This window comes from Glycine max, chromosome 20, assembly GCF_000004515.6.
Source record: "Glycine max cultivar Williams 82 chromosome 20, Glycine_max_v4.0, whole genome shotgun sequence".
Lineage (NCBI taxonomy): Eukaryota > Viridiplantae > Streptophyta > Magnoliopsida > Fabales > Fabaceae > Glycine > Glycine max.
The window spans coordinates 11,971,980-12,044,068 of record NC_038256.2 but is presented as its reverse complement, the minus strand read 5'-3'; the positions used below and the strand labels follow the sequence as shown (position 1 = coordinate 12,044,068).

General features: G+C 34.4%; 3 protein-coding genes and 1 pseudogene across 4 annotated transcripts in view; all 4 read left to right on the top strand.

The window, feature by feature from the left end:
• Window positions 1–20,097: 20,097 nt before the first annotated feature.
• Window positions 20,098–29,492, top strand: LOC732566 (homoserine dehydrogenase). The gene is made up of 12 exons (NM_001250134.2): window positions 20,098–20,313; window positions 20,621–20,771; window positions 20,859–20,936; window positions 21,085–21,200; window positions 25,547–25,600; window positions 26,560–26,647; window positions 26,768–26,860; window positions 27,399–27,439; window positions 28,273–28,326; window positions 28,434–28,597; window positions 28,756–28,825; window positions 29,027–29,492. The coding sequence occupies exons 1-12, from the start codon at window positions 20,218–20,220 to the stop codon at window positions 29,150–29,152; spliced, it is 1,131 nt and encodes a 376-aa protein (NP_001237063.1). The 5' UTR covers window positions 20,098–20,217; the 3' UTR covers window positions 29,153–29,492.
• A 14,803-nt stretch (window positions 29,493–44,295) lies between these two features.
• Window positions 44,296–45,075, top strand: LOC100789719 (lamin-like protein). Its single transcript, XM_003556777.5, has 2 exons — window positions 44,296–44,476; window positions 44,612–45,075. The coding sequence occupies exons 1-2, from the start codon at window positions 44,296–44,298 to the stop codon at window positions 44,920–44,922; spliced, it is 492 nt and encodes a 163-aa protein (XP_003556825.3). The 3' UTR covers window positions 44,923–45,075.
• A 5,684-nt stretch (window positions 45,076–50,759) lies between these two features.
• Window positions 50,760–66,717, top strand: LOC113000792 (cyclin-dependent kinase E-1-like; annotated as a pseudogene).
• Window positions 66,718–69,798: 3,081 nt separating this feature from the next.
• Window positions 69,799–72,089, top strand: part of SEOO (sieve element occlusion o) — a 6,747-nt gene continuing 4,456 nt past the window's right edge. The window contains exons 1-3 of one of the 2 annotated variants that reach the window (NM_001255179.1): window positions 69,875–70,078; window positions 71,501–71,587; window positions 72,087–72,089. The exon at window positions 72,087–72,089 is cut by the window's right edge and continues 434 nt beyond it. In NM_001255179.1, coding sequence (NP_001242108.1) covers window positions 69,875–70,078; window positions 71,501–71,587; window positions 72,087–72,089 — 294 coding nt within the window. Of the gene's footprint in view, window positions 70,079–71,500; window positions 71,588–72,086 lie in introns of both variants that reach the window. The other variant, XM_041013072.1, reaches the window with a different exon arrangement.

Sequence of the window (72,089 nt, the reverse complement as noted above, 5' to 3'; positions counted from 1 at the left end):
GGAGATACCCAAGCGATTATCCGTACAAACGGTTTTCGTCATCCTGACCTGTGAAGTCAAGTGACGTGCAGAGATACACAAGTGATTATCCGCACAAATGATTTTTGTTGATTCTAACTCGTGAAGTTAGGTGGCAGGCGGATAGGGGTGGGAATAGGCCAGGCCGGGCCAGGCTTTGAAAGGCCTGAGCCTAGCCTACGATGAATCTTTGAGGCCTGAGCCTGGCCTATAGCCTATCAAAGGCTTTTATTTTGGCTCATCCTGACCTTTTTAAAAGTTTGGCCTAGCCTGATAGCCTTTTTAAAGGAAAAGAAAAGTCAATAAAAAATAATGAGAAATATAAAAGGGCACATGACTCACACCCTAAATTATAATTAAAGTCTTACTTGATTATAGGAATAGAAGTTATGGAGCAGTAATGTGTAATCAAAGTCTGATAGTTTCAAGAAAAAAAATTAATTGTATCCAAAAAATAATATTATATATTGGTACCCAAAAAATAATATAAGTATATGAGTATATATATATATAGGCCGGACTATCAGGTTTATAAGGCTTTTTAATAAGCCTAAGCCTGGTCTATTTAATTTATTAGGCTTTTAAAAAAGTCTGAGCCTAACCTTTTAATTAAATAGGCCAGTTCAGACCAGGCTTTATGTAGGCCAGGTCGTAGGCCCCTGTAGGCCGGTCTGGCCTATTCCCACCCTTACAGGCGGAGATACCCAAGTGGCTATCCGTATAAACACTCTTTCGCTATCCGTCAGACTTAGAGTCTGGTAGCATGCAGAGACTAACGTCGTCTTCTGCACATGCCAATATGAAGTAATCAGTTCTGACCCAACCAATATTCATTATTATTGTTGTTCTTTATAAGGAAAAAAATTACTTTGGAAACTTAATATTGATAAACATGACACATGCAATGGAAAGCGCCAAAGTTTAAAGGCTATTTTGGGATGAAGAATGACATAAGATAGAGTCAATGGTATCACGAGAGTTTTGATATAATGTGATGAATGGTGTTGATGGTGCCACAAAGAAGAGGAAGGAAGAGGAGAAGAAGCATGGGGAAAACAAGAGGTGTCATCGCCAAAAATCATCTTCGGCACTGGCACACGACAACGCACCGACGAAGAGGGTGGTGCATGTAGAGGGAATCGAAGAAGGAATCTGGTGGGGAGAACACATGGTATTATTGTGTGCCTAAGATAAAACTGACAATTTGGTCCATAGATACCTAACCCAGTGTGTGGATTTCTCTTTCATTACTCTAGTGTTGAATTGCACCACTACTACCAACTTGTCTCTAAAGTGGAATAGTGAAACTCTTAAGAGTTTTACCCTTAGAAGAGACCTTAGACTAGACGACCCTATGCCACCTTATCTCTTCTTATTTTTATGGAGAAATTGGCTCTAATGATTCAAGAAAATGTCTCTAGTGGAGAGTGGCACTCTATGAATATATCTAGTCTCTTTTTCGTAGATGATTACCTCCTTCTTGTGAAAGCAAGTTGCAATCAAGTGAAGCTTGTTAAGGACGCCCTAGATAAATTCTATCTAGCTTTAGGTTTGAAGATCAATGTCTAGAAATCAAGATTCTTAGCTTCTAAAAATGTTCCATATAGGATGCTTTCAAAGTTCTCGTCCATCATTCTCTTTGGATACACTACAAATTAGGGTAAGTACCTGGGTTTTCCCTTCTTCACAGGACGAGTTAAGGAGAGTGATTTTTCATTTATAATGGACAAAATTAGTGGGAGATTGCAAGGTTGGAAGAACAAAATGCTTAACTGTGTTGGTCGAGTATCCTTAGTCAAGTTAATTATCTTGCTATATCATCTTACACAATGCAAAATCTTTGGATTCCTAAGGTGTGTGTAATGATATAGATAAAGGCATCCATAGATTTATTTGGGGTAGCTCTCATAATCGGTGGGTGAATTGGAACATTGTTGTCATACCCTAAATTCGTCCGGGGACCATTATTTGCGACCTTCGCTTGACCACCTCAAAATGTTTAACACCCATCGTTGTGTAATCTGTAAAGTCTCGCAACATTCCGGAAGGAAAAACAAGCATCGTTGCATAATTCGTAAAGTTCCGCAACGTTTCGGAAAGAAATCAATTAAAAAAAAATACAAAGGGGGTGTATTTAGTAAAATGGGGGTGCAAATAGCAATTATTAAATTTGGGCCCTTCTAGAGGATTCTGGCCATTTCCTTGCTTAAGGTGGAAGCAACCTAGCTCGCCTGGGCGAGCTGGGTGGCAACCACATCCCCCGTCTTGTTAAAGTTTGGCTTCCGAGGCTTTCGGGACTTCCGTAATGCTTCCTTAAAATCCCTAAAACCCTAAATAAGCATATTTCGCCTAATATGGGTGAGAAAGAAGAGAAAAAAAATAAGAAAGTCAAGTCCTATATGCTTTCGTAAGGCTTCCGTAACTTTTCTGTAAATTATGAAAGAATGGGTGAACTTATCAAGATGGGGGTGCAAGTAGCAATTTTCAAATTTTCGAATTTGGGCCATCTAGAACATTGTGGAAGCGGGGTTCCTTATGGAGGAAGCAACCCAGCTCGCCTGGGCGAGCTGGGTGGCAACCTCCTCCCCCCCTTTTCCTATAAATAGGCGAAGGGAGGCTGTTCCAAATATCCCTTACCCCCTTGGCTATGCATTTTAGCTATTTTAGGTGAAAAAATTATTTCCATGAAGAAAATCCTAGTCGAGGTGCTTTCGTAACGCTTCCAAGATGTTTTCGTGAGCAAATTCATGAAGGTTTTCCGTCGTTCTTCACCATTGTTTATCCGTTCTTCGTTCGTTCTTCGTTCTTCAACCGGTAAGTTCCCGAAATCGAATCTTTCAATTCATTCTATGCACCCTTAGTGGTCCCTACTTGTTTTGTTGGCTTTCGTCTTTATTTCGTTCACTTTTGGTTTTCTTTTCTTCCGTTTTTAACGAGCTTTAACCGTTTATTTAAGTCGTTTTCTCACCTAATAAATGATAAAATGAATTTCAACTGATCATTTGTGTTGTAATCTTGTTTAATCACTGATAAAACAAAATCTAACTGATCGTTCACACTGTAACCACGGTTAAACCAAAAAAAAGGCAAAATAATAATAAAATAATCAAAATATCTTGAAAAATAATAATAAAATAATCAAAATATCTTTGAATAAAATAATCAAAAAATCAATCGGACGTTTTTCTTTGGAAGTTTCCTTGAATGAATTAACTAATAACCAAAGTGAAACTAAGGTTAAAATCAACTCACAAATCAAGCTTTGTCCGCAAAAGTCACTCAAAACCGTTTTAAGGTCCAACCTCTTTACTTTTATCGATTAACATGGACCGTTCAAAAGCATAAAATCAACATGTAACTTTACCGCTTTTGCAAGAACTACGTAGGTCTGATTTCCTCATCGCAAATGAGGATACGTAGGAGCAAAAGCCCCGCTTTTGTCGTCCACCCCAAGAGATCGTTAATGGTTCAACGCCTTAACGTTTCTCTCCTTTCAAAAACCAAGAGATCGTTAATGATCCAATGCCTTAACGTTTCTCTCCTTTCAAAATCAAGAGATCGTTAATGGTCCAACGCCTTAACGTTTCTCTCCTTTCCAAAAACAAAAAAGGTCATTTAATGGTCCAATGCCTTAGATGACTTTTGTTCGGTCAAAATATATCTTGCAAAAAAAAGATAAAAATAACTTAACCAACGTTCAGTTCTCAAAGAACTACGTAGGTCTGATTTCCTCATCGCAATTGAGGATACGTAGGAGCAAGGGAAACACCTTTGTCGATCACAAAAAGATAAAAAATACAAAAGACATAAAAAGACATAAAAACGTAAAAAAGGAAAAATAAAACAAATCGAAGACATGATATTGCACATTTGATTAAAGTGTAGATGCAATTGGCTTTGATGTTTTGATGATGATCATGATGATGTGTTGCAATTGATGCAAATGGGCTTTTCAAGATTAAAATTCAAGACAATACTTCAAGATTACAAGGCACAACATGAAGATGATCACTAGAATATTAGGAAGGGAATTCCTAATTGAATTAGCAAAGGTTTGGCCAAGTAATTTAAATAAAAAGTGTTTTTCAAAGGTTTTACTCTCTGGTAATCGATTACCAGAGGATGTAATCGATTACCAGTGGCCAAATACGTTTTATAACAGCTATAAAAATTTGAATTCGAAATTTTAAAAGCTGTAATCGATTACACAATATTGGTAATCGATTACCAGCAGTTAGTAAACGTTTTAATTCAAATTTTAAAAGCTGTAATCGATTACATAATTACTGTAATCGATTACCAGACAGGAATTTCAGAAAAATAATTTCAAGAGTCACAACTTTTCAAAGGCTTTACTCATGACCACCAATGGTCTATATATATGTGACTTAAACACGAAATTGCTTAGAGATTTTCAGAACAACAAAGTGTTTATCCTCTCAAAAAGCAATTTCATTTTATCCTCTTAAAGAATTCCTTGGCCAATTCAATTGCAATTCATTAAGGAATTAATTGAGTGCTCAATCTGTAAAATCCATCTCTTTCAAGAGAGATTTGTTCCTCTTCTTCTTCTCATTCTCTAAGGGATTAAGAGACTGTGAGTCTCTTGTTGTAAAGAATCTCTAAACACAAAGGAAGGGTTGTCCTTGTGTGTTTAGAACTTGTAAAAGGAATTTACAAGTTAGTGGAACTCTCAAGCGGGTTGCTTGAGGACTGGACGTAGGCACAAGGGTGTGGCCGAACCAGTATAAAACTGAGTTTGCATTTTCTCTTCCCTTAATCTCCTTTATTTACTATTGCTTTATATTCATTATTCAAGTTGCTTCATTTGAATTAATATTTAAGAAGATTGTCATTAAGGGAATTCATAACTTAAGTAAAAAATAAGATAGATTTTTAATTAGGAGAAAAGTTTGGAATATCTTAATTCAACCCCCCCTTCTTAAGATATCTGAGGCCACTTGTCTAACAAGTGGTATCAGAGCTTCATTCTTGTACAAAGTTTAGAAGCTTCAAGAAAAAGATGGCCTCAGCAAATTCCTTATTTCCAGAAGGGAATTCTATCAATAGACCTCCAATCTTTAATGGAGAGGGTTACCACTACTGGAAAACCCGAATGCAAATTTTTATCGAGGCAATAGATCTAAATATCTGGGAAGCCATTGAAATAGGGCCTTATATACCCACCACAGTAGAAAGAGTTTCAATAGATGGTAGTTCATCAAGTGAAAGCATAACCATAGAAAAACCTAGAGATAGATGGTCTGAAGAGGATAGAAAACGAGTACAATACAACCTAAAAGCCAAAAACATAATAACATCTGCCCTAGGAATGGATGAATATTTCAGAGTTTCAAATTGCAAGAGTGCTAAGGAAATGTGGGACACTCTTCGATTAACACATGAAGGAACTACAGATGTTAAAAGATCTAGGACAAATGCACTAACTCATGAGTATGAATTATTTAGAATGAATACAAATGAAAATATTCAGAGTATGCAAAAGAGATTTACACATATAGTAAATCATCTAGCAGCCTTAGGCAAAGAATTTCAAAATGAAGATCTTATAAACAAGGTGCTAAGATGTTTAAGTAGAGAATGGCAACCCAAAGTAACGGCTATTTCTGAATCAAGAGATTTGTCTAACATGTCTCTTGCCACTTTATTTGGTAAGTTGCAGGAACACGAGATGGAACTATTGAGATTGCACCAAAATGAAGAAAATGACAAGAAAAAGAAAGGAATTGCTCTTAAAGCATCATCCTCAATTCAAGAAGAAAGTGATCAGGATAATGATGCAGATGATGATGATGATCTAAGTTTCTTTGTAAAAAGGTTCAACAAATTTCTTAAAGTAAGAGGAAATCAGAGGCGACCAAATTTTAAATCAAAGAGAAGGACAGAAAATTCATCCTCTACTCTAAAATGCTTTGAATGCAATCAACCTGGACATCTGAGGGTTGATTGTCCCATCTTCAAGAAAAAGATGGAAAAATCTGAAAAGAAAAATCATAGTGAGAAGAAACTAAAGAAAGCATACATCACATGGGATGAAAATGATTTGGAATCCTCTGATGATTCTGAAAATGAAGAGATAAATCTTTGCCTTATGGCAAAAAGTTACGAAAGTGATGAAGAGGTAACATCTTCAAACAACTTATCTATTTCTTTTGATGAATTGCAAGATGCATTTGCTGATTTGCATAAAGAATCAATTAAACTTGCAAAATTAGTTTCATCATCAAAGAAAACAATTTCAAATTTAGAAAATGAAATTTCAAAATTAAACAAAGAATTAGATCTTCTTAGAAATGAAGTTTCAATCTCTAAAACAAATGAAAAAGTTAATATCTCCACTATAAATGACAAGAAAATAACAGATTCTTGTAGTTGTTGTGATAAATATGTAAAAGAAATTAAAGAGTTAAAAAATTCACTTGCAAAATTTTCATATAGTAGAAATAATTTAGATGTTATATTAAGTAAACAAAGATATGTGTCTAATAAAAATGGACTAGGGTATAAATCTGAAAAACTACAAAAGGTTCATAAAAACTTTTCCACTTCCACACAAAAATGTAATTCTAATTCTATCACTTGTTTTTACTGTGGAAGAAGAGGACATGGCATATCAACTTGCTACTTCAAGAAAAATTACAGTAATATTAAAATGATATGGGTCCCAAAAGGATCCTCAGTTAATACTAACATGCAAGGACCCAATAAAATTTGGGTACCTAAGTCAAAAACTTGATTATGTAGGTATCTTTGAGAAAGAAGTGGTACATAGATAGCGGATGCTCAAAACATATGACTGGAGATGCATCAAATTTTACACACATATCTCCAAAGAAAAGCGGGCATGTAACATATGGTGACAACAACAAAGGTAGAATTCTTGGAGTGGGTAAAATAGGTACAAATTCTTCAAACTCCATTGAAAATGTTCTACTTGTTGAAGGTCTTAAGCATAGCCTGCTTAGCGTTAGTCAACTATGTGACAAAGGCTATCTAGTATCATTTGATTCTCAGAAATGTCTTATAGAACATAAGCATGACATTGATATAAAGCATGTAGGACATAGAGTCAATAATGTTTACATGATAGACTTAAGCATAAAACAAGAAAACAATCATTGCTTTCTTAGTAAAGATGATGATCCATGGTTATGGCATAAAAGAATTGCTCACATAAACATGGATCACTTAAATAAATTAATTTCAAAGGATTTAGTAGTTGGTTTGCCTAAATTGAAATTTGAAAAAGATAAATTATGCGATGCATGTCAAAAGGGCAAACAAACAAGAATCTCATTCAAATCTAAAAATGTTGTTTCAACCACTCGACCATTACAGTTATTGCATATGGATCTATTTGGTCCATCTAGAACCATGAGTTTTGGAGGAAATTACTATGCTTTAGTTATAGTTGATGATTTCTCTAGATATACTTGGACATTATTTATTACACATAAAAGTGATTCATTCCATGCATTTAGGAAACTTGCTAAAGTCATACAAAACAAGAAAAATCTCAAGATTGCATCCATTAGAAGTGATCATGGGGGTGAATTTGAAAATAAAGATTTTGAATTATTTTGTGATGAACATGGTATTGAACATAATTTTTCTGCACCAAGAACTCCTCAACAAAATGGAGTTGTTGAGAGGAAAAATAGGTCATTGGAAGAAATTGCAAGAACTTTATTAAATGATACTTCTCTTCCAAAGTATTTTTGGGCTGAAGCTGTCAATACTGCATGTTACATCATGAATAGAGCCTTGATAAGACCTATTTTAAAGAAAACCCCATATGAGTTATTTAACGGTAGAAAACCTAATATTTCTCATCTACATGTTTTTGGGTGCAAGTGCTTTGTACTTAATAATGGTAAAGATAATCTAGGAAAATTCGATGCAAAATCTGATGAAGGCATTTTTCTTGGATATTCTTTACAAAGCAAAGCATATAGAATATATAATAAGAGAACTATGAATATAGAGGAATCCATTCATGTTACCTTTGATGAATCTAATGCTATATTGTCAACAAAGAATATGCTAGATGACATTGCAGATTCTTTAGAACATATGAACATTCATGAACAAGATTCTAAAGGAAATGACAAAGGAAACAATGAAGATCCTCCAGAAGAAGGCAAATCCAATGATGCACTCCCAAGAGAATGGAAAACTTCAAGAGATCATCCCCTCGACAATATTATTGGTGATATCTCAAAAGGGGTAACAACTAGACATTCTCTTAAAGATTTATGCAATAATATGGCTTTTGTATCTATGATTGAACCTAAAAATATAAAAGAAGCCATAGTAGATGATAATTGGATCATTGCCATGCAAGAAGAACTAAACCAATTTGAAAGAAACAATGTATGGAAATTAGTAGAAAAACCTGAAAATTATCCTGTCATTGGAACAAAATGGGTTTTTAGAAATAAATTAGATGAACATGGGATAATTATTAGAAATAAAGCTAGATTAGTAGCAAAAGGGTATAATCAAGAAGAGGGGATAGACTATGAAGAAACATATGCTCCTGTTGCAAGATTAGAAGCCATTAGAATGCTTTTGGCATATGCATCCATAATGAACTTTAAACTTTATCAAATGGATGTTAAGAGTGCCTTTTTAAATGGCTTAATTCAAGAAGAGGTATATGTTGAACAACCCCCTGGTTTTGAAATTTCTGATAAACCAAACCATGTTTATAAATTACAAAAGGCTCTTTATGGTTTGAAACAAGCCCCTAGGGCATGGTATGAACGATTAAGTAATTTTCTTCTTGAAAAAGAATTCTCCAGAGGTAAAGTGGATACCACATTATTCATAAAGAGAAGGCATAATGATATTTTGTTGGTTCAAATATATGTTGATGATATAATTTTTGGATCCACTAATGATTCATTGTGCAAGGAGTTTTCCCTTGATATGCAAAGTGAATTTGAAATGTCAATGATGGGAGAACTAAAGTACTTTCTGGGATTACAAATCAAGCAAACTCAAGAAGGTATATTCATCAATCAATCCAAATACTGCAAGGAATTGATCAAAAGATTTGGGATGGATAGTGCAAAACACATGTCTACACCGATGAGCACTAATTGTTACTTAGATAAAGATGAATCTGGTCAGTCTATAGACATAAAACAATATCGAGGTATGATCGGATCTCTTCTTTATTTATCTGCTAGTAGACCTGATATTATGTTTAGTGTATGCATGTGTGCTAGGTTTCAATCCAACCCCAAACAATCACATCTAAGTGCAGTAAAGAGAATCATGAGATATCTATTAGGAACAATCAATTTAGGATTATGGTATCCTAAGAATTCAACATGTAACTTAATAGGATATTCTGATTCTGATTTTGCCGGATCTAAAACTGATAGAAAAAGTACAAGTGGAACTTGTCAATTTATTGGATCGGCTCTTGTCTCATGGCATAGTAAGAAACAAAACAGTGTTGCTTTATCTACTGCTGAAGCGGAGTATATCTCTGCCGGTAGTTGTTGTGCACAAATTTTATGGATGAAGCAACAATTATCTGACTATGGCATCATTCTTGATCGCATACCTATTAAGTGTGATAATACTAGTGCCATAAATATATCCAAAAACCCAGTTCAACATTCAAGAACTAAACACATAGAGATTAGACACCACTTTCTTAGAGATCATGTCTTAAAGGGAGATTGTGTATTAGAATTTGTTGATACTAAGAATCAACTTGCTGATATTTTCACTAAACCTCTCCCCAAGGAAGTGTTTTTCTCTATTAGAAGAGAATTAGGTCTCTTAGATGTAAGAGATTTAGAAAAATAGGAATTGATTGGTTGATTGATTGGTTGATTGATTGGTTGATTGATTGGTTGATTTACTTTTTACCTTTTGATTGTAGATTATTTTGGTTGATCTTGTTTGAATTCTTGTTTTTATGATAGAATTTATGATTTCTTGTGTATATAGTAATTGAATGATTAAAATTTAGTGTATTAGTAGTGAAAATTAGACATATAGGATGTATTTGAGCATAAATATAGATATTCTCTTAGAAACTAGCCTAGGATAGGCTCTGGTAATCGATTACCATCCAGTGTAATCGATTACACATGAACAGGCAGCCTGTAATCGATTACAACATCCTGTAATCGATTACCAGAAGGCTTATTGGGCCTGTAATCGATTACCAATACCTGTAATCGATTACAATGCGTCATCTTCTATAAATACTCACGAAATCGGAGCTCGTGCGCAGCCAAAGCTTCCTCCACGTTTTCCTCCATACCTAGAACTTCAAACCTTCGATTCTCACTCGATTCTTCACCAAATCACGTCCCGTAAAGCCCAATCTTCCTCTTTTTCACTCCTCTTTCACTTCCACCGATCAAAATCCAGAAAAACTTCATCAAATGGCAGAGCCATCAAAGAAGAGAAAGGGATCATCTTCCACCGCCACCGCTGCTGCCCATCGCCGTCACGGCCCATCCGGAGCACCCACAGCACCTATTCCTCCTTCTTTGTCATCTCCAAGATCATCAACACTGTTTTCATCCGATGATCAACGTCTACGGTACCTTTCTCAGTTTTCTTCTAGAATAATCTTAGACCCTAAGTACCTAGACGTAGAGTTCTTTAATGATGAAACGTTTGATTGTTATCAAGTGTTTCAAAATTCTGGTCTTGTTGATTTCATGTCATTTAAATTGCCATATTATCCTGAACTTGTAAAGGTCTTCTACTGCAATTTAAAAATTCAGGATGGTATTATTATGTCTGAGGTGCATGGTACTTCTATGGTCATTGATCAGTCACTTTTCTTTTCTTTGACTCATTTACCCAGTCAAGGTGCACCTTTTGAGGGCACCATTGTTGATGACTGGAAATTCGATTATTCGAGTCATGATGCTCGTCGCATGGTCTGCAATGATCAAGCTGACATGACCGGTAGATTGTTGGCCGGGTCATTAACTTTTGATAATCGCATCATGCATTATATCATTGTTAGAATTTTGCTTCCTCGGTCTTCAAATTTAGCACAAGCCTCTGAGGAGGATTTGATTCTTATGTGGGCTTTTCTAACCGGTCGTCAGATCGACTGGGCCCATTTGGTTCGGTACCGAATGCATAAGGCATTACGGGCCAATGCACCTCTTCCTTATCCACATTTGATTACTCTGTTTTTGCGTCATTTTCAAATTCCGCTTGATGATGAACCCTTTGTTCAAGTCAAGCGTTCCTTTGCAATTGGTGCTGGAGCAGTGACCTCCTTTGGGTATCGTAAAGATCGGAATGGACAATGGCTGAAGAAGGATGCACTCCCTCCTCAAGATGAACGTACTCCTTCACCTCCTCCTCAACGTGAAGATTTCGCACTCATGAATGAAGTCCTCTCCGAATTACGGGGTCTTCGTTCGTATGTTGGTGACCGCTTTGACTCGTTAGATTCACGCTTTGCCGGTATGGACATTCGTCTTACACAGCTTGAAGAGGTTGTCGGATACATTCGTCAGAGTTTCGATCTTCCACCACCTCCTCCGTCTTCTTAGATTTTAGATTCTGAATATTTATCTTTTATAAGCCGTGTATTTTGGCTTTTAGTTTCTTAGAATTTACATTATTATGCTAAGTACTTTGCTTATTTATCTTGTGTTCTTAAATTTCAGTCTTGGATATTTTGTGGTTGTTGACATTTTATGTTATTTGAATTCTGGTTTGATTATTTCTTGATTATGAGTTTGGCTTATTGTATTTAATACTCTGATCCTTATATCTTGCTACTCCATTGTTATAACTGTGTTGATTTCCGAGTTCTTTGGCTTTTTGATGTTGCCAAAGGGGGAGAAAAAGGTTGTAGCAAAAGCTTAAGAAAAAGCTTAACAAACTTAGAAATCAAGTGATCATGTATTCCGCAATATAGGGGGAGAAAAACGGATGCACATTTTATCTATATACAATTGTTTGTTGCTTGCTTGAATCTTGATTTCAGGTATTGTATTGTCATCATCAAAAAGGGGGAGATTGTAGATGCAATTGGCTTTGATGTTTTGATGATGATCATGATGATGTGTTGCAATTGATGCAAATGGGCTTTTCAAGATTAAAATTCAAGACAATACTTCAAGATTACAAGGCACAACATGAAGATGATCACTAGAATATTAGGAAGGGAATTCCTAATTGAATTAGCAAAGGTTTGGCCAAGTAATTTAAATAAAAAGTGTTTTTCAAAGGTTTTACTCTCTGGTAATCGATTACCAGAGGATGTAATCGATTACCAGTGGCCAAATACGTTTTATAACAGCTATAAAAATTTGAATTCGAAATTTTAAAAGCTGTAATCGATTACACAATATTGGTAATCGATTACCAGCAGTTAGTAAACGTTTTAATTCAAATTTTAAAAGCTGTAATCGATTACACAATTACTGTAATCGATTACCAGACAGGAATTTCAGAAAAATAATTTCAAGAGTCACAACTTTTCAAAGGCTTTACTCATGACCACCAATGGTCTATATATATGTGACTTAAACACGAAATTGCTTAGAGATTTTCAGAACAACAAAGTGTTTATCCTCTCAAAAAGCAATTTCATTTTATCCTCTTAAAGAATTCCTTGGCCAATTCAATTGCAATTCATTAAGGAATTAATTGAGTGCTCAATCTGTAAAATCCATCTCTTTCAAGAGAGATTTGTTCCTCTTCTTCTTCTCATTCTCTAAGGGATTAAGAGACTGTGAGTCTCTTGTTGTAAAGAATCTCTAAACACAAAGGAAGGGTTGTCCTTGTGTGTTTAGAACTTGTAAAAGGAATTTACAAGTTAGTGGAACTCTCAAGCGGGTTGCTTGAGGACTGGACGTAGGCACAAGGGTGTGGCCGAACCAGTATAAAACTGAGTTTGCATTTTCTCTTCCCTTAATCTCCTTTATTTACTATTGCTTTATATTCATTATTCAAGTTGCTTCATTTGAATTAATATTTAAGAAGATTGTCATTAAGGGAATTCATAACTTAAGTAAAAAATAAGATAGATTTTTAATTAGGAGAAAAGTTTGGAATATCTTAATTCAACCCCCCCTTCTTAAGATATCTGAGGCCACTTGTCTAACATAAAGGTTGTCGTCCCTTGTGACGGACGCGTGGGGTGCAAATACCTTCCCCGTGCATAAAAACAACTCCCGCACCTTTTCACACTTAAAGTTTGTAGACCACACCTTTTCGGTTTTTTCGACGTTTTCCTCAAATAAACGTTGGTGGCGACTCCGTGCATTTTCCTCCCTTGGAAGACGCACCCGTGAGCCCTGCGTCGCCCTCCTGTCGAAGGGTAGGTTGCGACAACTGCTATGTACAGTAGAAACAAAGGAGGGTTAGGAGTTAGGCAGGCCTGCAAATCAAATGTTGCTTTGTTAGGGAAACATTATTGCTCCCTCATTTATGAGCCTTACATATTATGGGTTCAAATTGTTCAAGACATATACTTTCCAGGGACTAATTTGATGCATGCTTCACTAAGGAAAGGTAGTTCCTATTCTTGGAAATCCATTTTTCAAGCTTCGAAAATTCTCAAACCCATGTTTCAGTATAGGGTGGGTAAAGGAGATCTCTTTATTTTATGCTTACTAGTTGGATGAGGGACCTATATGTGGAGAATTGGACTATGTGCAACAAGTGATACCTAATTTTAGATTAAAGATGCTCCCAATGATGGTTGTTAGAGATGGGGTGATATCTACTCTCCTATTCCCTTGAATATTAAGCGCAAGATGTTATGTGTTGTTTTGGATGAAAATACCGATGACCTTCTCATTTGGGGATCATCCAATTTCGGTACATTGCTAAGTCTGCCTACGAATGATTAATGCATGAGCTTGTCAAATATTCAACCTTCACGGGGAGCTAATTGGGTTTGGAAGCTTAATATCCTAGAGAACATTAAACTATTCATATGGCTTATCCTCCAGAAAAGCCTTCCCACTAACCTTTTATGTTGGACCTTGTGGCCTCAATAATCTCAAGAGGGATAGTCTTAGAATGCAGAAGAAGCAACAACAATCAATTTAACAATGTTCTTTAAACATGCAAGACACAATTGATTGCAACAAAATAAATAAGATAAGGGAAGAAAGAATGCAAACACAATTTTATACTGGTTCGGCCACTTCCCGTGCCTACGTCCAGTACTCAAGCAACCCACTTGAGATTTCCACTATCTTTGTAAAATCCTTTACAAAGTCTGAACCACACAGGGACAACCCATCCCTTGTGTTCATATGCTTTACAACAAGAGACTCACAATCTCTTAACCAATCTCATTGAATAAGAAGAATGGAAGAAGAATTCTCTCTTCAAGAGAAGAATATTACAATGAAGATCATGTAAGAATCCTTATAGATTTTGCAAGTGTTTGGTCAAGGATTTCTTTTGAGAGAGCATTTGACAACGAAGTTCTTTTGGAATCTCTCTCATTGTCTTTTGAGAGGATAAGACATTTTTGACAAGCAAAACTCTCTCTTTAATTTCGTCCCAAGTCACACATATATATAGGCCTTTGATGGCCATTCAAAATCCAAATGATAAGATGTGACTGTTGGCGATATTCCTTGAAAATCCTCTCTGGTAATCGATTACAGAATTAGTGCAATCGATTACACAGTTGTTTTTCTTGAACAGTTGTGACCCTTCATTTAAAATTTGAATTCCCAACTTTCAGAGTCTCTGGTAATCAATTACATATGATGTGTAATCGATTACACACTTTTAAACCATTGGTAATTGATTACATGTATTGGTAATCGATTACATGTGCCTTGAATGACTTGAAACCTTTCATTGTGAGGCAAGGCTTGATCTTAAAGAAATCTTGAATCAAGGCTTTGTTTGTTGAAACAATCTTGTATTAATCTCGAAGCAAAATGAGCCTTGTTTGATTCTTCTTTTGACATCATCAAAATCATGTATACATACATTCACATTTTATGCTTTAAGTGGCATACTTTGTTTGTTTCCTCTTGTTGCAGGTGCAGATTAGAAGATGAGACCATAATTCACCTCTTCCGAGATTGTGCTCAAGTTAGGTGGATTTGGCAATCTCTTGGCTTTGACATCAATCTTGGTTTCTACAATCAAGATGATAATAATTGGTTCTACACTCAATTATGTGATAACGATGGAATCCCTTTGGTTGTATGTGTTGGTTCATCTAGCAGGCAAGAAACACATAAGTCTTTGAGGATGTGGTTTGGTCTCACTTGTATACCTTGTCTCAAATGAAAACAACCCTTGATGTTCTACAAGCTTCAAATCAGACAATGACTACTCGACCTCAGTGGCTTATATCTTGGCAACCCCTATGAATTCGTCAAGATCAACTCAGATGGCAACTCAATGGGCAATCTAGGAGCATCTTGTGGCGTCCCTAAATAATGACTGGTTTAATAGTAATAAATTAAATAGCAGAAACCCTGGGAAATTTTTTTTCTTCTTTTCTCTCTCTGTTTTTTTTTTTGCACTGTTATTCATTTTACGGTAATTAAATTCAAAAGGAAAATTATCACTATAGAGTCCTGAATGGCCAGTTCACAACTCTATTCGGATTCATTTCTTTCTGATCACTCATAACCTCTAAACTATTTTTCTCTTTCAAAAATATACCAGCCATCATTTTAGGTCGTCAAGTGAAAAATAATAAGATGCGGTCGGTAAACTCTTTTCAAATAAAGTTTGTTAACATTTCCTTTTCAAATGACAAGATTAAACATAATTATATTTATCATCTAAAACTGTCCAAAATATGGGAGTTTGCAAAATAGCATAGTGACATCCAGAGCAAAGGTAACAATTGTGGTGGCTTCAGCCACAATATATACAATCATCAAAATTTCTATACAATAGGTCAACCCACCCAAAAATCAAAAGAGTAAATCTAGCAGTCTGAACTAGATACACCCACCTACAAAAAGTATGTACGCCTAGTCTAAGGAGTCGTCTGCTATGATGAAGAGTCGTCACTATTCACTGTTCCTCCAGGACCATTCTCTTCTGTAGAGTCTGCCTCAGATGCTGACATAATATCCTCTAGAGAATCAACATCAGGGAGTGGGTCTTCATCATCCTCAGGTAAGTCAAGGGCGTCCATAGCAGGTTCAGGAGGTAACTCTTCTGGGTCCTCTTCAAGATCCTCTTCAGAGGATGACACCTCTATCACTTGGACCGGCTAAACTAGTCGACATGGAGTAGGTGTAGGTAGTATCCACTCCACAGGCTGTTGAAGTGTGCGTGCGGGTTCCTCCGGATGTACTAATGAAGTAGCAATGAGTCGAATTGTGCCCCGGAATCGGCACCTCTCATTGCCTTCGAGGGTCTCCCAAACACCCTCTAGGCACTCCATCACCACGCGATCATGGATCAACTGTGCTGCCATCGCGATCTACAAGAGATAAAAGAAAGAGGGTAGACTCTTTCACAAGAAATCTAACTACACAGGTAACAATACAATGCGTCCCATAACGGTTACACATAGTCAAAATGTCTTTCTCAAGGGATTTCCTTTCTGGTAATCGATTACCAAAGTATGTAATCGATTACCAGTGCCCAAAAATGAATTACACAACCTTTGCACATTGGAAACTAAAAATTACACTGTGTAATCGATTACACATAAATGGTAATCGATTACCAGTAGCAGGTAACACTGTGTAATCGATTACACCCAACTGGTAATCGATTACCAGTGCCCTATCACCCTGTGTAATCGATTACACACAATTGGTAATCGATTACCAGAAGCCATTTAACATCTTGTCTCCATTTTTAACCCCTGTAATCGATTACCCACGAATGGTAATCGATTACCAGAGGGTAATTCTCAGATACCACCCAAGATACATAGCTGGCCAGCCGCCACACAAGCCTCCTTGCTTCGTGGACTTTGTTCTTTTATTGGTTGACTGCCAGGAGCTCGCCTACTTAGGTACGTCACAGGTTCTCACTGACTGACTATGCCCGGGTTGGGTCGGGATTAGCCAAGCTTGGTTTTGGGCAATAGCACCCCACCTGACGTCCCCAAGGTCTCCTGACCCCCGCAACATATCTCCAGGTACCACTCTGTGGTCAACAAACAAAAGTAGGAAGACTGACTCTTCCACGCTTTCTCATATCAAGCTTATTGGATTATGGGGCACCCGTCATATGTGGTACTAGGTGGCGATCGGGCGATGGCGCAAATCAACTCTACCATTTCCACAGGTCAGGCATAAGCACACCATCCCCAGTTGTCCACCTTTAATTTTGAGCTCACGCACTCCTACGTAGCCCTTATTCTCGTTCCTCTCAGCACCGGGTCCCCATCAACCTAGCCAAGCATTCACAATATCCAAACAACTCAATTCCAATTATCATGAAACTACCCTAAACCAAGAAAAACAGAGTGGAGGCAGAAAACTTTGCACAAAGCTCATTCAAATTCCACAGTTTTTCCTACTCACATGCCCCAATAACATTCTCTTCGTTCCGATTCGTTAACCGTTAGATCGCCTTGAAAATTTTACTGGAGGTTCCTAATACAGAAATCTAAATTTTGACCGTTGGGATCTGCTAGAAAATATCTAGAACACGAGATGTACTACCTTTCCCGTGACTAGCAATGCACAACCATTTTTCTACATAATAGGCAAAATTTGCTGCACAATTTAACAGCATTTTTCTGCATATTGTAGTAGATTTCGAATTCTAGCTTTCTTGTATCCAATTTCACTCAAATTGGATCCTACAAGTCCTAAACCATGTCTAAATCATGTTCAAAACAAAAAAAAGCTTCAAACCAAGGTAATCAAAATATAGGTATCCAAAACCCATCAATTTTAGTGAATTCTCAAGGTTTGATAGGTGAAAATTAAAATTGGGTAATTTTGGGGTAAACTCTCATCTTCATCAAGTCTATAACATTGATTTAGACTTGCTCAAACTGGTTTTAAGGTGAAATCTCCACCTATTCAAAATTTGACCTCTCAACACCCAATTTACCCTAGAAATGACTCCTTTCTTTTACATTTGTCACTCATTTTTCTCAATTGCTCTGCCCAAGTTTTCCTACAAGTCCTAATTGACATTTTAAACTAGGATCAACTCACTATAGACTCCAATTTCCACTAACCCCAAATTTGGCTTTTCTCACCCTTAAAATCTCACACTTTTCCACCTACAACACTACCATTCTCACATTTAACCCTAAGTTAACTCTCCCCATCATCTCTACCAGTTTTCTACCAACATTTCAAGCATACATATATCACAAAGCATCATTATTAAACCCTAAATCAACATGGGTAGTTTTGTTCACATCAAACATGTCAAGTTTAGCATATTTTTAGCAAATTCCTTCACAAATAACTACCCTAAGGCAATAACCTAGCAGAACTACCCATTATAGCTCCCAAAAACCCAACACCCACAAATTTCAAGTGAGAAGAAGTCCACCCTTACCTGAAATTTGAAGCCCCACGAAGTAGAGGTAAGCTCCAAGACTCCGAAAATGGCTTTTCCTTGTAATTTGGGGTAGAAAGGAAAAGGAATTTGGAGCTTCAATGGAGGCAACAATGGTGGAGAAGAAGAAAGAAGAAAGGCAACGTGGAAGAGAGGAAGAAGCTTCTAAAATTTTTTTGAAGGAAGAGAGAGAAGATTTGGGCTTTTAAAAAAAATGATTTTCTTTTCTTTTTCATTTTCTTTTCTAAAAGCAAATGCCACATGTCCTCTTTTAAGTGGAGCAAAAGGGCCCACCTTTTTCCTTTGATTAGACATCATTCTCAGCCATAAGGAAGAAAAAATTGAACCTTTTTGGATGCTGAAATCCTGCCTCAGTCTGCGTGCCGCCTCTCTGGTTCCAGTTCCTCGCGTTTCTCTGCACCCGTCGGGGCCCGTTTTCAAAAGTAGGCAATATATATAATATCAAAACGCTCAGAATGAGACCCTGAGCGTGGTTCAAAGGTTGGTTTTGTTAAATTTTAAGTTGCACGCAAAATGATTATTTTTAGACTAATTAATTGCGAATTACTCTATAACCGTTCGGTTATGGGTTACTCTTTGTTAATTAGTCTAACCCGCGTATCTTTCCTCCAATGTACATACTTCTACCAAGAATATATATATATAATTATTTAGATGTAACACTTACAAAATTTCGAGTAGAAATTCTAGGATGTCACACATCTGGCATTGGGGGTCTCTTTCGAGATACCTCGAGTCAATGGCTGCTTGGTTATTCAGGAAATTGTGGCTATACAACAATCATGAATGCGAAATTACAAGGAATTTATAATGGCCTTATCTTAAATTGGAATGTTGGTTATAAGCAAGTAATTTGTGAAACTAATTCTTTATTAACACTCAAACTTATAACATGAACTATTTTTCTTTGGCACCCTCATGGTTGTGTCATAAATCACATCAAAAGGTTAATGGAGAAGGAATGACAAATCACTTTCACTCACACCTTGTGAGAAGGAAACCAACGTGTGGATTGGTTGGCAAAACATGGGAGCCACCAACATTGCTCCTTAGTAGTATTGGATTCTTGTCCCTCGCCTATAGCTCCCTTACTGCAAGCTAATGCTATGCAGATAGCCTTCTCTAGAAGTTAATTTGTTATGTAAGTTTTACATGATAAAATATATATATATATAATTATAATTGTATCAACACTATTATTTATGTATAAAAAATTTACATATTATGAATTATTTAATATTTTTTTAATATAGATTGAGTTATGTTGATCAACCATTAACTTGTTGGGTTAATTTTTGACCCAATGATTAAATATCTTAACTAAATCAATAATCGACATGAGTGACATAAATATAATTTTAGGTTTGGTAAGGAATGAGAGGGAGAGTGAAAGAATTTCCAATTGCACCTTACTTTTATTTTGTTTTAAATCAATAATTACTTTTTTATTTTTAATTTACTGAGTTGTCAAATTTTCATTGGATGTGTGCAAATCTGGCATGTTAGGTTATGCTGTACGCAAGATTAACTCAGAGTTTCATGTTTCACAGTCCCATCCCTGCTCACACTGCTCCAGTGCTACTTCCTCTTCCATCACATAAAACCCTAGTAAATCCAATTGGGGATTTTTTTTTTCTAGAAGAGGATTGAAAGTGAAAAAAAGGAAATAACAAAATGAAGAATATTCCTCTGATTCTAATGGGTTGTGGAGGAGTTGGTCGTCAACTTCTCCAACACATTGTCTCGTGTCGTTCTCTTCACTTTACACAGGTAATGTCCCTTTAGTTTCACGGTTTTTGATTCTTATGTTTTCAGATGATGTTTTATCTTCCTTATTTGTCGTTGCTGTAACCTGAAAATGAAAACTTTGTGGTTTCTGATAACCCATTTGTCTTTTGAACATTTTTTTATGGGGTTATTGTTTGGACGTACGTTTGCTATGCCAAATGATTCTAAGGATTAAGCACTGTGAAAGATTTGATTTTTTTTTTCAGACATTGATGGAAAATGGGTTCATAAAATAGAGTGATGTTTAGTTGGTTGATGTTTTTATTTTTGTTATGTATTTTGGTGGCAGGGGCTGTGCTTGAGAGTTGTAGGAGTCGGTGATAGTAAATCTTTGGTGGTTACGGAGGATTTGCTGCATGAGGGGTTGAATGATGGCTTCTTGTTAGAACTTTGCCGGGTCAAGAGTGTCGGCGAATCTCTATTAAAACTTCTTGATTTTGGTTGATATCTATGCCTAACTTGTCTAGGTGGTGATATGAAAATTTGAATGTCTTTCTTAATGCTTACTTGTTAGATGTTATTTTAAGGGAAATGCCAGGCATTTGTGCATCCGGAGTCACAAGGAAAGATTCTAGAGATTGCATTTCAACTTGGTAAAAAGACAGGTATGCTGAATTTTTGTTATGTCGTGCATTACATGCCTCCTGGGGTTGATTTTAAAATTTAAAGCAAATTCAATATAAGAGTGAGCCTACATGCCTTTTCAATCACTGAGACTGATGTTATCTCTGAATATACTTTTTTTGGTTATAGGTTTGGTATTTGTAGATTGCTCTGCTAGCTCTGACACTGTTGCGGTGCTAAAGCAAGCGATTGATATGGGTTGTTGTGCTGTTATGGCAAATAAGAAGCCTCTTACATCTACAATGGTAAGATCATCTTAACCGTTTTATAATAATTGTTGAAATGGGAGAGTAGGGGATACATACTTTTTTGTAAAATCAAGAAAAACTATTTATTCATGATTTTATTTTACCTTCTTTATTCAACCCTTGGCTCTGATATAGACATAATAAGAAAGAAAATGTCCAATTTATTGCCTCCAAGTTACGGCCATGTACATTTTGGTCATGAAACTTAAAAAAAGTGCTGTCTGATCCTTAAACTCTCTAATTTGTTCATTTTTATCCTTCTGTTTGTTTATTGTCAAATTCTAACGGAAGTTGTCATTGTGGAATCCCATTTTCAAACTTCAAGACTGTTCGCTCATGACCCTTTGTAAAGTGGACTTTTCATGTTATGAAACTTGGTACAAGCAATGGTCACATAATATGGGCATGACATAATATCAGTGTGATGAAAAATCAAATGAAAGGGCAAAACACGCATTAGAAAGTTTAGCAATTCTTTGTTTAGGTACTTTTCCTGTTATAATTATGGGTTATAATTAGATGTATCTTTAGAATAGATTTATCTGTTTTTATCTTGTTGTAGAAGACAACAGTGTGTCTTGTCTTGTCAAAGCCAGCCAAGCTGTCTCTCTCCACATTGTGTATATATATGTTATTTGAATGAAATAAAAGCTAAGCTAGTGAGTGAACAGTTTTCTCCTCACAAATTCAAAGCTTCAAGTTGGTATCAGAGCGGGTTGTATCCGCCGCCGCCATCTCGCCATTTTCACCGGCTATCACTGGGTTTTGTGCGCCTCGAGGAGCGCAACCCAGTCGCACAAATTGGGTGACCAGAAAGGTCCTCACGCGCCGGCGCAAGTAGACGCTCAGCCTAGCGTGTGAGCACCACGCGTCGTCGTCCCTTGGCTGGAGTCGTGTCAGACTGACACCGGTCAACTCGTCGTCCCCTCCTGAGCCTGTCTCAGCCCGTGGTTTTCTGTTTCGGCGCATTGGGAGTAGTGTTCTTGTTTTTCTTTCCTCTTCTCTCTTCATTAGGTTGTTGTATTTTGCAAAAATGACTTCGTCTGGACATGCAATCTCGTTTTCTGGAACTCCGATTATTACAACAGCGAAACTCAACTAGAAGAATTACTTATCTTGGTCCGCTTCAGTGGAACTATGGTTTCTTGGCCAAGGGCACCATGACCACTTGGAGAATAGTGTTGAGGCGATTTCAATCGATAAAAGACCTGAGTGGGAAAAGCTGGATTATCAGCTTTGTGCTGTTTTATGGCAATCTGTTGAACCAAATGTTTTGGAGGTTCTGAGATCGTTCAAAACATGTTGCTCCTTTTGGATGAAGGCCCGAGAAATCTTTGCCAATGATATTCAGAGCTTATTTGATGCAACCATGAAGGTTACAGCACTTAAGCAGACCAGCCACGACATGAATGCACATATAGGTAAAGCTCGGGCTGCAGTGGAAGAGTTGAAGAGATTTTTGGTGGCTAATTCATTGGAGGAAGTGAATAGAAAGCTGGATAAGTTCTACATGGTTCTTATCTTGAGGAGTCTACATTCTGACTTTGATCATGTGCGTGATCAAGTTCTTGTTGGAGACCAAGTTCCATCAATGGACTCTCTCATCACTAGGCTGCTTCGTGTGCCTCATGCGCTGAAAGAAGAAAATCCAGCTGATTCTGTGGAAACGTCAGCCATGGTTGCACCTCGTGGGAGAGGGGGAGGTCGTAACAGCAGAGGAGGTCGCAGTGGAAGAGGTGGACGTCCTCAATGCACACTTATTGCAAGAGGATGGGCCACACTCAAGAGAATTGCTACTCCCTTCATGGCTTCCCTGACAAAGTTGTCAAGGTAGCTCAGACAGAGAAATCACATTCTAAGTTCTCTGATGAAGAATACCAAGAGTATTTGAAGATGAAATCTGAGAAATCCAGCAGCCAGGCATCATCTTCCTTTGTACCATGTTATTCGACAACATGTATTTCTCAATCTATCAACGATCCCGATCCTTGGATACTTGATTCAGGTGCCTTTGATCATATTTCTGGTAACAAGTCCTCTTTTACATCCATTTCTTTTCCTAAAATTCCTCATCTTGTTACTGTAGCTAATGGTTCCAAAGTTGCAGCTCAAGGAAGTGGTCAAGTCTCTTTATCTTTCTCATTAAAGTTGGATTTTGTTTTGTTTATTCCTCAGTGTCCCTATAATCTAATTTCATTGAGTCAGTTAACTCGTTCATTAAATTGCTCTGTAACCTTTATCTCTAATTCTTTTGTTATTCAGGAACTTGACACAGGTCGACTGATTGGAGAAGGACGTGAATCACGAGGACTCTATTACTTGAAATCCAACATTTCTGTTTCCTGTTCTGCAACTTCAAACCCCAAACTTTTGCATGATCGTCTAGGTCACCCAAGTCTACCAAAACTGAAAATGATGGTTCCTAGTATGAAGAATCTTCGAGTCCTCGAATGTGAGTCTTGTCAACTAGGAAAACATGTTAGATCATCATTTTCACGAACTGTTCAAAGATGTAATTCAGCTTTCTCTACCATTCATTCTAATATTTAGGGACCAAGCCGTGTTACATTTTCTGGTTTTTGATATTTTGTAACCTTTATTGATGAATTTTCTAGATGTACTTGGGTCTATTTAATGAAAGACAAATCTGAACTTTTGCCTATCTTCATGTCCTTTCTCAATGAGATTGAAAACCAATTTGGAAAAACAATTAAGATTTTCAGAAGCGATAATGCAAAAGAGTATTTCTCTCGTGATTTCTCTTCCTTTTTATCTTCAAAAGGCATTTTACATTAGTCCACTTGTCCCCATACAACACAACAGAATGGTATAGCTGAAAGGAAAAATCGTCATCTTCTTGACACCGCACGTTCACTAATGTTAGCATCTCATGTTCCTACACATCATTGGGGGGATGCGTTGCTAACTGCGTGTTTTTTAATTAACAGAATGCCTTCATCTTCCCTTGAAAATCAAATTCCTCAATCATTTTCCCTCATGATCATTTATTCCATGTTCCACCTAAAGTGTTTGGCTGTACTTGTTTTGTCCAAGATCTCTCTCCCGGTTTAGACAAACTCTCTGCCCGAGCAATCAAGTGTGTCTTTTTAGGTTATTCTCGTCTTCAAAAAGGTTACAAATGCTATTCTCCATCTACTAGGCAATACTATATGTCTGCAGATGTAACCTTCTTTGAAGACACACCCTTCTTCTCACCATCTATGGACAATTCTTCTTCCATCCAGGATGTACTTCCAATTCTCTCTTCTTGTCCTCTAGGTACCCCAAACCAAAATGTCAATGAAATTCCATCTTCTCCACCACATTCGACTGAAGTTGCTCCTCCACCTCTTCTTACATATCAACGCAGGACACAGACAGTTGGTTCTCCAATACCTGAAGCTTCTCCTCAAGATTATCATCCTTCTTCAATCAATCCTCAAGTCATGGATCCTGCTACCTCTCATTCCTCTGATTCAGATTGTCCCATTGCCATCCAAAAAGATACTCGATCCACTCGTAATCCTCATCCTATCTATAACTTTCTGAGTTATCATTGTTTGTCTCCTTCATATTCTTCCTTTGTTTTCTCTCTATCTTCGCATTCTGTCCCTGCTAATATTCATGAGGCACTTAGTCATCCTGGATGGCGACAGGTTATGATTGATGAAATGCAGGCTCTCGAGCATAGTGGTACTTGGGAACTTGTCCCTCTTCCACCTGGCAAGAAGACTGTGGGTTGTAGATGGTTCTACGCAGTAAAAGTTGGACCTAATGGTGAGATTGATCGACTTAAGGCTCGATTAGTGGCTAAAGGCTATACTCAGATATATGGCCTTGATTATTGTGACACCTTCTCTTCGGTAGCTAAGATCACTACTGTCCGTCTGTTTCTTGCTATGGCTGCTATGCGTCATTGGCCTCTCCATCAGCTTGATATTAAAAATGCATTCCTTCATGGTGACCTTGAGGAGGAAATTTATATGGAGCAACCTCCTGGGTTTGTTGCTCAGGGGGAGTATGGCCTTGTTTGTAAGCTATGTCGATCTCTCTATGGGTTGAAGCAATCCCCTCGGGCTTGGTTTGATAAATTCAGTCATATTGTTCAACTTTTTGGGTTGAAACGGAGTGAGGCTGATCATTATGTTTTTGATTGTCATTCATCCCCTGGGAAATATGTTTATTTGATAGTATATGTTGATAATAAGTATCACTGCTGTCTTTGTTTAGGTACTTTTCCCTAATAAGGTTTCATAAGTTTTTGGTTTCTTCCCTGTCACTAGTTTCTTTTCTGGTAGTTATGCTTGCTTCAAATACTAAATAATACATCTTATATGTAACAGGAGGATTTTAAAAAACTTTTCATCTATCCACGTCGTATTCGGCATGAGTCAACTGTAAGTGATAGTTATTTCTTGCCTTAACTAGAGTATATCACTTTATCAGCATATTAATAGCAATGCAACATTTGTGACGGTATGGAAAATAGTTATTGAAATGTGTATTTTCAACAAACTGGAATATAAAATGCTGCATTATTGCTTGAATTTCTTTGCTTGGTTATGCTATTCCTTGAACTCTGATCTCCTTGTAACCAAATTAGAGCCTATAGAAGTTCTGAATGTCTTGTATGGATCAATAATCTACAAGCTGTTGCTTTGCTTAGATTCTTTAAGCAATCTTTACCTTGATAAAGAAGGAAAATGAAGTCCATGGAAAAGCTGAACCGCATGTGGTGTGGTTTGCGAGAAGTAGCTTGATGGAATGACTTAGTATAATCTCATCTTCCCCAATAAAGTAAGGAGGGGAAGATCATGAATTTGAGGTGTGTAGATGACTTATGATTATGGAAATCTAAATATGAAGAAATTCTATAAAGAAATGCTTTAACACATACTAGCATCCATGAAGAAATTATTCTAATTACTCATTTCAGTGTGAAACCAATACCCAAGAAGCCATTGCTCCAGAAAGGAAAAACACAGAAGCAGAAACAAGAACCATGACAATATAATATTTGAGACACATATAAACCTCCCTTGCAGTCCACACTGAAAATTTTCAGTCCCTTTTCTCCATTCCTCTCCTTACCTTTTAACCTGTTACTCAAATTGATTCCACTACCTGTCACATGGGCAGGATTTTACAACTTACAAATTTACAAACTGTTTTCCCTGCTCATGCTCTCCTCATTGTACACTTGTGTGCAATGGATCACCTGCCACTCTTCCATTTATCTATGCGGTACACCTTAGATATAGGAGAGTCTGTCATATTGTTATTTTATTTAAATTGGAATATTGAATTTTCAATGGATTGATGAACTATTATTGAACTGGTTATTATATTTTTACAGGTAGGCGCTGGTCTTCCTGTGATAGCATCACTGAATCGCATAATCTCTTCTGGTGATCCCGTTCATCAAATTATTGGGAGTTTGAGCGGTATATATATCTTTCATGATCCTATAATTACATATTTTTTTGGTTTTCCATCATGCATTCTTGTTAGGAAGAAGAAATTGTATTTTTGATGTTGTATTTTATGCTACTTGCTCTTATTAGGGACATTGGGTTATGTAATGAGTGAGGTTGAAGATGGAAAGCCATTGAGCCAAGTTGTTAGAGATGCTAAAAGTTTGGGGTATACTGAACCAGGTTAGTGAATGCTACATTTGAAATTGTATTGTTGACATGTGAAACTCTTTGATCTGTGTAATTTCTATTTTCTGTTTTACGTCAACCTTTTTAATGTGGACATATTTTCTATGTATCAGTATTAGTGGGCTTTGGCTTGTACTAGTACTAGTGTTTGACCTAATTATTAGCATATATAGGACCATTGAATCATTATTTTGTACCACATTATCAACACACCATATCAATCTAATTATTATTCATTGTCTTTATCCTCATGTTTTTCCTTCCCTACCTAAATACTATGATTCCAATTTCCAACAATTTTAAGAATTCCAAGTCCAACATTTAATTGACATCTACTTTTTCCTTTAAACCTTTCTATTTGAATGAGGTATTTACATTTTAAAATAGATTCTTAGTTTGGGCATTGGCATGATTAATCTTCATGTTCTTGCTCATTCCCCTCTTGGGATTTTGCTAATTGCTAAACAGTTTGTTAATGATAACTTATCTTTTAGGTGTTTAGATGATTTATACATACTATCCTTTATTGCAGATCCACGTGATGACCTTGGTGGAATGGACGTCGCTAGAAAGGTTCAATGCTGTTTGTTTTATGTCTGAAAATTAATTTTGTATCTGATTCTGCTCTATGTAAAAGCTCATAATGTCTTAAAATCAACAGAATGCTTTCTGGTCTCATAAGAACACTGCACATAAGTGAAGCATAAACTTAAATGATGTCCATTTTGGCCACCAATGAATGATGCCCATTTTTTATAATAGGAATATCAGTTTATCCTTGTAGAAACTAATCTAAGTTTCTTTGGACAAAGTTTGTAAAATTCATGTATGTCCATTTGATGATTTTGGTTATGAAAAATATAGGCCAAATTAAAATTTTGGTCTCCCTTCCTAATCCGCGATTTTGGTACCCATTTTTTTCTTGCGATTTTGGTCCCCATATTTTGGAAAATCTGCAATTTGGTCCAATCCTCAGTTTTGCATTTTTTTTTTGGTCCAATTTAATGCTGGATCTAACATATTCACTTAAGATACCATAAAAAATTATTTAATTAATTAAAATATTAAAAAAAGAAATGCATGCAAAATTAAAGATTGGACGAAAATTGCTGATTTTTAAAATAGGGGGACCAAAATTGCAAAAATAAAATCAGGGGAGCAAAATCACGGATTAAGAATTATAGGGGGACCAAAATTGCAATTGAGCCAAAAATATAATGTGTTGTTGAAAGAAGTGTTACACCATGTGATGCTAATGGTGGAGTATGAGTTTTCATTTCTTGGGTTGTGATATTTTACTTTATCAACTTTTAATTCTTATGACCTTTAGTAAAATTTTGTAATACTGTTGGTTGTGTACTATAAATGTGCTAATACTAACTTTTGTGTTTGGGCCAATATGACAGGCTTTAATACTTGCTCGAATACTTGGCCATCAAATTAATCTGGATAGCATTCAGGTTTGTATGGGCATTTATTATATTCCATTTATGTGTCCCTTTTCTTTTTCTGTCAAAATTATCTCTATGTTATTAGTTATATTTATAATTTTATATGCTTTTTAAAGATTGAGAGCTTGTATCCCAAAGAAATGGGGCCTGGCGTAATGACTGTTGAAGACTTCTTGAACCGTGGACTCTTGTTGCTTGATAAAGATATTCAAGATAGAGTTGAGAAGGCAGCTTCAAATGGAAATGTGTTGCGCTATGTCTGTGTGATCATGGGTTCAAGGCATCTTCGTTTCCCTCCATTTGCACATATATTTTTCTATTTGTTCATTTTCAATTCAATCTTCGTATAGGATTTGGTGATGTTTATTGTTTAAAATTATTCATATCCAATATTGTGGTTCTTTCTATGCTAATTATAACTTTTTTTTCTCTTCATAGGTGTGAAGTTGGTATTCAGGAGCTTCCAAAGAATTCTCCCTTGGGAAGACTAAGAGGAAGTGATAATGTGGTAAGCTTCTTTTGCTTTCTCAATGTTTGTGTTATGTATTTTTATTTAGTATTTTTTTCCATTTAAAGTCATGACTTTCACCATATGCTTTTGTCATGCGTCTTGTTTGCTTTGCTATATTGCAAAAGTTCAGCTCTCCTAAGTAATAACTTCAAAGGCCTGACTGTATTCTATTTTATTGTATGTTGATACAAATGGCAGTTGGAAATATATACTCGATGCTATAGTAAACAACCACTGGTTATTCAAGGTGCTGGAGCTGGAAATGACACTACTGCTGCTGGGGTTCTTGCTGATATCGTAGATATTCAAGACTTATTTCCTTGAAGGGAAATTTTTGTGAGCCATCCTAATTAAAGAATGTAGAAGGTACAGCTGCTAAAGGTCTTGCCCTGGATTGTAGCTGATGCGCGTTTCTCTTTGGTTGTGCATTGTGAAAGATTGGATACACATTGTTCTGAAGCAAGAATAAATAAGTAGCTTTTATGTTTTTTGGGATATTTGACATGAAATTTGTGTAAACGTCCATGCAGAACCAGACACACTGAAATAAAATGAATTCTGCATTTCACCTGTGTATTTTACTGTACAGGGTGTTCATCACTATTTGTAATAGGTTAAAGGTACAAGATTAATGAAAGGAATTTCTAATGAATGATGATGCTAACCAGTGTCCAAAAACTTCTTAAATAATGTATATTTAAATAAGGAATACAAGACTCCTTTCTAATTATTCCTCTTTAATTGTTATACTAATTAAACATGTTTTCAACACTGCTCCTTAAGTTGGATAGTAGGTCATACCCTGCATGCAAATTGAATAAACTGAAGTTTTGTTGTGACAGCCATTAGCAAATAGATTTGCACTCTGCTCTTTTGAAGCAACATAAATCATGCATATGATGCCATCTTCAAAGTTTTCCTTTATGAAATGTCTTTCCACTTCTATGTGCTTTGACCAAAGATCATGCTGAACAGGATTGAGAGAAATGTTGATGATCACCTTGCTATCACAGTAGAGCTTAATAGGAAATTATACTGTGACATTGTTAGGATATAAGGAGTTCTTGGTTCCCTAATAGACATGCAGTTCTTCCCAAAGTTTCTTTAACCAGAGAGACCTTCAGTCATACCTGGTGCAGCTGTTCTGAATTTAGCTTCAGCGCTACCCAAGGTTATTAAATTTCCTCCCAAACAAAGGTGCAATCGCCAATAATAGACCTTATGTATACTGTAAAACCTGCCCAATCAGAATCAACAAAGATTGCTACCTCTTCACTGTGATTCTTCTTGAAAAATACTCCTGCTAAGGGAGCCCTTTAGAAATTTGAGGGTTTTGGAGGATGCATGTGTTGTCTCACTACCCTAATACACTAATTGCAAAGGCAGTGTTGGACCTGATGTGGGATAGGTATATTAATCTGCCAACATGGGCAATTGCTTCCTGCACCTCCATAGTTGCTTCCTACACCTAACCTGAACCAGATTGGCCTATTTGGAATGTAATTCTGTTAGCTTAAAAAGGTGTTATGGAGGTGGTTGGCAGATTAATATACCTATCCCACATAAGGCCCAACACTGCCTTTGCAATTAGTGTTTAAGATACTTTTTTTTTCACTATTTAAAACATTTTCTAATGTTCAAAGCACTATCTAAAACATTTTAAGAAAAAAAAACACAACAAATATATTTTATAAGGACTAAAATGAAAAAAAAAAATTATTGCAAGGACAAAAATGAAAAAAAAATGCAAAATTACAGAGACTAAACAATGTATTTAACCCTCAAGTATATTGCATTTGTCCCAGATTCGTTCACTTCAAATTCAGCTGTTAAGACCTTTAATCTCCATCACAAATAGATTATCCCAAGTTAGGACTATTTCATCAAAGTAAGCATTTAGGAGTCTTGTTCTCATCTTTGGATTGTTTGAAAAACATGGTGTGGTCTAATTCATCTTGCTGGTACCCTTCACTCTTTAGCACTTTTGCAAATCTACCAAACCATGTTCTTGGTGACCATTTGAGACTACCTTAAGTGAATATGGTTAGGAGTGTGACAAGAACCCCACAAATCACTCTGAATCACGGTGAAAGGTTTGGATGGTTCGTAGGTGGACATTTTGTTCAACAAAATAGAAGAAAGTAAATGTTTTAATTAAATATTGAGGACTAGGATGACCTATTTTACAATGCCATAACATTAAATGTTCACTCTAATCAACATCATCAAAGTAGAAGAGTCAGTCAAACTATTAACTTAAATAAATTGAGTAAAAAATAGATGACTTAAATATGTTGGAAATCCCTGAAATATACCTAAATTTTGCAATGAATCCCTGAATTTTTTTTGTTTCTCATTGGGTCTCTAAAACTTTGAAAGTTTTGTGGGAGATCCTTACTATTAGTCTCCATCCAAAATATGATAACGTGTCTGTTAGTTAGACACGTTAGTGATACATGTGCAGAGCCACGTCAGAGGTATCAATGACATGGCATGCCACACTAGAGGTATCCTTATTACGATCATAACCCTTATCTCTACCCCAAAAACATCATTTTGCCCCCCACCTATTGCCCTCGTTCCTACCGCCGTTCCTGCCTATCCTCTACTCCGTCATGCTCTTCCTCTTCCTTCTCATCATTGGCGTCGCCTTCCTCTACCCTTCCAACCCGGAGATCGGCCTCACTCAGATCTAACTCAGCCACATCGGGATCCGAACCAACATGAGGCCCATTCTCGACCTCTCCTTCTCTCCCTCACCGTTAAAGTCTGCAACAGAGACTTCTTCTCCCTCACCTATGACATCCTCATCGTCTCCGACAACTGCCGCAGACGCCAACCCGCCGTCGCATCAGGGCGCGTGGCTCCTCTTATGTCGACGCCACGCTCCCCTAACCCTTTTCTTCCCAACAATCATCTTCATCTTAGAGTTGTAATACCTCGATCCCCACAATGCCTTCAACAATGCATTCACACTAGCCTCAAGCTTAGAAGCGTAAATCTCACAGCAAACTCACGAATCCCAAATCCCCAACCATCTAAAGCACAAGAAAATATAGCATTCCCTTTATGCGACTGAAAAACATCCTCATTGTCGTCGTAATCCTCGAGGGTTTCATCGATGGTGGTGACGATGTCGGCGTCGACGAGGAAGGAGTCAACATTGGATAGGTATTTTTCAGATTTATAAGTGTTGAGTATTCCATTGACCTCGTGAATGATATGTAAGAGGCGTGTGTAGGCCTCAAAGGGGGTGAGTTTAAGCTCGGTGATTAAGTAGTCGAGCTTGTTGAGGATGAGGCAGGGGGTAAGGCGCTCGATCTAGCATTGGTAGAGCACGACATGGATCTGGATGTGGACGCCCTTGATGGCATCGACGAGGAAGAAGGCAATGTCGCTAAGACGAGCGATGGTGGAGACCTCATTGCAAAAGTCGATGTGGCTGGGGGATTCGATGAGGTTCACCTTGTAGCAATCCGCCATTAGTTGCACATTTAAGCTCTTTATTTTCTTATTTTTTGATAAAATAGTTTATTAAATTAAATATAAAAATAAAAAAATCTAGGTGGCATGCCATGCCATTGATACATCTGATGTGGTTTCGCACATGTATTGTTGACGTGTCCAACTAACAACACGTCATCATGTTTTGGATTGAGACTAATTATAGGGATCTCCCGCAAAACTTTTCAAGTTTCAGGGACCCAATGAGAAGCAAAAAAATTTCAGGGATTAGTTGCAAAATTTGGATATATTTTAGAAATTTCCAACATATTTAAGCCAAAATAAATTGCATAAAATAAAAAATTTGAAGACCCCCTTTGCTTTCAACAAGATGGCAGATTCATATGGAATTTAATTTTTAGGAGCAGCAAAGTTGTGCCTTAGTCACTAATTGGTCATGAGTTCTAACTGTGACCGGCCAATAAAAGGTCACTAATTTATTTATTTTTAAATTAAATGTTTTCAATGTGTTTATCGTTGAAAATATATTCTTTATTTTTTTAAATAGTTTGATTTTTATTAATTAAATATAGTTGTTAACTATTTTGAAATTATACTTTTAAACATTTCTGAACAAACAATTAGTATTTATCATTTTAAAATGATTATTATTATAAGAATGATTATATGTTTCTAAGTATTTTATGTTATAATTTAAACATTATAAGAGTTATTTATCAATAAAAAATGTTATTTGTGTTATTAATATTTTATTATGTTACTAAGTATTACATGTTTATTTTCATAAGTTACTAAATATTTTTCTCATTTTAAGTAAAATAAATAGGTGAAATTATTTTTATAATTAATTTCATTATAATTACATACTTTACAAAACTATTATATGCATGACACTTAATGGTTATTTATTATTTTTTATGATTTGAAATTATAAGAAAACATAATGTCTTATAATTAATAGTTATAAAATAAATTGCTATTAGTATTATTATTAAGGTAGAAAAAAATATAATATTAAGGATTGAAAGACTAATATAGTCCTACTAAATGAATAAAATTAGAAATGTCTTTAATACAAAGAAACAAACACACACACGCATGCACGCACGCACACATATATATATATTCTTCATTTAGAAAAAAATGAATAAAAAATGGGTTAAATATGTTTTTTTAGTATGTTATAATAATAATAATAATAATAATAATAATAATAATAATAATAATAATAAAGATTTAATACATACATAGTTAAATTTATAATAATTTATTTTAATTATTGATAGATGTTAAAAATAGAATATATTAGATGAGTATATTTATTTTTTATTTAGTTACTTTGTAATATGGTTTATCAAAATTAATTATAAAAGGTGATTTTTTATATTTATTTAAATTTATTAAATTCAGAAGTAATTACTTCTTATTCAATAATAAATTTTAAAATATATAAGTAAAGCATTAATAATAAAGTTAAAGAATAATAAAAAAGTATAATATATAAAAAAAATTGTAAGTCAAGTTTTTGTGATTTTTTATTTGTATTATATTTTATGAATAATAAAATTCAAAAAAAGATTTTTTTAATCATTTTGTTAAATTTAAAATGAATCTATAATTTATTACAAATCTGATTAGGTTTCATTTATATGAATTAATGGATATATATTATTCTTTATGGTATGAGTTTATAAGAATAATAAAACCATAATGTATTATAATGGATCATTATGAAAGAAACTTTATTATTATTATTATTATTATTATTATTATTATTATTATTATTATTATTATTATTATTATTATCTTAATTTATAAGAATAAAAAATCAACTCTTATGAATTTAATTGGATCTATTTTTTATTATTATAAAAATTGCATAATAATTTGTTAAGTCAAAAAGACATGTGTCTTAAGACGAATGTGTTAAGTCTGGACCGTCCATTGACTACTGGACGATCCATCCCTACCTCACATTTTGATAAAGGTATACATTATTGAAAAATTAATTAATGAGTTATTGACAAGTGAACAAGACCTACTACATAAGTGAACACAATTGGTAAAACATCATATCCTATAGCTCTAATAAGTAGGCATCTAATAATAAGTGGAAACAAGGCATTGTCAAAATATATGTGTCCACTTATTGTGAAAACCAATGTTTGCACACTAAGCTATTTTTATTCACGCCTTCTGGACTTAAAACACTTCATTTTTATATCTTCATAAGTAATGTCCAACAAAGTACAAAAAAGGAACAAGTTAGCCATTAAGGGAAGTGCACATATGTTACTTTATTTGAATTTCATATTTGTCTCTCTTTATTTGAATTGCTAACATTGAAATTAAGGAAAGGATTTCACAAAATATTCCTCAAGGGTTGCTTTTATCGTGGAAGAAGAGCAAATGCAATTGTTTGTACCTTTATTCAAATCCTCTCCAATCAGAGCGCGCCACGTCGCACCGCTTCCTTTTGTGAGACAACTGTCATTTCAAGGCTCAGCATTGATTCCGTAATGGATTCTTCACTGAAGTCTATAAAAGGCATCTCATGCTCAGGATTTTAACAACAAAATATATCAATTGAAAATGAGCAAAAGATCTTTTGAAGTGAAGTGCTGTAAATGAATGCACGGTACACTTTGTACTTAAACTATTTTAACCTTTGCTAAGAAAAGATATTTGTATTTGAGCTTTATTGTTTACCCACTCTAAGAGTGTCATTGAATCACTATATTCATTCAAACTTTTGTTTGTAAAAGCCACAAGTGGCTTGGTATCAAAAAATACTTGGGAACTCTTAGATTCAATTTAGAAAAGTTCTCAAAATACTTTTAACATATTGAGAGAAAAAATTAAGTATTGATTGTGTATCCATCAGTAAGACGATCACATAATTAGTCAGTGTGCAAACTCAAACAACAAATATTTTTTTTATTTATTTAGAGCCAATAGTGATTTGATAGAACAAAAAATACTGAGTGTTCATCAAGCTTGGGGTAAAACTTGAGTTGTAGAGCCACAGTGAACAATGCTTGTAGCTTGTGAGAAGTTAGAAGAACTTGGTTTTTGCCAAGAACTGGACATAACCTCAATAGTTGAGACGAACCAGTAAAAATCCCTATGCTTGTTGGTTTTCTTATTTTTTTGTCTGCTTTTACTGATTTAGGGATTGAATTTGTTTTAGATGTTTGATATATCTCTTGCTTTGCAAAAACGTTTTTCATCATTTGAGACTAAGTTTTTGAAAACCTATTATCTATCTATAGAAAGATTTTCTTTCAGACGAAAAACTTTGTTGTTTACGAAAAGGCTTTGAAAATATCTAAAATCACAATTCAACCCCCCTCATGATATTTGTCTTTACACTTTGGTATTAGAGTTTTACCTTTAAGGGTTGAGCACTTGACAATGTCTAGAGGAAAAGATTCAGGTGGTAGATAACAACAACAACGACTAGTTCATTGTTGAGGGAGCATGTCTCACAAGGCCACTAGGCTTCACAGGTGAAGACTACCCTTACTGGAAGGAAAAAATAGAGATGCACATCAAGTCCACCCAAGATAGACTTTGGCTTATCATTATGAATAGGGCATTCTTGTTCCTAGACCAGAAGCAGAATGGACAAATGTTGATCTTGCCATTATGGAGCTAAACAAAAAATCCATATATACTCTGATGTGTGCAATATCTAAAAATGAGTACAACAAGATCTATAGACTTAAAACTGCCAAAGAGATTTGGGACTCATTAATCATAAACTAAGGAACATAAGATGTTAGACTCAGAAAGGCCGCGAATTTGACCAAACACTATGAAAGCTTTTCTATGAAGGAAGGAGAGTCTCTAGACGATATGTTTGGAAGAATTCAAGTTCTTCTAACACAATCTGTGAATGATATGTTTTGTTAAACATATTCCGAGGTCAAGATAAACCTAAAGGTGTTGGACAACTTTCCCAAGGTTTGGGAACCCAACACCTCAACCATCCAAGAAGCCAAAGACTTAAAGAATCTTGAATGGGACAAGTTGCTAGGTATTTTAGGAATCCATGAAGTTCACCTCCAAAACAAAGATCATATGCAAAAGAAGGATTATGCTACCCTCAAGTATGGAGAAACAATCTTCAGAAGAGAAGAAACGAAGAGCTTATCCAAAGCTCTCAAAGTGTAGATGGTTGAATCTGATGGATCAAATAACTTCGAAGGATCCATAGATGATGAGGTAGCCCTCATGTCCAGGAAGTTCAAACAAACAATGAAGAAGAAAGAGAAGTTTCAACACTCCTCTGGAAGATTAGATGCAAGGTTCAAAAAGAAATAAAAGGACATCCTATCAAAAAAATATTGTAATTTAAAGATATATACAAAATAAAAATCTCCTTTTAAACAAAAAAATATTATAAGTTGATAATATAAAGTAAAATTTAGATTATTGATTTTTTTAAAAAAGAGTAAAGTTAATATAGTAGTAGTAGTAAAATGTAAAATATGAGATGTTTGAAAAAGTTGAACAATAATTATAGAATATAAAATAACATAATAGCAAAATGAGAAACAAAAAAATGCATAAGAAATAATAAAAGATAAAGTAAGATGATATACATAATTAGTTATGATGCGATGTTCGACTTAAAGTAATAGGTGCATGGTTATTACTTCTTTGTCTCCAATTTCTACTACTCAGGACATTCATTGGACATTGCTATGTGTTGTAGTTATTAATATTTTAAAAGATCCTTTTGAAATTGACATTAACAAAAATTGGAATAAAAAAAGTCATTAATCAATGAATTGATATAGATATAATGTTTGTGAAAATATTTTAGTTTTATATATTGTGTCAAAAATTATAAAATATGATAATTTTTAAAATATTTAATTTTATTTATTTTATGGAAAATTTTAAAAATATTTCTTAAATTATATTCTTGAAAATAAATGCAGAAGATAAATTCAAGATGATTAAGAAGTGTAAAATTATTAATATATAATATTGATATACATATATTAATAATTGAATATATTAAATAATTACTAATTTATCAAATGGTTCTAAAATGTTAAAGTATTTTTTTTATAAAAATAAAAATTTACATTTAATCAAATCAATGATTATTGTGAAACTAAACTATTGATCTAACGGTCCACAAATATTCAAGTATGCTAAATATTTTTGAATCAAATCAATAGTTGTTGTTAAATTAGAATTTCGATATAATGATTGATAAAACTTCAAGCTTCTTTTACATATAGTATATAGATAGATTAGAGTATGACCCAAAATACAGATATACCTATTCGCATCACATCAAACATGAACAATGAACAATTGTAGGGAAATCAACAAATTATTGTTGGTAAAAATCATGAGATTAACGATAAATAAAAATTGACACGTGAATAAAAATTTTGAAAATGATCAAAATTAAAGAACATAAATGAATGGATCATTAAGAGGGGAGTGCAATAATGAGTAAAAAGAGAGTATATGTGTATTCTTAGTCACAAATGAAGTTTTTGTCCCATGCGAATAGATATTCCTATCCCTTCCATCAGGATTAAATATTGACTGTTAGAACATATGAAAGTTTGGAAAAAAAAGAAAGGAAAAAAAAGAAAAAAAGCTTCAAGTCCCACATCGCTCAGAATAAACACTTGAATAGTGTTTCACTCCCTATATATAGAGAGCTCATTTCTTCTTTTTCCTTGCCCCAGTTGAGAAGCATTTCCTCAACTTTTCTTTCTCCCTCCCATATTTCAGCCGATGCATTTCTGGAAAACTTCTCCCTCTTTCTTTCTGTCGCTCTAATATTTTGGTTGCCTTTAAGAGTGACTTTGTAAGTCATATTTTTTCGGTTGCCTTTAAGAGTGACTTTGTAAGTCATATTTTTCGGTTGCCTTTAAGAGTGACTTTGTAAGTCATATTTTTCGGTTGGTTTTAAGAGTGACTTTTTAAGTCACATTTCTCAGTTGCCTTTTAGAGTGACTTTTCAAGTCATACAAGAGGGTGTAATTCTAGAAAAGGTTCCCTCAGTGCAGTGGGAATCTTATACAGTGATTTGGGCTGTTTTATCCTGGGGACGTCGTGGTTGATAGTCTGCTTGCACAATTTTTGGCAGTGCCACGAAACGTCTTAAAGAAAGCGACATTGTCTGTGACTCAGCCAGTAATTTTTTCGGTTTGCCATAAACTATTGTAACAACAACTTTAAGACGGTTTCGGTTCTGCTATGGCTACTGTAGATATTACTGGCTCGAACAGCAATGACCTCAACAAACCTTTTAGGTTTGAAGGGTATCATTTCAAATGTTGGCAACAAAAGATGATGTTTTATTTAACTATGAGAAAAGTTGCCTATGTTTTGAACACTGATATTCCGGTTGTACTTGAGGATGCTGAGAAGGAAGTGAAGGATAAAATGACTATGGAATTAGCTCTCTGGAATGAAAATGATTACCTATGCAAGAATTTCATTCTGAATGGGTTAGCTGATGATCTCTATGATTATTATAGCCCATATAAGTCTGCCAAATTAGTTTGGCTGGCTTTGGAAAAGAAGTATGATACTGAGGAAGCTAGGACTAAAAAGTATGCTGTTAGCCGCTACCTCAAGTATCAAATGACTGATGATAAATCAGTAGAGTCTCAATCCCATGAGATACAGAAAATTGCTCATGATATCATATCAGTCCGACTTCCGTCCCGTTGCCAATTTCAGGTTGCTGTCATCATAGACAAGTTGCCTCCTGGCTGGAAGGATTTCAAAAACCTTCTCAGACACAAGACCAAAGAATTCTCTTTGGAGTCTCTGATCACACGTCTGCGCATTGAGGAAGAGGCACGCAGACAAGATCAAAAAGATGAAGTGTTGGTTGTGTCTCACAACAACACTAAAAGGAAGAACATAGGTGCAGTTTTGAAGCCTATTGACAAAAACTTTAAGAATCAGAACCGCAATGTGAGCAATACCTCCAACTGCAACAAGAACCCCCCAAGGGTCCAACATGCTAGACAACATCCACCTGCCAAGAATAATCCCGGTGAGCCATTCCTCTGCTACAATTGTGGCAAACCGGGACATATGGCACGTAAATGCAGAAATCCTTCAATGACAGGTGCTCCCCAGGCTAACATGACTCAAGAGCCATACATAGCTGTGATAACCAAAATCAATATGATTGGAGGATCAGATGGATGGTGGGTAGACACTGGCGCCTCCCGCCATGTCTGCTATGATCATGCTATGTTTAAAACATACACTAATGTTGAAAATAAGAAAGTGTTGTTGGGTGATTCCCACACCACTACTGTTGCTGGAACTGGAGATGTTGAACTGAAGTTTACCTCTGGAAAAACTTTAATTCTCAAATATGTGATGCATACTCCAGAGATGAGAAAGAATCTGGTTTCTGGTTTTCTTTTAAACAAGGCTGGGTTTACTCAGACCATAGGTGCAGATTTATTTACTTTGACCAAGAATGGGGTATTTGTAGGGAAAGGGTACGCCACTGATGGCATGTTCAAATTGAATCTTGATATTAATAAAGTTTCTCCTTCTGCTTACATAATGTGTGATTTTAATATCTAGCATTCTAGACTTTGTCATATAAATAGTCGTTGCATATCTAATATGAGTAACTTAAGTTTTATTCCAAAGTTATCTTCAAATCACTTTGAAAAATGTGTTTTTTGCAGTCAATCTAAAATAACTAAGAAATCACATAAATCCGTAGTTAAAGAATCTGAGCCATTGGATTTAATACATTCTGATATATGTGAATTTGATGGAACGTTGACCAGAAATGGAAAACGATATTTTATCACTTTTATTGATGACTACTCTGATTATACATATGTATATCTTATGAAAAATAAAAGTGAAGCGCTTGACATGTTTAAGTTATTTGTAACAGAAATTGAAAATCAATTCAATAAGAAAATTAAGAAACTTCGAAGTGATAGAGGCACAGAGTATGATTCCAGTTTGTTTAATGAGTTTTATAATTTGCATGAAATCATACATGAAACGATTGCTCCATATTCACCTGAAATGAACGGTAAAGCTGAAAGAAAGAACAGAACTTTTACAGAATTAGTTGTAGCTACTATGTTGAGTTCTAGTGCAACATCTTTTTGGTGGGGCGAAATTTTGTTAACTGTTTGTTATGTGCTAAATAGAATCCCCAAATCAAAAAGCAAGACATCTCCCTATGGGATATTAAAGAAAAGACAAGCAAATTTGTCTTATTTGAGAACTTGGGGATGTCTGACCTATGTAAGGATCCCAGATCCTAAGAGGGTTAAACTTGCAAGTAGAGCCTATGAATGTGTGTTCATTGGTTATGCTATTAATAGCAAAGCGTATAGGTTTTATGACCTAAACGCAAAAGTGATCATAGAGTCAAATGATGCTGATTTTTATGAAAATAAATTTCCTTTTAAATTAAGGGATAATGGGGGTACTTCATCCAATTATCTTCCTGCTATTTGTAGTGAAAATCTTGCACAACCAAAACCAGATATAGAGCCTCGAAGAGGTAAAAGAGCAAGAATTGCTAAAGATTATGGGCCCGATTATATGGCTTATACATTAGAGGAGGATCCATCAAACCTCCAAGAAGCTTTGTCTTCTTTGGATGCTGACTTGTGGCAAGAAGCCATTAATGATGAGATGGATTCTTTAGAATCTAACAAGACATGGAATTTAGTAGACTTGCCTCCTGGTTGCAAACCAATTGGTTATAAATTCACAGTCTTGTGGTACACCAAATGGATGTTAAAACTGCTTTCTTAAATGGTGAATTGGAAGAGGAAATCTATATGGAACAACCTGAAGGGTTTGTGATTCATGGACAAGAAGATAAAGTATGCAAGTTAGATAAATCTTTGTATGGCCTAAAACAAGCACCTAAGCAGTGGCATGAAAAGTTTGATAACTTAATAGTCTCGAATGGGTTTAAGGTGAATGAAAGTGACAAATGCATTTACTACAAATCTGTAAATAATATTTGCACTATCATATGTGTATATGTCGATGACCTTCTCATATTTGGTTCAAATATTCATGTAGTGAACAATGTGAAATCATTGTTGTGTAACAACTTTGATATGAAAGACCTCGGAGAAGCAAGTGTAATCCTTGGTATTAAGATTACTAGGTCAAAAGAGGGAATTTCTCTAGATCAATCTCACTACATTGAGAAGATCTTAAAGAAATATGACTACTTTGACTGTAAACCTGCTAGTACACCATATGATCCAAGTGTAAAACTTTTTAGGAACACTGGTGAAGGTATACGACAAACTGAGTACGCAAGTATCATTGGCAGCCTTAGGTATGCCACTGATTGTACTAGACTCGACATAGCCTATGTTGTGGGATTATTATGCAGGTTTACCAGTAGACCTAGTATGGAGCACTGGCACGCTATTGAAAGGGTAATGAGGTACCTTAAAAGAACCATAAATCTTGGATTACATTATAAAAGGTTTCCCGCTGTACTTGAAGGATACAACGATGCAGATTGGAACACTCTTTCAGATGATTCCAAAGCAACCAACGGCTATATATTTAGCATAGCTGGTGGGGCTGTTTCTTGGAAGTCAAAGAAACAGACTATCTTACCTCAGTCCACTATGGAATCTGAGATGATAGCACTAGCAACTACTAGTGAGGAAGCAAGTTGGCTAAGAAGCTTACTTGCAGAGATTCCTTTATGGGAAAGACCGATACCAGCTGTGTTGATCCATTGTGATAGTACCGCGGCTATTGCAAAAATTGAGAATCGTTATTACAATGGTAAGAAACGACAGATACGTCGTAAGCACAGCACTGTTAGAGAATTACTCTCAACAGGAGCTGTTAGAGTGGATCACGTACGCATTGATGATAATTTAGCAGATCCTTTGACGAAAGGATTAGCTAGAGAGAAAGTCCATAACACTTCTAAAAGAATGGGACTATTGCCTTTACTGCGATGATCATTCATGATGGTAACCCGACCTATATGACTGGAGATCCCAAGAACTAGGTTCAATGGGTAATAACAAGTTATGAAGTGATATGAGATGAACATGCTGTTATAAGTGAAAGCAGCATGATTCCTGAAGTAACAAGAGGATGAGTTATGAAAAAAAAATCATAATTCTTAATGAGATCTATGCTCTACATTGAGTGGAGTACCTAGGCTACAGGAGTACTCTTGATAGACTCACCTATGTGAATGTTGAAGTGGGGGCCGCTTCATATGAAATTTTGGGCAAAAATTTCTAGAGCGTTCACTATACCGGGATAGACGTGCATGGCCTTTAACGCACGGGCTTTATAGAATACACCTATGAAAAGATTGTATGTGGTTTGATGTCGGAGATAGAGTTCAAAACTTCGAGTCACTCTAGTAAAATCTGAATCTTACTCACTATGCAAAGGTTCAAGTTGTATAACACCTTTGTTTATGCACAATTTTATGAAATCCTCGAAAATCTTCTTTTCAAATTTCAAGTGGGGGATTGTTAGAACATATGAAAGTTTGGAAAAAAAAGAAAAAAACTTCAAGTCCCACATCGCTCAGAATAAACACTTGAATAGTGTTTCACTCCCTATATATAGAGAACTCATTTCTTCTTTTTTCCTTGCCCCAGTTGAGAAGCATTTCCTCAACTTTTCTTTCTCTCTCCCATATTTCAGCCGATGCATTTCCGGCAAACTTCTCCCTCTTTCTTTCTGTCGCTCTAATATTTTGGTTGCCTTTAAGAGTGACTTTGTAAGTCATATTTTTTCGATTGCCTTTAAGAATGACTTTGTAAGTCATATTTTTCGGTTGGTTTTAAGAGTGACTTTTTAAGTCACATTTCTCGGTTGCCTTTTAGAGTGACTTTTCAAGTCATACAAGAGGGTGTAATTCTAGAAAAGGTTCCCTCAGTGCAGTGGGAATCTTATACAGTGATCTGGGCTATTTTATCCTAGGGACGTCGTGGTTGATAGTCTGCTTGCACAATTTTTGGCAGTGCCACGAAACGTCTTAAAGAAAGCGACATTGTCCGTGACTCAGCCAGTAATTTTTTTGGTTTGCCATAAATTATTGTAACAACATTGACTGAAGGTGAAATTATTACTTATTTAGATAAAAAGAGTATACCTGGAATTAAATAATTTATTAGTTCGTAATCAACATGAGATTATTTTTTGCCCTCATGTATTCCCTAAACTAGCTATATTATAACCTCTTTTTAGTTAAGGTACAAGATTTGAACTTTTGAAATTCGCTTGCGAATGCTCTAGTTCAAACAAGATGGCAAACTTGCTTAATACTTGAGTCTTAACTTGTAGGATTGAAATGACTTGGTCTTATTTTATTTATTCTTTTTGTCTTCCAAAAAAAGTATACGCTGTTATTTTTAATTTTTTTATTAATATAAAAAATTGTTTCTATTTAAAAGAAATGTTCTCTTTTCTGTTTTTTTTTTTTTGTTGAGATGTTATATTTTTATTGTGAGATAGAAAAGGAAACACTCAAAGGGGACATGTCGATCGTGACGGATTATTATTTGAATTTTTGTACATAAAATCAAAACATATATTGAACTAATGTAGAATTGATGAGCCATATTTGGTTGAGAGCATAGAAAGTTGTGAGCAAGTGCACGTGTGATTGTTGCAACTTTTACCAAACCTAAAGCTTTATTTAAATCTGTTTTCCTATGATAGTCTAAAATAAATAAAGATCTGCTAGGGTTATTGAAACAAGCACTAGCCAAACCGGTACAAACACACAATTTGGCTTCAATATTCTACACACCTTTAGGATGACTCGACCCACATGAAATTTTTGCCCTAATACTTTTTTGTCCATTCCGAAATCCAAAGCTGGCTCCAAATCTTCAATGAGGTGATATTGGTTATATTAATCGACCCATACGAACATTAATTGTGCGCAGCTCCTCTAGTTTCATTTTAACAATTGGAGGCTTTTCATTCCTAAGACAACTCTATTGAGAATGGAAGTTAAGAGAAAAATAATCCTATGCTTATTGATTGCCATCACAATGGGGTGCTACAGAATTGAAGGGAGAGACCCTACACTCCACAGGGTTGGAGGAGGAAGGTATACTTGGTCCCCAAAAGTTAACTTCACAAAGTGGGCAAGTCATGAACACTTCTACAAGGGTGACTGGCTATGTAAGTGCCTCCAAAGCTAATACTCATTCCATTTCATTTCTAGAAATGAAATTGAGGGAGTAATTGATTATTATACATGAATATTTTATGTATTTGCAATATTATTTGATAATCAATTTCCCTTTGTGCTCATAGATTTTGGTTTTGACAAGCGCATCTATAATGTTTTGGAGGTGAATAAAACAAACTACGAGAATTGTATTGACACGGGCTTCATAGAAAATATCACAAGAGGAGGGAGAGATGTTTTCCAGCTTTTAGAGGCAAGGCACTATTATTTCATATGTGGCAGAGGCTTTTGCTCACAAGGAATGAAACTCCTAATAGATGTTAAGGAACCCACAACAACACTGCCACCTCCAATATTGCCCAACAAGGCCCTTCTAAATAGATTGAGTAATACGCTCATGCTTGTGGTCACCATTTTGGCATGGATCTTCATATAGCATAGACATTTGCCTAGCTAATGTATACCAAAAATATTATGTTTTGATTTTAGTTACTATTAAAATTTAATTCACATGTACCCTGTGGAGATTTTTTTTTTATTTTTTTTACTTTATTTCATAGAGAAGTCATGAGAGGTTATCTTTCTCATCAAATTTTTATGTTAGCAATAAAAAAAGAATAAATAGTTATTTTTGTCCCTAGACGTATAATTAGCTGTTTGATTGTTAACTCTTGAATAAATGCTATCAACACATAATTTTTTTTCTCTAAAACGATAAAAAAATTATTTTTTATGTTTAATCAAATACTATTTATTTAATTGTTTTTCTTAATAAAATATGAATTTTTATTAGTATATGCAATTACATCAAATTATAATAATAAAAGTTTGTTGATTTTTAAATTATTTTTTTAATTCATACACAATTATTTTTTATTGACTGATCATTTAAAAAATCATAACCTTAAAAAAATCATTCCAAAGGAGGTGAATGTTTTTTACAAATTAAAAGTGTCATTATAATTGCAATTTTCCCTACAAATTATCCATGGATCTAATTTAACTATAATGATTTACCATAAGCATTTTTTTTTTTACTTGAACCTTTCATCAAGCATGAGAGTATAAAAAAATTATTTATAGTTTATTAAATGAGTATTCTTTTTTCTTTTAGACTTAATTTAATTTACGAGTTTGTTTAAAAAAATTGTTGCAATCATTATAAATTTTTTCAAATTATAGTAATTAGTCAAATCTAATATTAACATTTGAATATATTTGTTACACTTTTTACACTTTCAGGAACTAAATTTTATATTTTCATCTTTCAAAAATGTATTTCTCACCGAAGTGAAAAGATGAAAAGTAAAAAAATATTATATGACAAATATGCTCCTATAGCAATTAGAGATGACCATGTTGACAATCATTTTATTGACAAATTTCTTTCTATGTGTCACGTAGGTTATTTTATTAACGGTGACGGATGAAAGTTAACGGCCGGATATATTTGGGGTACTTTTTACACTTTTTGGGACTAAATTTTGTATTTTTATCTTTCAAGGACTCATTTATCAGTGAATTACACATTTAAAGACAAAAACTGACTATTTGCTCTAGAAAAACTTATGTAGTAATAGTTTTGTTTGGAAAAGATAGAAATATATTGATGCAATATGAATATAATATATATATTTTTTAGAGAATAATATAATATAATCTATAATTATTAATAAAAATAATTATCTCTTTTGGTGTATATTTTTTATTGTTAAATTATTCTTTGATATAAATAATTTTATTTTATTTTTTTCGTGAACTTTTAAAAAATATAACTATTGTCATTTCCCCTAAAAAATTACTATCACTGTTTTTTTTTTTTAAATATAGATAAAGACACTAAGTGTCTCTCTTTTAATTAATTAATATATATATATATATATATATATATAATACTATAAAAATCCTTATTAAAACTTTGAAATTAGAGTAGGGGCATGGAAAAGTGTGTCTGTGCAAAGCAACATTGCTAGAAATGATGCTCCTATCATTGAACTTATGAGCTAACTAGACTGCTTTATTATATAAAATGTATTACATATTCTAATATTATTAGATTTGGTTCTCATTTATTTTTCATCTTCTTCCTTGCAAATTTAGCCTTTTATGCCAAGTATGCTTGTGGCTCTGTGATTTGCTTTGTGCTAAAGATTTTGAATTTTTGTGGTAGTTTTGGTTGCTGGAATGTGGAAGTGGAGTGTGAAAATTTTATACTTACAATGTTCTTTTTTAAAATTATAAGTTGCATGTGTGTTAAAACTTAAAAACTTGAACTGGTAGCGAGGAGTGTGTATGTGTTATTTTTGGGTTTTGGGGTTTTTACAACTTTGAATGTTGAGCTCTGTTGTATATGATTACAATTGGTGTTTAAATAAGTTGTTTAGTTCATATTTATTTTAGGGCAGGGTCGTGCAAGATGCAAGGCAAATTAGGCATCAGCCTAAGGTCAAAAAGAAAATTTAGGCCCCTAAAATTTTTTTATTACTAACTATTAACAAATTTTAACTGACCAAAATAAAATAATTTAAAATCTCTCTCTTTCCTAAAAATTAGTCAATCAATATCATCTTTTTAAAAATTAATCAATATTACAATTAATGTCATTTAAATTATTTTATTTATCCCAAAAAAGTAAATCTCTATTAACTTTCCTTTAACCCATCTCAATTCCCTAACTAACGTATCTCACTCTCCAGACTCCATTCTTCACGATTTTTCATCTCCTCATCTTTTGTTCATAAAAAAATCTATTTTTTTCTTCCCTTGAATGAAACCTATTGTCTATTAATTAAACTTTGTCTCCGCTCCTCAACCTATCTGGATTTGACATCGTCTGGATTCTGAACGCTTATAAACCGCATACATCCCGGCGTCCCACGTACGGAGTCTTTCATCTCCATCCCGGTGGATTGGTGGAATGATTCATTTCACGGACATGACTCTGGGTACGCAGCAATACAACATGTATCACGTAGCACCCTTGCACCTGACACAACATCTAAACAACAAAATCTCTGTCTGTTTCCAATTCCAGGTTCTATCGTTCTATTCATCGATCATCATTTTCTATATTTATTTTAGAGTTTATTTTAGAGTTTAGTTTATTTAGATTTGTTTAATATTTAGTTAACTTTTTTATTTTGATTATTTACAAAAGAAAATGTCAAATATAAAGTATGAATTTGATTATGAAAAATTGAAGAAAAAATGAAAAGTTGAAAAGCTAATTGAATCTCAACGTGGTGCCCTTGATAAATTTGTTATTATTCATAAAAATGACGCAGAAGCAAGTTCAATAGGTGAAAATGTGATAGAACAACCATTGATAAATCATACTGACAACGAGGAAAATGTTATAGAACAACCACCTATAGATAATACTGACAATGGTGTAGAACAACCACCTAGAGATGATACTGACAATGGTGAAAACGTGATAGAACAACCACCTATAAATAATACTGACAACACAAATAGTCATAATTTCAATCAAGAACTAGAAGAAAATATTTTAGAAATAGGAGTAGAAGGGAATGTTGAGCATAATAACACTTCTAGTGAAGTACCTACAAATATTTATGACCCAGAACTATGGAAAAATATTGATGGAAAATTTATAGAGATTTAATGATAGAAAAGGGTCCTATCAGACATGACAATTTTCAATATCCAAAAGATGAAAATAATAGATATTTCTATTCATCATGTTATCAACATACACTGTCAAATGGAGAAAAACATGATAGAAAATGATTAGTTTATTCTAAAAATTTAGACAAAGTGTATTGTTTTTGCTGTAAGTTATTTAGTTCAACAAATGTTAGTCAACTAGCAAATGAAGGGACTAAAGATTGGAAGAATCTTGGTTCCAAACTTAAGAGTCATGAAACAAATCATGAACATATAATTAATATGACCAAGTGGATTGAACTAGAAAAGAGATTGACAACAAAACAAACAATTGATAAGCATATACAAGAACAAATTAACAAAGAAAAGGAACATTGGGAAAAGGTTCTACTTAGGATTATAGCTATAGTCAAATATCTTTCTAAAAATAATCTTGCTTTTCGTGGAACAAATGAAAGGATATATGAAAAAGGTAATGGTAATTTTTTGAGTTTGATTGTGATGCTTGCGGAATTTGATCCAATTATGCAAGAACATGTTAGGCGCATAAAAAGTAATGAAACTCGTAATCATTTCTTGAGTAATACCATACAAAACGAGCTTATAGAAATGATAGCCTTCCAAGTGAAAAAGTCAATCATAGAGAAAGTTAAAGATGCAAAATATTTTTCTGTTATTCTTGATTGTACTCCTGATGTAAGTCATCAAGAGCAAATGACTCTTATCTTGAGATGTGTTGATACTTCTAAATCTCCAATTAAAATCAAGGAGTATTTTTTAGAATTTTTAAAATTTGATGACACATAAGGAAAAAGGTCTTTTTAATGAGCTTGTTAATGTTTTAAAAAAATATGACCTTAATATTAATGATATAAGGGGACAAGGTTATGATAATGGTTCCAACATGAAGGGTAAAAATCAAGGAGTGCAAAAAAGATTATTAGACATAAATCCTAGAGCATTTTATACATCATGTGGGTGTCATAACTTGAACTTAGTTTTATGTGATATGACTAGTTCGTCTCCTAGAGCTATTTCTTTTTTTGGAGTTCTACAATGTATTTATTCTTTGTTTGCTTCATCTACCAAACGGTCGAAAATTTTGCAAGATAATGTATCTAAATTTTCTGTTAAATCATTATCTCAAACTCGTTGAAAAAGTAGAATAGAAAGTGTCAAAGCTATTAAGTTTCAAGCTCCAAAAGTAAGAGATGCTTTGACTGAATTATCAAAAAATTGTGAAGATCCTAAATTAAAAAGTGAAGTCATGTCTTTAGCAACTCATGAACTTGAAGATTTTGAATTTTTATTAGGAATGAATATTTGGTATGATATTTTGTTTGCTGTCAATTCTATTAGCAAGATTCTACAATCAAAATATATGCATATAGATGTTGCTATATATCATTTAGAAGGTCTTATAACTTATTTAAAATATTATAGGGAAAACGGGTTTGCATTGGCTTTAGAATCCATAGAAAAATGGCTATCGAAATGGATATAGAGCCAAAATTTCGTGAAAAACGTAAAATTCATAGAAAACCTCATTTTGATGAAAATATTAGTAATGAGATCACACATTCACTTGAAGAATCTTTTTGTATTGAGTATTTTTTATACATATTAGATCAATCAATTAATTCTATTGAGACACGATTTGAACAATTTTTACAATATGAGACTATTTTTGGTTTTTATTTGATTCCAAAAAAATTAAAGTTTTAGATGAGGATGAATTGAAAAAATATTGTATTAATCTTGAAGAGTTTTTAAGGTTTAATGCATACTCTGATATTGATGGTTTTGATTTATTTTCAGAATTGAAAGTACTAAGAGAAGTGTTAAGAAAATAAATTAGCACACTAATAGAAGTATTGAGTTATATTAAAACTTTAGATTCTTTTTTAAATGTTTACATTGCATATAAAATTTTATTGACAATCCCGATAACAGTTGCTACTGCTGAAAAAAGTTTTTTAAAATTAAAATTGCTTAAATCATATATAAAATCAACAATGTTACAAGATAGATTAAATGAATTAGCTATTTTATCTATTGAAAGTGAAGTATTAGAATTGCTTGATTATAAAACTCTGATAAATGATTTTGCAGCTAAAAAAGCTAAAATATTAATATAAAAATTGATATTTTATATAATATACCAAATCTCTTTAAAATTCTTATAAAAAAAGATCCCTTTAATATTTTCTCCTTAGGTCTCAAAATGCATTTACACCATCCTGTTTTAGGGGAAAGTATCTGCTACAATACTTTAATGTTGTGTCTTGTGTTTCTACTTCAGATTCTCTTAGGTTTTAGTTTTAACATTTCCTGATAATATTATATTAATTTTCCTTCTCATTTACTAAATTCTACACAGTTACATCTACATTTCTTTTGGAGCTTACTGGTGCATCCGCAGAGGTACTAAACTAGTTTCATCTAAAAACAAAACTTAAATGTTCCACACACTTCACTTGGTCCACTGTTCACAACTTTCTAGTCCCTTCCACACAACTGTTTTACCCCGCTGTTATTTGCTTTCCCTCTCTGAAACTTTTGTTTTTTTCTCTTTGTTGTCGGATTCTAAAACCCCTCGTGCTTTCAGAAAGCTGGCCAAACACGTCACGATTTTAGGACCACATGGATTCACGGCTTCTAGGATATGGTACTGGTGTCACTGATGATGAAGGTTGTGTCGGAGAGGGGATCAAACTTCCTTTTGGTCTATTTTTGTTTTGGAACAAATACGCATGACCCAGTTGGGTCAATAACTCGTCGAGTAACGGGTTCAATCAACAAACTCCCTGGGTCAGCCCGAATTCCACTGGGTTATATGCACGCTCGATCCAATCAATGACTCGAACCAGTTGGGAGTTTGATTCCCGGGTTGATGAGTCAACCTAGCCAGAACGATCTGAGTTTGAATTTGATAACCTGACAATTCACTAAATAAAATGGACCTATCAAGTCCAACAAAGGAAATATTTGTTTTAAAATAAGTCAATTCATGGAAATGGGCCTCGTAGATACACATGTTGGTCCGTTAAGATAATTATTTAGCCCATAGGATTTTCTTTGGTGCATCCCAAATACATTACCAATTGGACAATCCTTAATCCATCTGAAGGTACACCAAAGAAAATAATTAAGTGCGTTAAGTAATTTCTGTTCTCTAAATATATATCCTCCTCGAGAGTCCTACAAAGGAGAGGCTTCTTATATAATTGGTCAAACTATTCACGTAAGCCATTCTAACTGTTTGCACCAATATTATTTTATGGAAATGTGTTTTTACAACAGCTAATTTACAACAATCTGCAAAATTACTCCATCTTACATTCTGGTGTTCCCTCAAATAAAATCTTACATTCTGGTGTTTGCTATCACACTATAGCGGATTAAAATTGTTCAGTGAAAAAAATTAAAATTTACAACTGATTAACCAATGGAAATGAACAATTTCAGTCAATTCTAATTTTATTATTCACCACCACAATTGACTTTTAATTTGATAATACAAATCAAACTCCATTATATACGGTGGTCCCATATGAAAAATTTCACACAATTAAAAATCATAATCGACAGACTAATCAACCTTAGTTTTTGAAAGAACACATCAAAACTTACAAATAATCACAAAAAAAATTGCTAGCCTACATTTCTCTTCATCAAATATAACGGAGCATAGACATGCCAAACAACAATGGCAGAGTATAATAATTTCGAAGGCAAATAAGGGAAACGGTAGTGGGGCCTATGACTTGTTGAGGAGTGAGATTAGGAAATAAAAGTGGAAACAAGTAACTTTCAAAACACCTCTTAACGCTGTTTAATTGACCGTTTAGATTGAGTGGAGTACATTACACAAACACTTTTGTTGCTTTATACTCCCCGTGGATTTTGTAATTATTTTTCACCGGTCTCACACAACACTCCCAATAGGTTTCTGTCTTTAGTTTTGAGCCACTCATTTAAAAATGAATATATCCAACGACCTATGATTCTTTTGCACAATACGAGACATAGGAGGGTCTCCCACCCTAGAAGTTGTCTTCATTCATAGGAGTAGCAAGTGATGGGGATCCAACAAGCCAACTCAAAGACACTTTGTGTGATATTGGAGGTCCCATGACTAGGTCTAAGACTAAAAGGATGAAACAAATTTTACAAAGGCCTAATTATGGAGGTCAAAGAAAGTTTGACTCAGCGCATTAGAGACTACTTCAAAGTGGATCACTTTTCTATAAGTTGACGAAGATTTGAGTCCAACATAAAAACAACATGACAAAAGGCCAAATTCACAAGATAAGTATTCATGGGCTGGAGTTAATTAGTTTTATTTTCTTATTGTTATTTATGACCCATTTTCCTATTTCCCATGTAATCTTTGTGCTTAATTGTGAGGGAATAAGTTCATATCTCTATTCATCTTTCCTAGGTCAGATTTGAGTATTTTTGAGCTTCCTAAGTCATTATAATAATTAGTGGATAAGTGGGAAGTAAATTTTGGCTGAAAATAAAAAGCTTAGTGTGAAATAATTATTAGTAGGTAATTAAGGCCTAGTAGAAGTGCTAGTGGGAATTCACCACATGTGCATCAACGGTTGCTATGCTTAGCCTATAAATAGGAACCTCTTGTAAGTTTCCAAGGTAGAATATTTAGATTAATCAAATTGAGTGTTTATCTATTGTGAGAGCTTCCCTTTTTGTTCTTAGGTTAAAAAACTTTATAGTGTTGATTCTATTGATAGATTGCTATTAGGGCCACACTTTCTTTTGATAACTTTGGTTCTATCGGAAGGTCATGATTAGGATCAAGTTCCTCTTTTTATCCTTTACCTATTTTTAAGACGGTCCGTTAGTGGATTTCTATCACAGGGATACAAAAGATATTCTAGGTTCATTATTAATTTACTACATAGTTAGATTTGTTAGATTTTTATTTATGTATATTCTCATCATATAAATAAGTTTTGTACCACTCAGACTCGACAAACATTCATACTCGGTGGCCGATCAAGTAATCTACTCAGACCTAGAGTATCCAACCGATTTAAATAAGGAAGAAGGGAAACTTTATCTTCAAGTTGAAAAACAAAGATAAATCTATAATATCGAAAACTATCTATTATTAGAGGAAAGATAGAATAAGATAATATTTTTCCCTATTTACATTATCTTAGAAGGGAAATTAAGATCATATAATCAAATCTTACCTCTATATAAGGGGACCATCACGGTTCAAGTAAACCATTTTGATTTCAACCTACATATTGATATTTTCCTACCTCTACGCCTCTAACATGAGCATTGGGGTGCCTTTGTAGGTACACCCCACCATTATTTGTGGAGGAGCTCATAGTGGAACACCGTTGTGAGAAGGTCTTGCCAAATTTGATAAAAACATTTGGCATCCACTGTGGTGAAGATCCTGTGTTAGGAGTTTGGCAATCATACCTTGATCGTAGGCTTGCAATGGGAGATAAACATGTTGAAGCTACAAAATGCCTAAGAGATGGAGAATCTTCAGAAGGAGAACATCGTCCTTAGGGAGTAATACCCAAAGGAACTTTTCCAGTCACTCAGAAATTCCAAATACTAGAGAATTGATTTTACCTCTTCATGGAGAAAATCATGGAAGCATAACTACCACCTGGATGAAAGATGCTGACAATAGATCGGTATGATGGACTCTCGAACTCAGATGGGCATGTAGAGACATTTGTCATACAGATGAATCTGTTCATGAATAATGACACCATCATGTGTTAAGTATTCCCAACAACCCTAAAGGGCGTATTGATCCACTAGTACACTCATCTATCAAGGAACTGTATAGATTCTTTAGTGATGCTTATTGTGTGTTTCAGAGCCCAATACACGACGAGAAGAACACCACTTGATTGTAGTCACACTCATTCGGCAGGACGAAGGGGAGTCACTTCGCGACTTCATGGAGAGGTTCTCCTCAGTTTCAGTTTGAATCTGAGACCTGACTCTAGAGGTCGCTCTTACCTCCATGATCATGGACCTGAAGTCAAAACCCAATCATCTTGGGGAGTGGCTTGACGCTTCCCCTTGTCTTACGTTGCCTGAGCCTTATCGACCTTAGCCTTCTCAACCTTCTCATCTTTAGCCCTCTTCATGGATTGATAGTCAAACTTTTTCATTATCATTGAAACCAAAAAGAGGCAGAGTTAGAGAAAAGGCAAAAGAAAAAAGGGAAGAAAAAAGCCGAATAAACAAAAAACTCACAATTGAATTCCGAATCTAGAGTCTAGGAAAAAAAGAGATCCACCAAGGTTTTCCTTAAAGGCCCCTAGGAAACTTGTGAAGGACAACCATGTCCTCTTGGTCTAAATCATACAAGTAGACGACAAGTTTTTTTAATGAACTTCTTAGGTGATGAAGTCCAGTAGAAAGGAAATTGAGTTTTCCCTTACAGAGTAAAGTAAATTTGTAGCAACCCGATTCTAGGACCCTCTCAAAAAAAGTGACCCTTAAAATCCTTATAAGAGGTGGTATAGGGACCGATGACCACATTACCTTTTTATTTTCCTTCACAATGTAATAATGAAGGAACTTGGGAGCAGTGAGGATTATGAAAAACAAGTCGCACAAAACCCTAAGGGCATAAATGGTCACCAAGGAATTAAGATACAATTGGGTAGGAGCAACATTCAACTCCTTCAAAACATCAACCTCGAACTTGTCGAAGGGGACAACAAAATGAAGGATTGAGAAGAGAGTAGAGTACATATACATGAAATAGGTTTCACCTAGAGAGGCATGTATAATAACACATTTTCCCTTCGAGCAAGACTCAACAATCATAACATCAGGACTGTCCTCATGAAAAAATTGGAAAATCTTGAGGAACTCGACATTAGACTCAGAAGTTAAGAAACTACTCGCGTAGGACCCAACTTTCCCACAAACCTAAGTACAACCCAAAAGGTTTGTAAGATAATACTCCTTATTTGCTTTACCATGTTTTCAGGAAAAAGAGGAGGAAAAGGAATAAAAGGACGAGGCATTAAGACTTGGAGAGCAGTCCCGTCCGAGTCTAGATCTGATGTAGCTCCATTGGAGATTGTAGGCCTTGGATCTTGTTCATCAATAGAATCATTTGCTTCATGAATTTTAATGGTAGTGGAATGGAGAAGAAGAAGAGTTGAGAGGAGACGTCACTTCAAGGAGAAGATGAGATTTGTCTTAACATGTTGATCACTTCAAATGTTAGCGCAATGCAGTATGAGATTTGTCTTCCCGTGATGAATCCTCTTTGCTGCGAGGATATGATCTTTGAGGCAATGGAAGAAAGTCTAGAGGCAAGAATCTTTGTAATTATCATGAATTGGAAGTTTGCCAAAGCTATTCACTTGATATACTCGATATTGTTTACTTGAGGGAACTTTTGAATCAGAATGATGGCATTAGAGTTTAAGCCTGGATGAATCCACCCTTCCCTAAAAAACTGCAAAGTGACATCAAAGACTTCCTGTTTAATAACATCCCAAAAACATTGGTAAAAGTGTCCCCCAAATTTGTTTTGACCTAAAGCTCTAGCTGCATTCATATAAAAACAACCCCCTTGACCTCTTCCATGGATGGAATATTGGTCAAGAGGCAGTTATCCTCCCGCAAGATCAGATTAAGGATGATCTAGTTGACCAAAGAGTTTACTCGAGAGTTGTTGTCACCTCAGGAAATAGAGCAACATATCCTCTCAATTCATTTTCCATTTTTTTTCTTTTTCATTTTGGTATTTAGATTAAATTTTTGCAATTCTATATTTTTGTTTTGATTACAAATTTCAATTATTTAATTTTGTATTTAGTCTTTACTTTTTTGTATTATTGCATTTTATTTTTTTGTATGTTTCTTAAAAAATTGAGTTGCAAATTCGGAATGAAAAAAGAAAAAGCAAAATTGAATATTTTTTTGGCTAATCTTATCTTTCTTGTTTCTATTTTTGTTTTTCTATTTGCTTTTTAAATTTTCTTCTTTTTCTTTAATTATTTGTGTTTTTCCAAACAAAATCAGGTATTTACAAAGCCTAAAACAAAAAATACTAATTATCATCATTATTGTCTCACACGAATTCTTGGCTCTCTTCTTTTTCCTATTTCTTGCACGATATATTCCTCAAAACTAAGAAACAAAAGTTAATTATCATCATCATTGCACATGATATACACCTCAACTCACCCCACATAATGTCTCTCCTATGTTGTATTCGTTCATTCCAGTTCATGCAAATTATTATGCTTTCTTAATTTAATGCTAACAACATAAGCATGAGATTCCCCACATAAGCGCCTATTATTTGTCTCCCTCTACCTCAACTATGATGATGCTCTTCATGTCATCATTTCTAGTTCACTTGCCACAACCAAATGCTTATAGTTGTTGAACCACAAGATTTTGTTACAGTTCATGGGTGCTACCTCTGAGGCCATTGCCAAAATCTTTCAAGTGCCGCTCGAGAAGCCCTTGAGGTTCAAGGAGTATCACATCGATGGAGACAAATAAGAAGGTGGCAAAGAATTCATGTGGTGCAATGGCAATTATAATTAATTAACTTTTTTATTTTTATCTTAGACTTCAATAACTATTGGATACTTATAAAATATGAATCTTTTGATTTTAGTACATAACATTTATTTTTGTTTGATTTTGATATCTCACAAATTTATAATTTTGGAAAAGGTTATTTTCGTAGCTAACCTTTACTTTTGCATGATTTTGGTAATTGACAATCTGTTATTTTTTAAGAAGGCACTTTTCGTAGAAATGACATGGTTGTTGAGTCAACAACTTTTAAATGAACTGGACTTACCAATTCGGTGTTCCATTAACCACGTCATTAGTTAACAAAAGCTCATCAACCACAAAGAGTAAAATCAAACATAAAAATGAGGTACTAAAACAAATAAAAAAAAATTAGCTATCAAAATCAAAGCACCCTTTTTAAAAAAAAAAAATAAATAGGGCTTAAGCTCAAAACTATACTCAAACAGATATGGGGGTAGCCACCGCTGAAACATAAGCTAGCAACAAGAGGCTTAGACAAGCTAGAGGTTACTGAAACATCAATACATCATATATAAAATCTCCTTCCATGTCATGCACACTATTTGTCAAAATATCAACACAATAATTTTTCTCTCTATAGACATGATAAACCAAAACTTGACAAAAATAAAACATTAAATCCTTAATAGCTTTGATCATGTACATGTACTAAAAAGTTATTTAAACCAATAAATTACATACACGATATTTTTTTGAGATTTCATTAACTTTAATTTGTCTCAATACTCTCCTTCTCTTTTTAGCCCCGTAGTACTAATCTCCGTTTGAAAAACATTATGTCAAGATTCCTTCACTACTACAAAAATGGTATTTTATGATGCATCTTTTAAAACGGTTCTATGAAAATTGTCTTTGAAAGAAACACAGTGATATTTTTGTAAATAAATGCAACATTTTTATGACGGTTTTGCAAAAACCATCTTAGAAGGTTATCATTCAAGACGGTTTTTAAAAAATCATTTTAGAATATTTTCCACTTAAATAAAAACAAACACGCCTATTCACCTTCATTCCCCTTTCAATTTTCAGACACTATTGCCTACCCCCTTGTGATTGAATAGAACAGAAGAGAGATGGGGGACAAAAGTGGGAGCCAATAGAGTAGGGTGGAGTGGGTTCAATAGTACAATCTTAGGAAAAATCGGCGAAGGCACTTACGGCCTCATCTTGCTCACCTGAACCAAATCCCCGCTGGCACTCCCTCCAAATCCATTGCCATAAAAAAGTTCAAGCAATCCAAGGACGACGACGACGTCTCCCCCACCCCCATCTGCAAAATCATGGTAACTAACTTTATTCCTAACCTAACCTTTTCCTTTCCATTTTCAATGCAATTTTTCATTCACTCTTTTTTTATATTGCAGTTGCTGAGGGAGATTACGCACGAGAACCTTGTCAAGCTCGTCAATGTACACATCAACCACGTCGACATGTCTCTGTACCTTGCCTTCGATTATGCCAAGCACGATCTCTATTTCGGTATATCCTTCCATCGAGAAGCATTTTTCCTTTTTGTTGAGTGTGAAATAAATTGTGTGAAATGCGGCAGAAAATTATTAGGCATCATAGGGACAAACTAAACCATTCCATTAATCAGTACATTGTTAAGTCTTTGCTTTGGCAGTTGCTCAATGGACTAAACTATCCGCACAGGTCTGAATTATTAACTGAATTTGAACATCACTCTTTTTTTTTATTAGTGTTTCTTTTGTAAATAGATATAATATTTTGCATTTTTTTGGTTGCGTAGTAATTGGATGATACATCAAGATTTGAAGCCATCAAATATATTGGTATGGTTTTGGCTGCCTCCTTGTCACTATACACTAACTTGTTCTTTTAATGCTAGCTATAGTCGTTAGTATTTTGAAATTTCAACTTCGTTTCTCAGGTTTTGATTAGTGTACTTTGTTTTTTTTAATGAACTTTCTTTGGCCAGGTTATGAGTGAAGGAGAGGAGCATGGAGTTGTTAAGATGGCTGACTTTGGACTTGCGAGGATATATCAAGCTCCTTTGAAGCCGTTATGTGACAATGGGGTATGACCTAGTCTGTGTCTAGAAATGTTAATCAAAATTTATATTTGAGGCCTAGTTTTTATCTTTTGATCTGTGGGAATCGAAGATAGGTACTCATGCCTAGTTTAATGTAATCCATAAGTTATTAGTCAAAGTGTTAAAATGAAGTAATTTTATAATCTCATTATCAATAGATAATATGGAATACGTTTAATCTATTTTGCAACATAGTTAATCTCATATAGGATTTAATCAATTTTTCTAAACTTATTTTAATATTTTATATGCGATACATCTAGAAAAACACGGTAAACATTGATCATGATAGTCCCTGATTTTATAAGACCCCCCTCCTAAAATGTCATTCTCTTTAGTGTTTTTCTACTATTTAAAATATCTTAGTCAAATAGAAATAAAGTATATATTCTAAATTTTGTTCAAATTGACTCTCAATAGAAGAAATAAATTAACGTAATATGTATATAAAATAAAAAAATATGAAAAGAATCTTCTATTGAATTTGTGATGTGTTACACTTATCAGACATACTAACATGCAAGTTGTTGTAACCTGAATATAAGAGATACTAACATGCAGGTTGCTTAAACATGGATTGTTTGCTCTAATTTGATTATTGGTTTCCTAAATATAAGAGATACTAACATGCAGGTTGTTGTAACCATTTGGTATCATGCACCTGAGTTGCTTCTTGGACCAAAACATTATACCAGTGTTGTTGGTATCCTTTTATTGAAGTTTTAGTTTCTTTGTGTTGGGTATCAAGGTGATTTTCTTTTTGTTTCATTCATATTTTCCAATCAAGGAATTGTTGTGTGATAGGACTCAATCTGATATCCAGAAGTAATAAAACAGTAAAATAACAATTTTAAGATGAAAATGGGAGATATTATTGATGTAAATCAAGTTAGAGTTCAAATGGGATCTAACTTGTGAATTACAATGGATGAACAATGGAAATGAAAAATGCAGAAAACAGGCTAAGCATTTCGAGCTGCTTAGAAAACTCCCATGCAGTTTCTAACTGAATCCATACATGCCCCACTACTGATTATTCCCTCAGCATATAACGTTACAGCCCTCCTTTCTCTCTCTGCCACCTGTCCCATCACACATTCCCCACTAAGTTAGTTACTCCTCTAGTGGGATGATCCCCTACACTTCCCTTACCATGTTTCCTCGTGTATACTATCTGTTGCTTATCAATTCCCCCGCCTTCAAAACTCTTCTTGCCCTCAAGAAGAAATCCAGGAAATTCTGATCTGAGCTTTTCCACTGGCTCCCAGGAATTTTCAAAGTCTGGAAGGTCTTTCCATTTCACCAAGACTTCCACTACTCCCTGTTCATTCTTCCTTGTGTCTAAAGCTTCCTCTGGCTCAGGCTCTAATTGCCAGTTTTCATTCATGCAAGCTGGTAAGGGCTGAGGCTCAACATTAGGTGCTAGAGCTTTCTTCAACAATGAAGCATGAAACACTGGATGGACTCTGCTGTCAGCTGGCAACTTCAATTTATATGCTACTTCACCTATCTTTTGCTCTACTTCATAAGGGCCATAGTATCTTGGGCTCAATTTTTGATTGAACCTGTTTGCTAGTTTCTTCAACTTGTAAGGTTGAATTTTCAGATATACCATGTCACCAATCTGATAAACAACCTCCCTTCTGTGCTTATTAGCTTGAGTTCTCATAACATCTTGTGCCCTCAATAGTTGTTCCTGCATTTCCTTTAACATCGCATTCCTCTCAGCTGTGAGTTTGTTAACCTCTTCCACTGCAGATAGACTGACATCACCCTTGACTAGCATAGGTGGCTCTCTCCCGTATAGTGCCTCAAATGGAGTAGTTTTGAGTGAAGCATGGTAGTTGGTATTGTACCAATATTCTGCCCAGGCTAACCACTTAGGCCACTGCTTTGGTTGCCTTCCAGTTAAACACCTCAAGTAAGTTTCCACGCACCTATTCACCACCTCCGTTTGTCCATCAGACTGAGGGTGATATGCACTACTATACTTCAATTTAGTGCCTGCCTGCTTAAACAATTATGACCAGAAATTACTAAGAAAGACCTTGTCCCTGTCAGAAACTATGGAAGTAGGAAATCCATGTAATCTGACTATTTCTTTAATGAATAAACTAGCTATATCCTTAGCTGTGTAAGGGTGACTAACAGGTAAAAAATGAGCATATTTAGTTAACCTGTCCACCACCACCATAATGGTATCAGTACCTTGCACCTTAGGTAGCCCACCTATGAAATCCATTGAGATGTCAGCCCATATTTGTTTAGGGATTGGCAGGGGTTGGAGTAACCCTCCAGGTTTCAATGTCTGGTACTTATTCTGCTGACACACCTCACAGGCCTGTACATACTCCTTGATCTGCTTTCTCATGCCTTCCCAATAGACTAATCCAGAAATTTTTTTATAAGTTCTGAGGTACCCAGAATGACCTCCCACAGCAGTAGCATGGAATTCATGTAACAACCAAGCAATTCTGGGTGAATTCTTGGGAATCACTACTCTTCCTTCATGATACAACCTCCCTCCCTTCAACTGGTACCCTGGGTGACTGAGAGGATCACCAACTAAGGCTTGCACCAGAACCTTCAGCTTCTCATCATTCTGCACTTCATCTTCCAGACCCTCCCATACTTCACATTGCACAGTGGTGATAGTGGCATAAGTCATTTGTCTTGACAATGCATCAGCTGCATTGTTCTCCTTTCCGGGTTTGTACTTAACTTCAAAATCATACCCTATTAATTTAGCAATCCACTTTTGTTGATCTTCCCCCATGACTCTTTGCTCAGTGAGAAATTTCAAGCTTTTCTGGTCTGTATGCACTTGAAAATGTCTCCCTAACAAATATGGCCTCCATTTCTGAATGGCTATGACAATTGCCATTAATTCTCTCTCATAAACAGATTTACCTTGAGCCCTGTCAGATAAGGTTTGGCTCATGTATGCCACTGGTCTTCCTTCTTGCATAAGTACTGCACCTATACCCTTCCCTGAAGCATCAGTTTCTATCACAAACTCCTTGTCAAAATCTGGCATAGCTAGCACAGGAACAGTAGTCATTGCTTGTTTCAATTGGTCAAATGCTTGTTGAGCTTCATCATTCCACAAGAAACTATCCTTCTTCAGTAACTGGGTGAGTGGCCACGCTATTTTACTGTAATTCTTTACAAATTTCCTGTAGTACCCAGTCAATCCTAAGAATCCTCTCAAGCCCTTGAGTTCCTTAGGGTGTGGCCATTTGAGCATGTCTTCTATCTTCTTGGGGTCAGCTGACACCCCCTTATCAGATATCAGATGGCCAAGATATTCCACTTCCTTCTGGGCAAAGGAACACTTCTTCTTGTTAGCATATAACTGATTCCTTCTCAACACTTGCAGTATTTCCCTCAAATGCAACTTGTGTTCTTCTTCACTCTTGCTGTAAATAAGGATGTCATCAAAAAATACCAACACAAACCTCCTCAGATATGGTCTCAACACTTCATTCATTAGAGCCTGGAATGTTGAAGGAGCATTAGTTAAGCCAAATGGCATAACTAAGTACTCATAATGGCCCTCATGGGTCCTGAAGGCAGTTTTAGCAATATCTTCCTCCTTCATTCTAATTTGATGATAGCCAGATTTCAAATCAAGTTTGGAAAAAATAACTGAGCCCCCTAATTCATCTAATAATTCATCAATTACTGGTATAGGGAATTTGTTGGGAATTGTCACCTTGTTGAGAGCTCTGTAGTCAGTGCAGAATCTCCATCCTCCATCCTTCTTTTTAACCAATAAAACTGGACTTGAATAAGGACTGGTACTGTGCCTTATTATTCCAGCTTGCATCATTTCCTTCACAATCTTCTCAATCTCATTTTTCTGATAATAGGGATATCTATAAGGCCTGATATTAGGAATGACAGCCCCAGATTTGAGCATTATAGGATGATCATGCTCTCTGATGGGTGGTAAACCTGTTGGCATGTCAAAAAATGCTGCAAATTCTCCCAGTATCTGCTGCCACTGATTGAACCCTTCTGCTTCCCTTACTTCTTCCAACTCTGCCTCCATAGACTGTATGTAAAAGCCTACCCCTGCATCAGCTAGAGCCTTCATCATAGCCTTCCAAGATGATTGCCTATTACACATAGTTGGGTCACCTTGAATGCTATACTTCTTCCCTTCAGCCTCCCACCTTAGGCACAAATTTCCAAAATTAGCTTCAATATTGCCTAAGCTAGCCAACCAATCCATTCCTAGCACCATCTCTGACCCTCCTAACTCCATCAAGAAGAAATGTTGTTTGAATTCCACACCTTGAATTTGGAACTGCAGGTCTTCACATACCCCCTGATTTCTTACCTTTTTACCATTGCCTACTTCAATGACATAACTAGGTGTCTCTGTCAGTTCTAATCCCAATTCCTCCACTAACTTTGAAGCTATAAAATTACTGGTAGCTCCAGAGTCAATCAAGGTAAGTACCTGCCTCTCCTTAATGGTCACCCAGACTTTAAATGATTTATTAGAAGTGAAACCTTCCTTGCTTTGTAATGACAATTGCAAGGTTTTCAACTCCCCAACAACATCTGTTTCACTGTCTACCTTCTCTTTCTCCTCTTCCATCTCTTCTTCCTCACTACCTCCTTCACACAGCCTCAAGCTCATATGTTTGAACTTGCAGATGTGCTCTCTATTCCACTTGTCCCCACATTTAAAACACAGTCCCTTCTTACTTCTCTCCTCTAACTCTGCAGGATTCAGTCTCCTACCTCTCACACCTTCCACCCCTTTTCCTTCCACCTTCTCACTTAATCCACTTACTTTAGGTATTTCCCTTCTGTCCTTACCAAAATCACCAGGATTTCGAAACTTGGACCCTCCACCTTTATCCTTCCATTCTGTTCTATCTCTCCCAGTAATTCCCCTCCTCCTCAGAGCTTCATTTTTTTCTTCTAGTAACAATGCACGATCCATCATGTCAGCAAGATCATGATAGTCATACAACTTCATCTCTGCCTGCAACTCCTCCTTCAATCCATTGAGGAAAATGCTATCAAGCATTCCCCTCTCCTCCCTTCTCAATGGGGCTACCAACATCTCAAATTTTTCTCTATACTCCATGACGGTGCTATCTTGTTTCAGACTCAATAAAGGTCCTAAGGGATTGTGGAGTATTCCCGGTTGAAACCTTCGAATCACTGCCTCCTTAAACTCTTCCCAACTCCTCAATGGTGTTTGATCCTCCCACCATTGGAACCAATTCAACGCTCTGTCCTCCATCGCAATCATCACTGCATCCACCTTATCATGTTCACGTACTTCATTCAGCCTGAAGTACCGTTCAACACGAACTAACCACCCGTAAGCATCATCACCCTTAAAAACAGGGATCTCCAACTTCCTTCTCCCGCCAAAATACCTCCGTTCGTTACCACCACCGTGCCGTCGTGGTCGGAAATGTGATCCATGTGATAACGTGCTACTATCACTCCCGTCGTCGTCATTGTTACGTGGATCTCCCCGACCTAGAGGTCTTCCCTGTCTCCGGCGAGGTCTCTCGTTCTGTTCCCGCAGCAGTTGACGGATTTCTACCACCGTCGCTTCCACGTTCCCCAATCGCTCTTCCATCGTATCGATTCTGTTCTCCATGATGTGTCTCGTAACCACCATCCACCGTTTAGATCGAAACCGAGGCTCTTGATACCAAATTGATAGGACTCAATCTAATATCCAGAAGTAATAAAACAGTAAAATAACAATTTTAAGATGAAAATGGGAGATATTATTGATGTAAATCAAGTTAGAGTTCAAATGGGATCTAACTTGTGAATTACAATGGATGAACAATGGAAATGAAAAATGCAGAAAACAGGCTAAGCATTTCGAGCTGCTTAGAAAACTCCCATGCAGTTTCTAACTGAATCCATACATGCCCCACTACTGATTATTCCCTCAGCATATAACGTTACAGCCCTCCTTTCTCTCTCTGCCACCTGTCCCATCACACATTCCCCACTAAGTTAGTTACTCCTCTAGTGGGATGATCCCCTACACTTCCCTTACCATGTTTCCTCGTGTATACTATCTGTTGCTTATCATTGTGCTATGGCATAGTTAGCTTTATAGTTACATGTTTCTGGTTCTGTTATTCCCAGTTTGACTAGAGACATCTGCTTAAATGAGTCATGTTTTTGCTGAATTGAAGATGTCCACAAGATTGACATAATATTTACATTTTAATTTATCCATTTGGATGTTGGGGAAGTTTCCACTATGGTACACATAATCCACAATTAAACTTGTCTATAGTGTATAGTAACTGAATGTGTCTGTAGCATTTTCTCACTATTCTAAAAGTGGTCCAATACTCGATCATTTTTCCTTAAATATACATTTAGATATGTGGATTGTGGGATGCATTTTTGCTAAGTTGTTGACCTTGAAGCCACTATTTCAAGGGGCAGTAGTTAAAGCTACACCAAATCCCTTTTAGGTACTTGATGCAATAACTTATAGCTTTCTGGTTCTGTAGTTAAATTATGTGCCACTGATTTAGCTTTCTTTAGGTTGGTGTTGAAATAATTTTTATATTAGTGTAGTCTTTGCCTTTTGGATTTTGTATAATTGTTGTTCTCACTGTGCAGCTTGATCAACTTGACAAGATATTTAAGGTTTTAGGTAATTTATCTGTTTAGAGTTTTGCTTTTTCCCTGTTGGTGGACATTCATTCTGTTGATGAATATTCTAGAGTTATATCACAGGACATTGTTACTATGCAAGGCCATCCCACATTAGAAAAGTGGCCTTCCTTAGTAAGTCTTCCACATTGGCAACAAGATGTGCAACATATACAAGGACACAAATAGTAAGATCTTTTCATTTTTTTATGTGATTATACAATTATATGTAGGAATCATCTTTTCCTTTAGTATGTAGTCTTTCCTTACTTTCTCCTTTACTAACCTATTACTCTTTGAATTTTAAAATTAAATTGAGTTTTTTCTACCGTTAAATTAATGGATTTTCTTTCTTATGTGTGTAAAGTGACAATGCCGGTCTCTATAATGTTGTACACCTGTCTCCAAAAAACCTTGCATATGACCTCTTGTCAAAGATGCTTAAGTAAGTATTTTCCTTCTTATATTTTAAAATTTTTATTTTTGCTATGTCTATACGGAAAATGAAAAATGATGTGTTCCATTTTCCATTTGAGTAATCCAAAATTGAACTCAAGGTGCAGTACAATCAGTTTTATATACTTGTTGGTATTGACACTCCCTCCTAAATAGTGATGAGGTGCATAAATGGGTCACAAGTCGCAACATTTCCTTTCTTTGCCTAAGCATTGATACGTAAATATGAGCATGAGATTTCATTACTTTTACTTGTAACTATATCATTATCACCTATTACCCCTGCTAACTTTTTGTTGCTTTAATGGTCATGATCTCTAGATTTTCAGTTTCAACCTCAAGCTATCTCTTCCTGCTTTGTATGTACATGGTAATTATCCCAATTCTAAATGTTGTGATGCAGATGCTTTTAGTGTAAATTATTCACCATGTGAACCATAAATCTATTTCGTTTAATAGCAGCACAAGCTTTGGAGCATGAGTAGGACTCTTTTTCTTCTCCTTTGTTCTTGTTTCTATTATGTGTGTCTAACCTTGAAAAGTATGATTTTAAGTTTTTTAAGTTATTAGTTTTTCAATGTTTACTAAAATCTTCACTTAGTTTTACGTTTTCCCCCATGTATGTTCTATTTCTTGACATATGACCTATGGTGCACTGAAAATGATGTGGTTGCTATCTTGTTGTATCAATATAGTTAAGGACTGTGCATTGTGACTTTTGGTTATATTAGTTCCATTTTTGTAGTTCAGATGTTAGTTGACAAGCATCCTTATGCTCTGTTTGCCAGGTACTTCAAAATTGAACCATTACCTGGACGGAAGTAAGATCCTACCTTCCCATTGTTGGTTATTCTGGGCTGGCTTTTATTCTTAAATTCAATGGATAAGACCTGTTCCCATCATTCTTGATTACTTCTAATTTATTTAAAATTTTGTTTGGAAGATTTATAAACAAAAATATTGTGCAGTTATTTTGTGTTCTAAAAAAAAATATCCTTGTCCTCATGAAGCACTATTCCGCTAATGTTTATTTTCTTATTTTTCATATTCTTATCCTTGGTTATGCAGTTAAAAAGTAGTACAAAATATATAAAATAGTACGTTAAGAATTAATATTTAACTTATATATTGAAAGCAATGCGTTAAGAATTAATATATAAAATAATATTATTAAAAATAAAATAATTAAGAATTATTGAGAACATTAAATATTTTTTAAAATTATTTTTTCACTTTTAATTCATCAAAAAATACCCTTAAAATAATAGTCACTAAAACTATTTAATCAATAGTGATAAAGTAGAAATAAAGGAGAGGAAAATAAAAAAAAATCATTTTAATTTTTTATACCCATTTTCTCTTTTCTTTTATATGTTTTTTTATTTCTCTCTTTCTTTTCATGACATCATATATGCATTTTTATTTTTAGTAGTCATATTATTTTACTCTGTTTATTTAATTTCATTAATTGAATGTCTATTTGTAGGTTGCATGGCTTACAACTTTTTCATAGGTACTTACTCATACTGGGGCCCAAAGCTGGCTATAATATATATTACATGGTGAGAATTTGCTTCATCTCTGTACTCCAAGGGCGCTTATCACAACGAAAGCGAATGCAAAGTCTCAGGGTCAGAGCCTGCTCTGATACCATGTTAGATTTCATCTTAAAATCAATTGACATTAAGTGGAGTTGCCCAACAAATATATAAGCTGCACTCCAAGGATTGAGGCAGCCGATGTGAGACTTGGGTATTTCCCAATATAGTTGTTCCTTCTTTCTTATATATCTATTGTTTCTTGCATGCAATTTATTCATGCCTAGTGAGTAAATAAACTTTCAATGTAAGATATAATATGAAGTTGGATTACTTTAGTAGACTAAAACAGATTTGATATTTGGAGGAATTACAATTATATGTGGAATAACGGGCACTTTAGCGGGAGGGATTATATGAGTAACACCTTATCAAATGCATTTAAGGTTGAAATTTAAATTCAGATAAACTTATTTATTATATGTTTACATGCACTTGAAAATATTAAGACTTTAATTTAAATTGCTTCACTTGAGGTATTGACCAGCCTCTTATGCGAGGCATGTGTAACAACAATAAGTTTTGATCATCATGGTTGCAGTTTTGAAATTCTTAAATTGCATGTGAGAGGTGGGAAAAAGTGTTCTATAATACTGATATTCTGGATGAGTATTGCAATATCGAATATATTAACTTAAAGTGTAGCCATGAATGATTGAATTGCTAAAATATCATCTATGAATATTTTAGCAACTATGATGTTGCCAAGTTAAATTCTTGATTAATGATTATGTTTTGAAGTAAAATCACTTCTATGTTTTGGAAATTAGATGAAAATTTGCTCTCTGAGAATAGTCATCTTGATATTGATTGCAACAAATATATATGAAATTTTTAATTTAAAAAAAATATATTTTAAGACGGTTCTCTAAAAAATTATTGTAGAATATAGACATTCTAAAATATTTTTTTTAGAAAAATCGTCTTAAAATCCTATATATATATATTAAAAAATATTCTAGGAAGGTTCTCTAAAAAATTATATTATAATCCTCAATATATTTTATTTAAAAAAATATTTTAAGTTGGTTGTTTAAAAAATTGTCTTTGATTGTAGTCATTCTAGGACATTTTTTCGGATAATTATCTTTGAATTCTCAATTTTTATTTTTTATTTTAAAAAATATATATTATAAAAAATTATTTACCTAAAAATTGTCTTAGGATGACAACCTTTTTAAGACAATTTTTTAAAAACCCTTATAAAAAGTTAAACTTTGTCTATAAATGTGCAAATTAACCGTCATCAAAAGTATGCTTTCCATTAGTGTTGCATTTGACTAATTTTCTTAATTATTTTAAAAAATATCATATCATATATTCTCATAGAAATTTATTTGAAAACGTTAAAAAAGGAAAATTATATATAATTTCAAAAAATTGTTCACCTATATCTATATAAAAAAGGTACGTTTAGCCGTCGTCACGTGTCAACAGTGTTAAACAATTTTTTATTTTTTTATTTTTAATTAATGTTTTGCCTTTTTTGTCTCTCTCTTTTTTATTTTTTTTTATTTCTTCTTTGTCACTTAAAAATCCATACATTGCGCGGGATTCACTCCTAGTTATTATTTTACTCACCCATATGTTTCCGTTATCATTGCAAGTATCCATAGTTGTTACACCTTTGTTGCCATGTACGATTCATTTCTTGTATGTTTCATCGAGCCTAATGCTTTTCTTATCCTCATTCTTTTCTTGAAAAGCAACATTAGAAAGTGCAACATGTTTTCATATCCACATTCTTTTCTTGAAAAGCAAAATTCTAGGGAATTAAGCCTCGTAAAAGTTGCTCATAGGATTACTGTATCATCAATGCTCTTGACTAATAATCTATTGATACACAGATATATTTATTAAATTAAAAATATACTTAATAACTATTTAATCAGAATTGATAGAATTATTCCTTAACTTAAGAAATCTTAATCAATTTAAAATATTAAACTATCTACATGTCACATGAATATTAATCAAAACTATAAATAACATGATAATCTAAATCACCTAATAATTTTTTATCAAGCAAACTTGAAGGCTAGAGTATATTATGAAATTGATAAGACAATCATATAATTAATTTTCAACTATCATAACATATATAGGGATCATAGAGAAAAACTTACATTAATAAGTTGCGAAGATGCTTTCTTGTGTGGACAGTTAATTATATCCATGCTTTTTTTAGTCCCTTCTATGCTCATGAAGCGATTCATTTATTGTGCTATGGCCTTACGTAAGAATTAATTATAAAATAATGCTCTATGCTTTTGCTAACTATAAATAATAAGCCAATACAAAAGAAAGAGGCATCGTTGCTTACTTTGAAATTAAAATTGACTTGTAGGATATTGTAGGCTAGCAAGGCTGAACTAATCACCAACATGTCCCATTCACTTTCAAGTACTAATGTGCAGGAACAGGAAGGAATGCAGAACCCATTTGAATTCAGTGAAGACAAGATCCTGGATGATGTTTACAGAACCCATTTCGATTGTTTTGAGAAGTGCGATGTGACATCTCTGCAAACGGTTGCTTCAAATGTTATCAACCACTCGATCGATATCTCAGAGAAGGTCATTAGTAAGGTAATATGGTTACACCCTTTTCAACGTACGTTTTGCATACAATCAAACGAAGTAATAATTCGTCCAAATTTATAAGAAATTGAAAGAATTAAATCTAAATCGTATAATGATAAATAGATGATTAAGATTTAATATAAAAAATTATGAGATTTTAAAAAAAAAATTATATAAGTTCTTCCATATCTAAAATTAAGAGGTGAAATAATAGTACATGTAAAGAGCATGTGGATCGGTGTTGTCTAGTTCAAATATTTTATGAGTTGAATATATATTAATTATTGTCTATTGGATTTTATGCCTAAATTTTACAAAAATAAAATAAAATAGTATTGAGTCAAATAGACCTAATTGTTTTCAAACCAACATTCTATGAGTCCGACCTAGCTCTCCCACCCAAATTAACACATTCTTTCTACCTAAAATTCAAGAGTTCAATCCAACTTTATTTATGCAGTGTTCAGTTTCGGACATCTAGTCATTCATTGTCACCTTGATCTACTAAAAATGATGTTGAGTTTCTATTAATATATGTTTAGATGAGTACTCTTTTAAAGGATTAAAACTTTATATACCTACATTTTTCATTTGCAAAAATCAAATCATTTGTAACATGTATGGATTTATATATGTCTATTTAAAAATGAAGATTTATGTATAAAGTTGATAAATATTAAAAAAATTAGCATTTAAAATTGAAATTATTTTTAAAAGACTTAAATATGTTTTTGATCCTAAATAAATATCCAAATTTTGTGCTTATTTCTTGAATTTTTTTTTCTTTGTGGTTGTTTCTTACTATTTAAAATTTTGTCTCTACTCTTACGTCAGATTCGTCAAATGGGTGTTGACGTGTTCGCTAAAGACACACCTCACTTGTCTATGTGTATGCTAATGTAAAATGCATCAGGTTTTTTAACTTTTTAAATCAGTTATATTTATATCCGATGTAGAAAATATTTTAAAAATTCCTTCTGTCATCCACATTCCTTATGATGTAGAATAATAAAGTTTTTTATATGGGTTATAAATGCAATTTAAAAAGTTGAAAAATCTAAATTTTTTTTCACAAGTGGACATGTGATGTATCCTTTTAATAGACATGTCAGCAATTATTTGATGGAATCTAACAGCAAGAAATAGAGTAAAAAAAAATCATAGAGAACAATCACAAAGAAAAATAATTTCAGAAAACAATTACATAATAATTTGAGTATTTTTCAGAGATTAAAAATATATTTAAATCATTTTTAAAATAAACAAGTAAATGTATATTAATTATAATTTAATCTCTAAAAAAAATTAAATATAATTTATTCTCTAAAATGTATTATTATCGGTTTAAACATAATTTTAATACAATTATTCGAATTAAAAGTACGAAAGAAGAAAATGAAACAGTATTTTACATGATTTTATGAACAGGGTGACCAACTCAGGGAACAGTTCAGTGAAGAAATTAACATAAGTTCCCAACAACTTACTGCCAAACTGAGGCGGATTGCTTACCTGGTGACTTTTTACTTTTGATTCTTAAATTGCTTACCTGATGATATTGCTGATTTTCTATTTTGTGTTAACTACAAATTTAATTAAACTATTCATGAAAATAATGAACGAACATAGGCGCTGTATATAATTAAACTATAATTTTTTGGGGCAAAATTAAACTATAATCTTTTATGCCTCTAGAATAAAAAATGATTAGTTTTTCGTGAAACAACTGTACACATTGTACAAATTTGGGTTTCAAAACTATTTAATTTAATGTTATTAAAATACTGTTTCATTTTCTTCTTTCGTACTTTTAATTCGAATAATTGTATTAAAATTATGTTTAAACCGATAATAATACATATTAGAGATTAAATTATAATTTCTTTTTATAAATAACCATTTTGGTAATTAAATGTGTAAACCGATAATAATTTAATCTCTAAAAAAAAAATCTAATTTAGTTCTAAATGTGTAAACAGATGATAAAAATTTAAAGTGATTGTTGGACTTGTAGATG

Bases quoted from the DNA above. Each gene is read 5' to 3' on its own strand.
- LOC732566 (NM_001250134.2), top strand. From the start codon at position 20,218: ATGAAGAATATTCCTCTGATTCTAATGGGTTGTGGAGGAGTTGGTCGT. The intron at 20,937-21,084 runs GTATGCTGAATT...TTTTGGTTATAG, and splicing joins TCAACTTGGTAAAAAGACAG to GTTTGGTATTTGTAGATTGC. The intron at 26,648-26,767 runs GTATATATATCT...TGCTCTTATTAG, and splicing joins AATTATTGGGAGTTTGAGCG to GGACATTGGGTTATGTAATG.
- LOC100789719 (XM_003556777.5), top strand. From the start codon at position 44,296: ATGGAAGTTAAGAGAAAAATAATCCTATGCTTATTGATTGCCATCACA. The intron at 44,477-44,611 runs GTAAGTGCCTCC...TTGTGCTCATAG, and splicing joins CTACAAGGGTGACTGGCTAT to ATTTTGGTTTTGACAAGCGC.